The sequence below is a fragment of the Melospiza georgiana genome, chromosome 8 (genome assembly GCF_028018845.1).
Source record: "Melospiza georgiana isolate bMelGeo1 chromosome 8, bMelGeo1.pri, whole genome shotgun sequence".
NCBI lineage: Eukaryota > Metazoa > Chordata > Aves > Passeriformes > Passerellidae > Melospiza > Melospiza georgiana.
This window is the reverse complement of record NC_080437.1, coordinates 159,631-230,787: the sequence shown is the minus strand read 5'-3', so window position 1 is coordinate 230,787 and position 71,157 is coordinate 159,631. Positions and strand designations below refer to the sequence as shown.

The following is a 71,157-nucleotide window of genomic DNA, read 5'->3' as shown; positions in this document are numbered from 1 at the left end:
CCCCAGACAGGGACCCGCTCCTTTTGACACAGCACAGCGCTCAGCAGGACAGAATTCCCCTCCAGCAAGGTGCAGGCAGACACCAAACAAGATCAGTTTGGATTTTCCAGAGCATGGGAAACACTGCTGATTGTTCCAAGCAGAGGGGTCCTGACCCCTCTGATGGCTGAGCCCAGCCTGGAGGGGGTGTCTGAACCCACAGTGAGCTCAGCACCTCATCAGCACAGCCTGGCCTGCATTTTGGGTGCTTGTGGGTTTTATATTCACCTTAAATGCTGTGCCCAGGTCTGGAACCATCACAAGAAGGATATTGAGAAGGGAACGGCGCATACTGCTGTTCTCAAGGTGAAGGAAAAGGGAAGTTTATTTTCTGACTCCAGCATTCATAGTTTTCTAAGGGTGACAGTGACAGTGCCACCTCTCCAATGACACTGGGCAGACCAACAATCTATTAACTTTTTCTTCTTCTACAAAGGAATGCAAAACAATGAGTTATTTACAGAAAGTGTGTGAGATAGTTCACTACAAGGATGTAAACATCAGAAGGCTTAGAAAATCTTGAATAACTAAAGTGACAGGGATCCTCAGCCCTGCATTCTCCTGTCAGCACTCACAGCACTCTGCCTTCATTGCTGGTGAGCAAATCCACTGCTCAGAGAGCCCAAACTCCTCTCTCAAACCCTTCAGCCAAACCCACACTAATGCACTGCTGCCCACTGCACAGGTACTCAGCCCTCCCCCAGGCCCTGAGAGCAGGAAAAGCCAACTCCAATAAATGCAAAGCCATTCCTTTCGATTCCAGCTCTTAAATGCAGCACTTAATTAACTCTGCTGGGGCTGCTCTGGCTCTCTCTGCTCCCGTTTCCATGCCACCAAGGTTAGGAAAACACCTTTTCCCTTTGCACAGCGGGGCCCTCCCTGCTCCCGCCACGCCAAGCACAGAGCCCCACAAATCCACCACCATCTCCTCCTGCACAAAGCTGGGAGCAGATGGTGCTGGATTTTCACTGCTCTGGCTGCCCCTGGCTTGGACTCCGAGCCAACAGCCCTCACCAGGCTCTGGTGCTGGAGTGGGACTGCAGAAGCCAAGCTGCCACCCCTCCAGATCCAACATTCCGAGTCAGCAAGGCTGAGCTCTCCAGAAGAAAAGGAAAAGAAAGAACAGCAGCAACGGGGAGCGGAGGGAACAACCCAAACCAGATGTTTTAAGCAGCTGGGATGGCTGTTTCTCCCAAGATGCTGATGAAGGCAAACTCTGTGGCTTGACAGACCCCCATCAGCCACCCCCTTCCTGCCAACACAGAATTCAAATCAGCCCTGCTGGATTTAATCATCTTCTCCCTTTAAATAATCAACTGGGGGCAGGACAGGAAAAGGATTTATTCATGTCACTTACTGTCAAAAAAAAAAAAAACAGTTTACTGGGCTAAAATAACCTGCAGTAAGAAAAAAAATAAAGGATGAAAAAAGAGAAAGAAAACAGAGGAGAGGGGAGTGTGGGAACATCAGCTCTGCACGAGGGATTTGGATGTGCCCAGGTGGGTGCTGAGATGGAACAGACATGAGTAAAATAAAATAAAAAATAAAATAAAATAAAATAAAATAAAATAAAATAAAATAAAATAAAATAAAATAAAATAAAATAAAATAAAATAAAATAAAATAAAATAAAATAAAATAAAATATTGAGAAAGAGAAAACACCCAGAGGAGAGGGAGGTGTGGGAACATCAGCTCTGCACGAGGACTTGGACATGCCCAGGTGGATGTTGAGACACGAGCCCTTCCAGCAGATATGAACAGGGAAAGCAGAGCAGGAAAGGGGCAGCACACTGGTTGGCTCAGGGTTTGAGCACTGGTTTTTGGGCAGAGCTGAGAACACACGAATTTTTTTGAGCAGTTTGTAGGACTTGCACCAAACCCCAGCACGAATTCAACAGGTTGCCCAGCAGCTGCCCCAGCCCTGGCCTGATGGCCTGCATGGCAGCAGACCACATTGTCAAAAGATCTTCAGAAAAAGGGAAAAAAAAGGTATAAAAGGTATCAGGAGCGGGGCTGCAAGATGCTCCTGCTGCCACAGAAAGGTCGGGCGATGCCAGAGGCCTGAGAAAAAACAGCAAAAATTCAACGTACCAGGAAAAACAAAGACTTTGAAGCATGACTGAAACGGCCTCCAGCTCTGTCACAGCAGCATGAAACCTTTACAGCAGGGCACACCAAGGGCCCAGAACACAAAAGGCTTGAACAACCTGGCAAAAGTCCATCAAGGACTATTAAATCCAAAGTTACAGATTAACTTCCAGTTCGGGAAGCCCTGAGGCTGCAAAATGCCCCAGACTGGGAGGGAGGCAGCAAGATGTGGGTGCAGATTCTTTCTCAGGCCCCTGCTCCTCACTGGAGCCCCTCTGGGGAGCTCAGCACAGGCAGTGGCACTGCAGATAGAGGGGCCGAGGCCACATTTCACATTTAAACTGTGGTGCTCACAGCGGGAACCCTGCACAGATCAATTTGGTGACGTTTTCGGCACATTCCCAACCTTCTGGAGCTCTCCCTGTGCTTTAGGAGCAGTTTCTCATACTGGAAGACACTCTGCTGGTGGGATTGTACAGCACAGTGGAGGGAGGTGCACTGGGAGCCAGACCAGGGCTTCACATTCCCAGCTTGAGGCTTAAAGGAAACAGAAAATAGCCAGCAGGAAAATTAGGCACCAACAGCATGGAATTTCTTGTTCTCACCTCCCCTCTGGGTGCCCAGCATCTGGGAATGCCTAGAGGCCTTTCCAGATAAATCAGTGCAAAGGACAACCTCATCACGGGTAATACCAAACAGCTGAAACCAGGAACAAATTGTTTTCTGCTCCAAGACTGCGCCTCTCATCACGAGTCCTCAGGGGACAAGAAATGGAATGAGATTCCCTCCTGTCGGAATAAAATCAGGATGAGTGTTACAAGGAAATGAGCACAACACGATGTCCTTGGCCATGGCAGCCTCCTGATCCAGAGGCGCCCAAATTCGGGCACGTGGAGGCCAAGGAGAACACCAAGAAGCTCAGGGAGGCAGACCCAACCGTGTCTCAGAAATTCCAGCAGCACGATGGCATTCCAGCTCCACCTGCAGGAATTTCTGGGGCTGAGAAAGCCCCGAAGGTGAGGCGGGAAAGGCGGGAAGCTCTGAAGCGAGGGAGGCTGAGGCCGGTGGGGAGGAACAGGCTGCAGGTGAGAGAAACAGGGAAGGTGGGCAGCCTGGGGGTTGTGTAAAAACACCATTAAATACCTTGGGAAGCCGAGAGGGATGGGTTTCTTGCCATAATCCCAGAGGCAAATGCTGAATGCAGCTTCCCAAGAGTGCATTCCCTCCCAGCAACCCCCAAGAATTCCCTGCTCCAGGCCTGTGTTCACCTCCCCACACAGCTCAAGTTCCAGGAGGAGCATTTCCTGGACTTAGACTTTACAGGATTATTAAAGAACAATGGCAAAATGAAATATCAACTGGCAGAAGGGAACATGCGTGATACAACTTGCATTTAAAAAAATAAAAAGCAAAATAACTGCTCTAGATTGGGGAATCACTATTGGTATGTCCTTGCAAAATTATTCCCTCCTTTAATTAGAGGTTTTGGGGGTTAGGAGGTCAATTAAGTCTCTATGATGCTTCAAGAATCCTGACATGATTTGGGCTTCAAGCTCAGGCTAAAAGAAGTAGAAATCCAGCTGGTTTCTCAAGTGCAAAACAATAACTAAATAAACTATTTAGTGCAATACAACATCAAGTAACCCATTCTGTAGAATCTTTGAGATTGGAAAGAGCTCCTAGACTGAGTCCAACCCCTAAAAAAGGGGAACACCATGAAGAGGTACAAAAAAGGCCCTCAGTACTTTCACACCTACAAAAAAAACCCCTCAAACTTATTCGATTCCAGGGGAAAACACATCCCAATCCTTCAAATCCGCACAGCTTTAAAAATCTGCAAAATTTTAAAATTTTAATTTTTTTTTAATTAAAAAAATTTACTTTTAAAAGGAAGGTATTTCAATGTTATCTACACAGCAGCAATCACAGGCAGGAAATGTATGAGCTTGTTATGGCTCACATGAGAAATCCCTGCAGGAAAAGAAGGGTGAGAGCCAGGAGAATTCCCAGCATGGATCACCAATCCCAGAGAGAGCCTCACTCAGGGAACAAGGAAAACTGTGACCTTGAGATGAGAGCACATGTGTAACACTTCTATAATGATGGCAATCTCCTATTTTTATAAAATAAATATAAAAATATAAAAAATATATAAATATATAAAATATATATAAGTATATAAAATATATAAATATGTAAATATATAAATATATATCTCCTGTGCAGATAGCTAGGAAGTCATGCATAAAATTCCTGCACCAGGCTTCCAAGAAAACCCCTCATTTTTCTTCTCTGCTGCCATCCCTGTATCAATCCATGGCAAAGCTGTGCCAAACGCCTCCTTTCCTCCCCACAAGACCTAAGTGCTGGTCTATATTCCAATAATTCTGCTTCATTTTAGATGAATTATCAGCATTTCCTCTGCTGGGCTTTTCCTATGCAGACAGCAATCATGGGGGGAATAAAAAAAAGTGGAAAAAAAAAATTTAAAAATTCTGTACAACTTATTCAAAGGCTGGAAATGCCTCACAGCACAGGCTGGTTTTCTTGCATCTCTCTTCAAGCAGAAAAGCAGCACAATATGGACTCAGAGATCTAAAGTGGCAGCTGGACTGACAAAGAAAAATGTTTGGTGGGGTAGCACACACTCAGCAAAACCAACAGCATCCTAAACTGGATCATTTTTACCAGCTTTAAAACCCAAATTGAGGCTTGTAGGAGACTCCAGAGAATACTGGTGATTCAGAGTTCAAAATGAGCCTTTTTTCCCAGACTGGCTTTGCAGGGGTTTTGGAGAGGAAGAGATGGTAGCAGTAACAAATATAAGAAATACAAGAAATGTAATAAATATAAGAAATAATATAAGAAATATAAGAAATATAACATAAGAAATATAAGAAATGCAAGAAAATAAGAAATATAATCAATAATATAACAAATATAATGAATAATATAACAAACAATATAACAAATATAGCAAGTATAACAAATATAACATTAACACACACACAGACAGACTGAACACCAACAGATTGATATTATCCCACTGAAACACAAACAGAAGCCAAAATGCCTTTTGCAAGGACAGAAGCTGTTCTGAGAGAGCCACCTGGGGAAAGAAATCCATCCAAACATCCAAAGGGAACTCCCCACTCCCTGCTCTGCTCCAGCACAGCTTCACCACCAAGAGCTTGGTTCTCCTGTGGCTGGGCCGAGATGGGTTCTGGCCAGCCAGAACAGGTTCCTGTCACCCTCCCAGGGCCACCCCTCCCAAATAAGCACACACCACCATGAAGGAGCAATTAAAACCAGCAGGAGCAGAAGAGAAGCTGCAGTTCCATCCGCTGTTCAACTTCTCCATCCCAGTTTTCCTGATTTTAATATTTTTGGGATTGGTACCTTTTGCCTGTGAGCAACAATAAAATTACTGATTAAACTTTAAAGGGGGGCTGTCTTAGAACCAGAGGAGAGGCACAGCAGGGTAGGGATGCATTACTGAAAGGAGGGTTTGTGTTTTCTACCCCAGCAGCCACCAGGAGATTTATCAGGCAGAGCAGGGTGCTGCTGCAGAGCGAGAACCCGAGTGCCTGGAGATGAACATTCCGTGGTAATGCATGCCTGAATAATCCCTTTATTACACCTTCTGATTGTAACTTTAACAAGGAACAAGTTTTACAGCTCATATTTTGGAGAGCTGCAACGGGGCGTTTTTATAAGCATGCCAAGAATTCACAGGAGAACGAGTCTCACCTAAGTTAACATCTTCTATCAGGGGACTAAAGAGATTTTTCACATAAAATTACCTATCACATGCTGCCTATAAAAAGATGTGGCTGTAAACATCCTGCTTTTAACCTCGGGGCTGGAAGTGAGCAAAAAATTCCTCTAGGAAACCTGTCTGGCAAGCTCTTCCTTCCCTGCCCAGGTATCCCATTCCAGCTGCTGGAGCAGGGCTGTGCTGATGATATGCAGCCAGCCCCTGTGTTTGCCTATCATTTAAAGTCCACGTTTCTCCCTTTCTTTTTACCTTCTAAATCAAAGAAGAATTAACCTTTGGTGGGGAAAAGACAAATAAAAAAGCCTGCACAGCCCATCTCCTGCAGTGTCGACAGAATTGTTTTCATTTGCGAGCAAATGGAAGTTGAACTCAAACGTCAAATATTCATTTATCAGCATTAACCCAGCTGCCCCTCCCCTCTTTGTCCTCACTCACTCAGGCCTTTTCCTTGTTTGCCTTTCACTGGGCTCATCAATGCGAGTACAGAGTCGGTTTTGTGCCACAGGTTAGCCCTGAACTCCTCTGGTGGGACTGTCTGTTCTAGGCAGCATTTAAAATAAGTAAGTAAGTAGTAAGTAAGTAAGTAAGTAAATAAATAAATAAATAAATTTTATATATGTATATATATGAAATATTATATTATTATATTATTATATTTTATAGATATTCTTTTAGAGCATTATATAAAATGTTATACATAATATATTATATATAACATATATATGTTATATATAATATATCATAAATTATATATTTTATATACTATATATAATGCATATATAATACGTATGTAATATATTATACATTATAAATAACATGTTATATATAATATATAACATTTATAGTATAATATATAATATAGTCTTATATAATGTATTATATAAATAATCATATTAAATATAATACAGTTTTATATATTTTATATAATTATATACATTAAATTATATATAGTATAATTATATATTATATATTATAATATTATATATACAATATATTATATATAATAATATATCTATTATACATTATATATTATATAATATACAATATGATTTATTATTATTGTAATATTTTAGCTTTTTAATACATCGAATTTTTATATATGTAAAATTATATATATTATAATCGATATATATTCTATAGAAATTATATTCTATACATATAATATATTCTATACATAGAATTCTTTTCTATATATATTCTATTTTATATAATATATAATTTTATATTATATATAATATATAATTTTATAATATATAAATGTATAAATATATTTATATATTTATATATTTATATATTTTATATATAAATATATAATATTCCCTGCCATCCAGGGCAATCCATTCTCATCAATGCTGAGACTCCCAGAATCTGTTCTTCACTCCTTTTTCATTTGGAGATGTCAATGCCTGTTGTCAGAGCGCGATTGTTTCCCTTAATCACCCGCAGCACTGCAGTAGAAAGCGCTCATCTTTTCGGGGTCTGGGAAAAGCCACTGGCTCTATTCCCGCCCCTCTCCATTCCAGGGGGATGCTTTTGGCCCTGGGCAATCACGGCTTGTGCTCTCATCTCCCGTGCCAGCCATGAGGATCCTTCCACCGGGAAATTCGGATTTCTCTCACTACAGTTGCTGCTGCCGGAGAGACGCAGACACAAGGAAACGTCCTAGGATGTGCCAGAGAAACCTTAGGAAAAAGCCATGAAAAACCTGGGCATTCTCTTGCTTTGAATGTGGGAAATGGAAAAATAAGTGGGGCTTTGTTGTCGCCTCGTTTTTGCCGAAGCCACAAAGGCGAAGTGCAGAACGTTCCTTTACCGCTCTCCAGAGCTGCTCCTCGGTGCAACAAGCCACTCACCATCTTTTCACTTCTGTAATTGTTGGGGTTTTTTCACCCAGTAATCACAAAGAAAAGCTGCTGAAAGGTGCAGGCAGCAGACTTCTTAAAGAGCTGTTGACAACTCCCAGGAAACTTTTACATTCCGAATGCATTCTGCCCACATTTGCTGCATTTTCTGTGCTTCTTAAGCTCCTCAATTTAGCACACAAAGCTATTTGCATGAAAATAGCATCTTGAGAGTTTCTTACAGAAGACTTACTATACCTTGCCTTAAAAAGAATAAAAAATACACCACATAATTGTAGAATTATGTGTCGAACATCTCAGGTAGCCGGGGTGAGAGGAGAATGAAGCACAAAACTGATTGCAAACATTCTTCTTTCACTTTAGATCCCATCAAGCTCTCATTCTCCAGCTGCCACTCACAATGGTGCTCCTGGATGCACTAATCTAGTGCCATTATCATTCTCTGAAGGCAAGAAGCACTTTTATTAAAGCAAATACAAATTAATTTAATGGTTTCGCTGTCTGTGTTTCTAAAGGTACATGTAGATTTCCTCTTGACCTGCAGAGAGAAAATTCTGTATTGATACATTCTTGGGTAAACCCACTCATAATGAAAAACAAACATGCCATCTGGTAAGCACCTTTTCCCCAAAGTCCCGGAGAAATGGAACCTGTGATGCAGCACCCAGGCCAGATGAGTGTTAGCTGAGAGATTAAATCTCCTTTTAGAGGAGATAATCCTCAATAAATCCACCAAACTACATATCCCACTAAGATAAAATGTTTTGGGTAGCCAGCAACTCTCACCTAAGGATGCTGCACCTCCAACCAGCATCTTAAATTACACCATGGAGTAAACAGGACAGCTGGCAGTTCAATATCCTCCAGATTAAAAAAAATAAACACAAAAAAATAGCCAGAAGGATGTGTTAACCAAATTTTACACCTGCTGGTGTTTCTGGGTGAAAGTCTCACAAAGAGAGGTTGCTCCTAATGCTGGAGGTTGGGATGAGCAAGGTATTTTCCAAAATTTTACTTGCTTAGGACTTGGAATCCACATTTCTGCTCCACAATTCCTGGCAAAAAAGAGGAATCTGGCCTCAAGCTGTGCCAGGGGAGGTTCAGGCTGGACATCAGGGAGAATTTCTTCACAGAAAAGGTTGTTAAACAATGGAAGGGGCTGCCCAACGAGGTGGGGAGGTGTTCAACAAACAGCTTGTGGCACTCGATGCTCTGGTCTGGGTGACCAAGAAGACCAAACAACCCCAAAAAAACCCAACAAAAACCACCAAAACACCCACAAAGAATATCAAAACGCTGGAAAGAAGCCCAGGAAGCACCTGGACTTTTCTTTGTGGACATCCCAGCTCCAACCCTGCCTTTCTCACAAAAAATGTCAGGACCATCTCCTAAAATGGCACATAGGAAGAACTTCTTGTAGTGTGAACAAATGCTGAATTATATTGACGACTGGCAGTATTCAGCACATCACACAAATTCATTTTTTTTAAAAAATCACAAGGACACCTCCAAACAGCTCTTGAGTAGCTATTCTCACTATTCTCATGCAAGTGTTTGTGTGCACAAGTGCCAGAAAAACACAAATAGCAAGAAATACACCAAAAGTTAAAAAAAGAAAAATTAAAAATCATTGCGAGTAGAGGAGCTCTGTCCCACAAGGCTGCCAGGAGAGGTTTATTTTTTAACACTTCTGCCTGCTATTGCTGCAAAGGCAGGAAGAAAAGACAAATTAGAAAGATGAGAAGGTGGCAAAGCACAAGGTCAGCAATAATGTGACTCTGAGGTATTATTGAATCCAGTCAAGGTTAATCACCAGAGCCGCGTTTTTACCTCGCTGCCTTCACCAGGTGCCTTCACATGATGTAAGGATCCAGCCCAAGAAACATTAGACCCTCTCATTTCTGCCTCACCGAGGAGTCTTTGCGAGACCCTGGGTAATTAAACTAATAAACCACAAGTGAAAGCCTGGGCTGGAGACACTTTTTGACAAACACGTTGTGTCACGTTAAAAACCTTTATCCCACCGTGGGCATGGGAGCAGGGGAGGAGAACGAGACAAACCAGCTGATTTTCAATTAAGAGCTGAAATAAAAATGAAGTGCTTTTAGCACTCGGCCTTCCAAGTGCCAATACTCTTAAATAACACCTTAGGTACCTGGCCATCCTACAGCCCTGGTAAATCACCTTCATTTGTTTAAAGCTCAGCGGCACTTATTTAACAAGCATGACTCAACACAGCAGGAAGCATTTTGGGTGAAGGAAAATGTCCCTGAAGGATGCTGGGAGGAAAAAAATTCTCTTTGGATTAGAAATCACTCCGCACAGCAGCTTCTGGCCAGGCTTGGAGCATTTGGAGACCGTCTGTCTCTGCCCAGGGTGAGGCAGGTCCTGGGAATGCTGATGTCCCCAGAGGTGCAGCAGCTGCTGAGGGGCTGAGGTTGGGACTGCAGGCTCCTGCAGGGAGAAGCAAACACCTCAGAAGGTGGCTGAGCTCAGGACACCCTAAAAACCCTCCTCAGTTACCACTTCCTCCTAGCTGGCTTTGCTCGAGGACATCTGGAATCTTTAAAGCATCACTGGTGGTTCTGGCCTGGAGGTTGAAGGTTGAGTTTGAAAAATGGGTGCTGATGTCCTTACCAACAACCCAATGGATGGGTGAGGGTCTTTAGGAAAAATTGGGTGTTAATGTCTTAAAAATGGGTTTTATGTCAGTACCTGGGTTTGTTACAGAACCCAGTCTGACTTCTGAATTTTTAATTAATGTAATAATTAATTACATTAATGTAATAGGAGAATTGGGCCCACAGGAGCCAACTGCAGAGCCCAGTCAGCCTGAAATTTAATTTTGGGGGAAAATAATATGTTCAAGGGAGGGAATGTGTGATGGGCAGTTCAGGAAAGCTGCACCCTCCTCCTACCTCAGCCAAAGGAAGAGGGCAACATGCAGCCAGGAGTTCAGCACAGGAGGCCGAGTCCTGTGAAACTGAGAGAGACCTCACATGGGTGTGCCCCAGTGGACTCTCCCCTTATCCAAATTAATTGCAGGACTCCTCTGTCTCCTTTGTGGACCCTGGCCCTTCTCAGCATGGGTTTTCTGTGCAAGCTGGAGCCCTGTTTTGGTGGGTCAGCAGCACCCAAGGTGTCAGTGGGATCCACTGATGGTGGATGGCTCCAAAGCCCCATCTCTATCACTGTTTCAGTCCCTGTAACATTTCACAGCCCATTTATGACCTGTCCCTTGTAATTCAGCCATCTCCCACCATCTGTGCACACACTGTGCAGATTCCAGCTTTTCCTCCAGGAGCATCCAGGCATCCTCTGCCAGCTCCCCTGCCCTGGCCTCTCCTTCCTCACCAGCTCCACCTGGGTGGGTGTACCCCAGGCACTGCTGCCACCTCACCATCCTGGCTGCTTAGGGCTGAGGGAAGCTCCTGGACCTTCTCCGCCACATTTTAAAGGCTTTGAGCCTCACATTTCATTAGTGGTGACTCCTCCCTGTCATTATCTTCAGCTCCAGTCTCTGTATCCAGATCTCTTTGATCCATTTACAATAAGATCCACTTACCCCAGTCCCTGACCCCGCATCTTTTGATGCAACACACAACTAAGTCTTTGTGAGAGCCTCTTTCCTTGTGCCAAAGAGCTCTCAGGAGCAGCTTTGTGTTACAGCCAAACCCATTCAAAGGCCCCTTCACACACTCATCCTGAAGCTCTCTTTCAACCAGTTCTCCTGTGGAAGTGCTCTTGTCCACACATGCTCCAGGCTCTCTTTGGATGTGCTCCATACAAAGCCTCTCAGAGCCTCCAGTGGAGTTTATGGACCAATGTGCATTAACCTTTCCTCTAAAAAAGCTGAATATGGAGAACCAGGCTTATCTCAAAGCCTAATAAGCAGTGGAGAGCAGGAGGAACAGTGTTGAACTGCCTTCTTGGGATGCCTAGATGAGGGAAACAAGCATAGAAGTATTTTGAAAGAGTGCTCCTTCATCTCTCTCAAAACTACCAGTAATCAGGATCTAATTTTCTCTGTCCTGTTAGAGCTTGTTAGATTTCTTGAGAAATTAATACCTGTCCTTAAGGTTAGGATGATACAAGCGCCGATGATTTTTCAATGGCTCAGCTTCAGCCTTTTAGAACAGCAAAATTATCATCATGTATCATTAGGTAAAGCAGAAGTTTCATTATTTAAAGGAAAAAAAAAGCATCATTAATATTCTCTGTGATAAATGCAGATGCACATCTGATGGAATCATAAAATATCCAGAGCTGGAAGGGGCCCACAAGGATTATCAAGGATTATTAGCTGGATTACCAAATCCTGCACAGACACCCTAACAACCCCACCCCATGGCTGACAGCATTGCCCAAATGCTCCTTGAGTTGTGCCGGGTTTGGGGCCGTGACCATTCCCTAGACAGCCTGTTCACTCTCTGACCACCTCAATTCTGGACACAAACATTTTTCAGAATTCTAATAATTATGAGGGAGGGGTTTACATTTTCCATTCCAGGAGGCTCCTGCCTTCCTTAGCAGACACCTGTCTTTCCAAACCACCCAGTGAGATGTGGCCCTTTCCTTAGGGATGCACCCATGCTGTGGGGAGTGGAAAAAGGCCTGGAGGCTTTCAGTGCACAGGAGCACTCCACTCCTCCACACACCCCAGCCCAAAGGTCAGGACGATGCCAAGCCATCCACCCCACTCTCCAAACCACACAACCTGAGGCTGGGAGCCCTGGCAGTCCCAGGACAGGAGCACAGAGCCCTGGGAGGGGGATGCACCCCACACTGCCCCAGCCCAGGGCTGAGTGCTGAGTCTCTGCCCCTCCCTTTCAGAAGCAAGAAGTAGAAAAAGGGACAAGGCTGCCATCATCATCATTATTATTATTATTATTATAGGTTTCAGAAGCAGGAGGGATGGGGGAGGCTGGAAAATGTCACAGGCTTCTTGGGGACGTGACACAGGCTGGCTCGTGGGCAAATTAACACGAGCAGAGAACTGGCTCGGGCTCATCAGGGTAATGAAATGTGATATCCACTGGAGGCAGCAGGGGCAGGCACAGCTGCACTCTGCTGCAGCAGCAGCGATGCCCTTTAGACAAAAGACTCCCTGGTGAAATGCAAAACAACTCTTGGGCAGAGTGTGTTCAAACAGGATCCGAGGACAGCAAACCCAAACCCCTCCTAGGCAGATCCCTTCTGTTTGTTTCTGGGCTGCACCAGGATGTGCCTGAGAGTGTTTGGGGAGCAGACGCTCAGCAAACCTGCCATTTTCCCTTTCTCCTCCATAACAGTCCTGTTGTGTAGGGTCCAGAACAAAAGGTCTCACCCCAAAACTCCTTGCTGACTGCACAGGTACAGGCCACGTTCATCAGCCTTTATGAATGACTTACAGCAACTGCTGCACCACTCAGGGAGGCAAATCCACCTGGCAAACAACTCTGCCCATCCAGACACCTCTTCTCTGCTCCAGATCAACCCAAACCTCATTTCCTGTGAGGACAGACGAATTTCAGCTCCTTTCATGCTCTCCTGTTCAAGAGCACTGGTTGTTGGGATGGTCTGTGTCATCTCAGGGCCAGCAAGGGAATATTCCTTGCTAACAACTGGGACTGCCATTCCCACCTCTTCAGAAATGCTTTTTGGTGCTGTCCCTGCCTCTGATCCCATGGCACATCCTTCAAACAGCTCCCAGACTCTCCCCAGACTTGCAGATGAAAACTTGTCTTTTGAGCAATTGCATTTTTCTCTAATTCAACCTTCTCTCACGCCCTCTGCCTTGCCCTTACCTCCACATCTTCTGTCATTACAACCAGGGTAATTTTTCTAGGAGAAGGATTCCTGGAAAGCACTTTCAGAGGAACTTCAGAGAGATCCTAGGAAAGGTTCTCCAAAACAACTCCATTTTTGCTCTAACATGGCTTGAGCACTGTACACACGTACAGAGAAGGAAAATTCCCATTACCCTGTGGGTAACAGCACCTGAGAGCTCCTCTGCCAGTCTGCTGCAGCTCTGACTAAAAGGGAGTCACCAGCCCTGGGGAGAGGAAAAATAAACAGGGATCACAGCTTTATCTTCACTTTTCACACTTTCCTTCACGGAGGAAATGCTGCATTGAGGTGTTGGGTGAAGGATAACACATCCCACACTCCCCCTCTCAGCTCAAAACGTGTATCCCTCGGTTCCAAAATCCCAAATGGCTGTGCTCAGGCAGGTGATCCATTTGTTGAATCATTTCTTTTGTGCTGCCTGGACTTGAATGAATTTTAGTGAATCCATATCCAAAGATGCCAACCCTTGTTCCTGAAAGCCTGAACTGCTGTGGCATTCTGTTTGCCTCAAAACCACATCCTGGGCCTTGACACCAGCAACAGACAGATATTTGTTTCTCCACACCGCTTGTTTTGGGGGTGTTTTTTAGGGCTTTAAATAAGCTGTTGCCAAAACGTTGACTTTGCAAACAAAGTTTCCATACGGAGCAATTTGTCTGCTGCGTGGCACCTTAATTTGGATGTGTGTTTTGAGGAGGGTTCAGCAGCAGCCAGGCTGTGGGAGTTACATAAATCAGTGCAATATTCACGTCTGTGTGTGCTAACAAGGAATGAATGCCTCCCTCCTTCCCTCCCAATTAGCATTTGTGTGTGTCACAGGCAGTGCTCCCTGTGCAGGATCCGAGCACAGAGCTTGTCACATGGAATTGCACTGATAAACCACCTGGTTTGGTGCCCTCTCTCCTGTCACACCCCACACCAGCTGCCGGGGGTTTACCTCTCCTGATGATTGACCATGATGGCACAGCACCACCACCCGGGACAGATTTCCTGTGCATGAGGGGCCCCCTCCTTTCCTTCTGTGTTTTGTCGTGTGGATTTTCATCCTGCATCACTTACCTGGGAATGTACGTTGAGAATACCTGCTGTGGTTTTTGGGGAGGGACACGGCAGCATCAGCCATGAAGATGTTCTGGGGGCTGGAGCATCTCTGCCATGGAGATATCTGGGGTTGTTCAGCCTGGAGAAGAGCCCAGGGAGACCAGAGAGCCCCTTATTGTGCCTAAATGTGGTTGTATAAAAAGGAGTGAGAGTGGCCTTCTACATGGGCTGATAGTGACAGGACGAGGGGCAATGGTTTTAAACTGACAGAGGGAGGTTCAGATGGGATATTAGAAAGGAATTGTTCTCCATGAAGGTGATGAGGCCGTGGCACAGGGTGCCCAGAGCAGCTGTGGCTGCCCCTGGATCCCTGGCAGTGCCCAAGGCCAGGCTGGACAGGGCTTGGAGCCACCTGGGATAGGGGAAGGTGACCCTGCCCATGGCAGGAGAGTAGAACGAGATGGTCTTTAATGTCCCTTTCAACCCAAACCATTCTGTGACTTTGGAGTTTTGCATTTTGGCTCATGAACTGAGTGAACAGCTCTTGATTCCTGCACTGCCCCTCAGCTGCAGGTGACCATCACCTAAACCTCCCAAAAAGAGACACCTGCACCGTGACTTGCCTGTGTCATTCAGTGACCTGAACACCTCAGTTACTGCGCTGTCTCTTCTGCTGATGAAATTTGTCTGGCTCTGCATCCCCCAGACACATCACTGATGGGAATTCTCCATCCCACTGACAAAACCCTTCCTTGATGTCATGGTGCTTACTCATTGCTTGGAAACCTGCACATGCTTTGCCCTCCTCATCAATTTTTAGCAGTGGCTTGGTGCCATTTGCCCTCCCTTGATCCTTCCATAAAAAAAGTGATTCTTTCCAAGCTGGGCAGTGCTGTCCCCCTTGGTCCAGCAAATTATTTATTTATAATTCTTTAGAGGACACAAAAGTTCTCCATCCAGATCTGTAGAAGCGAAGGGAGACGACCCATCCTTTGATCAGCATCAAACTCCAATGTATTGATCCAACATGCACATTTTATAACCGTGTTAATTAAGTTCATACATATTGCAAAACCCGAGCTCATCATTGGTCACAGATTACACAGCAACCCCTCCTTTTGTTTTCAATACCTGTGGTTTGTTATTGAGACCAAGACTTGTTTTCTCATCCTGTTATGAACGGTTCTCAAGGCCTCCATGTTTGTCACTTTTGCTTTCCCATAATATCCAAGGACAAAATATTTACTTGTTATTAAAAAACAACCTGAGAACTTCTGCTGTTTACAGAAACGTGCCTGAGAATTTTGTCGTTTACAGGAACAGGCTTTGAGAATTTGCTGCTTACAGCTGCCCCTTACCTTTTAATCAGCTGTATATGATTATGGCATGTCTGAACAAAACTCTATACGCCATGTCTGAGCAAAATTCTCCAACACAGATCCCCACAACTATACATACTTGGTGTACCTTGCTCCTTGCAAATAAGGAAAACATCTTGCTGGGCTGGATCAAGCATTTCACAGCAGAAGAGAAGCAGAAGAGTCCTTGTGTCACATTCACATTTTCTGGAAAAATCCCTTTGCCCAGGATTTTTCTCCTGGGAAGCTGAGAAGCCTCAGAGAAAAAGGAAAACAACAATTACCTGATTTGATTCTCCTGTGTTTTGCTCACGTGGAATGTGTTTGGAGATTGCTTCAGTGGTTTCATGTGAATTGTTTTCACTCTTTGGCCAATCAGGGCCAAGCTGTGCTGGGACTCTGGAAAGACTCAAGTTTTCATTATTATCTTTTTAGCATTTTGTAAGTATCCTTTCTGTATCCTTTAGTATAGTTCAGTATAGCATTCTTTAATATAATATAGTATAATAAAATAATAAATTAGCCTTCTGAGAACATGGAGTCAGATTCAAAAAAACCCACAGTTTGGATGTTGCAGGGATCCCACAGCAAGGAGGGGAAGGGGATGGGCTGCCTTGCAGAGTTCAGCTTTCTCCCTCAGCCAGGAAATTTGCAGCATGATTAAAATGAAATGTTGGTGTCTGTGTTGCACATTGAAATATTGATGGAGGGAGGCATAAAGCATTTTATGAAGGGAGGCTTCCATTCTGTGATTTACTGCCCCCAAACACAGTTTTCACAGAACCTGCTTGGGAGGAAAAGGGGAGAGATGAAAGAGCAATTGGGGTTTTATCACTGCAGAAAATGGGAAGGGAATTGGGCAAAGTTAAATACGATGGATTGGGATAGTCTTTGGCTCTGAACTTCACATATAGCAGGGGCTCTCTCACACCTGGAAAAGGTCCTCTGAAGTCTGGGAACGTTTTTCCCCCTTTTCTGGTGCCATAGCAATGCTGGGAAGGGGCTACACAGCTTTTAGCTGCAGTGAAGAAGAGGTCAAGCCCTGTTTGTGATGAGATTTGCAGTGAAGCACTCACAGCTGGGTGGGAAGGCACAGCAAGGGCTCCCCATCTCCTTTACCTGCCACTCTCTCATTGTCCCTCAGCCCACCAAGCACAGCCAAAATGCTACTTTCAAGTTCCATTTCCTCTGCTAAGCTGAAGAACTTGGCTCTCTGAGCTGACTTTAAACCTTTACATTTTGACCATACCTTTGACTTCAAGTGTTTACAGGTATTTTGAACCCCTGGCACAAAGCAGCTGTTGTCCCAGAAGCTGAGGTAGAAGGGGAAAAAACACAGAAGCAAAACTAACCAGGTTGAATATTCAAAGCTGGCTGGGTGGAGGAGCCTTTACTAACTACCCATATTGTGAAAATACATTTCATTTTAAGGTTTCAGCCTGTTTTAACATAGAGATGGGATTCATCCAACAGGGCAACTTCCTTGCAAGATGAATTTTTATATTCCATGCTCCCTTTACAAGTAATTCACTCAGAGCCATGCAACAAAACACTTTATGAAGCCCCTGGATTTACTGGCTCCTCAGCAGAAAATATCAGCGAGAGGTCTGTGGAAAATTAAATATATGCACATATTGAGAAAAACAGTAAGTGATAGATACCACTCAATGGAGTTTTATGTGACCAATTGCTGTTGGTGGATAGGTGATTTAAAGGTTGCATTAAATATCTGAAGCCTTAACTAATCACTGTATAAATAACTTACAGTGGTGGCTCCAGGAAAGCCACTGATTTTCATCTTCTCAGCAGACCCACATCAACAGAGGAGGATTCCAACTAAGATCTACAGGAGGATGGAAAAAACAATTAATAATTCCGGGTGAGGAAACATTTCCAAAAAGTGTAACTCCTCCTTCCTGGTGTTGGGGTTGTGCAGACAGCTTTGGACAGTTTAGGGGTACACATCTGTGTGCAGATGTGGCTCCACCACTGGCCAAGTTAATTGCTGGCACACGGATAAATATTCATCTTCACTTTCCCTCCTTCGTGGCCCCACAGACATTCTTGGATTCCTTACAGATAATCATACATTATTTACCACCTTTAAAGAGCATCCTGTCTCCTTTTCCCCCAAGGATGGTCACTTGGAATGAGGAGAGGAGCTCAAGCTCCTGCCCACCTTCTCCTTCAACCACCACACAAGGGGCAGGGAGGGGAAGAAAGAAAAATATAATCAAGGTCAGTTTTCACAGGGATGAGGAAGAAAAGCGCCCTTTCCCTGTCCCTTTTGGCTCCTGCTCCTGATGCTGAAATCCAGGAGCTAATGAAGATAGATGGGTTCGTCCATACTGGTGGGGTCTGGATGCTAATGTATATTATTTAATGGTCAAGGGCTGTCACGGGGCACATTGATTAATTAGCAGAGTTAGGAGGAGAGTGAGTCCAGCAGCACATCAGCTGCTAAGAATAGAACCCAAATCAGCCAGGAAGCAGAGCCAAAAGGATGAGGCAACTGCAGGCTCAGAGCTCACCTTCACCACCAGAAACAAAGGCAAAAACTCTTCCAGATGCATTTTGTGCACCTCCCACTGTGACCGTGCTCACAGGGGTCTGAGGATGAGGGAAGAGACAAGGATCTGACTCCATGTTTCAGAAGGCTGATTTATTATTTTATAATATATATTACATTAAAACTATACTAAAAGAATAGAAGAAAGGATTTCATCAGAAGGCTAGCTGAGAATAGAATAGGAAAGAATGATAACAAAAGCTTGTGTCTCGGACAGAGAGTCCGAGCCAGCTGACTGTGATTGGCCATTAATTAGAAATAACCAACATGGGCCAATCACAGATGCACCTGTTGCATTCCACAGCAGCAGATAACCATTGTTTACATTTTGTTCCTGAGGCCTCTCAGCTTCTCAGGAGAAAAAATCCTAAGGAAAGGATTTTCCAGAAGATATCATGGCTACACTCCCACCTCCTGCTAGGAGGAAATGTGCTGTTGCAGGGTCAGGTGTCCCCAGGGAGGTGGAAGTGACCAATCCTTGACCGTGGCTGTGGGAGGTTGTCCTGGATTGCCAAGCAAATTGTGTTCTATTTACCATCTGTAAAGCAGCTGTCTTCTGTTCAGTGGGCAGATTTCCTTATCTCTTCCACAACTGGGGAGACATCTGCTGATAACAGCTATTGAATGTCACTGCATGGCTGATAAGAGCTATAACATCCTATTGGGAGATGCTCTGCCCAGGGGGAGGAGCCAAGCATTGCTACCCAGATATAATCCAGAGGTTTTGAGACACCAGCATGGCTTTCTCCACGGGATTCCCCAGAGGAACAGCAGCTGCCTCTCCTTCCACTGGATCTTCAGAGGAAGAATACATCCTTCTCTACAGATCCCCCTGCTCCAACAGAACCACCCCTGACACTGCAGGAGGGCTGAGCCACATTTCCAATGGCACTGCCACCAACACCCTGACCCACAGGGTGTCACGTTGGGTTCTGACTCTGTCAGTATTGTTCTAGTGTACTGAATTGTTTATTTTATCCTTTTATTTTCTTCCCTAGTAAAGAACTGTTATTCCTGCTCCCATATTTTTTGCCTGAGAGCCCCTTAATTTAAAATTTATAACAATTTGGAGGAGTGTTTACATTTTCCATTTCAGGGGAGGCTCCTGCCTTCCTTAGCAGGCACCTGGCTTTCCAAACCAAGACAGAGGTCAGGGAAGGGATGCTCCTTTCCCTAAGGATCTGCTGCTCCTTTTCTGCCAGGGGATCTACACCCCTTGCAGACCTGACAGGAGACCTCAGCACAGCCCCTCTCTGTATCCTCACAAGGTAGGCAGTTGTAAAGTTTCACTCAGAACTGAGTCTTAAGCACTGAGGTTTCAATTTCTCCTTGCTTCAGCTCCCTACCTCTACAAAGAAACCTCCCCCACATCAATTTCAAGCATAATCTACTCAAAACATTATATCCTTTTCCCCTGTGTGGCTACACAGCCTAGGAAAAAAACACAAACAACAACCCCACACAACAAGCAGCCTGTTATAGAAGTTTTCTACACTACTGGAAAACAAACCAAGAAACAAACTGACAAAAGTGACCCCTGGGAGGGGAGAGCTGCACTTAGGAGAAGCTTCCCAGGTGTGTGGAGGAGTGCAGGGAATGATGAGGAAACAGCTCTACCACGTGTACACGCATTTGTTAGAGCACACACTGACACAGCTGGGAGACACTGACAGCTCTGCAGAGTAAGACTAATTTCTGAGCACTGAAAATCATCTTGGTGGAAGGCTTGGGAGTAAAAATTATCCAGCCAATCTGACAGACTGGTCATAATTTTGGCACCTAACATCTCAGTCATGCCTGAGCCACAAATTATCTTTCTGCCTCAGCAGAAAGCAGAGATCTTTTCATGGTTTTTGTTGACATGGCAGACTTGGCTGCTTGCTACAGAGGCTTGGAAAGTAAGACAGGTGGGTTTTGCACTGTGCTTACTGCCAGCAAACGCAGAGGCAAAGAGGGGAAGGATCCTGGCCTGTTCCCCACTTTGCTGGTTTCTCACAAGCTCTAAAATACCCTGAAGCTCTGTAAGGAAAAACTACAATTCCATGCTCTAAAGCACAGCTAAATCTCCCAGCAGTGTAAACAGAAGCAAGTGAAATAAAAGCCAATCCCTTAAATAAACCTGGAGTATATCTCAGGTTGTCCCTCAAATTTTATCAGAAGATGGTGCCACAAAGACAGCAAAAAACTTCTCCCCAACTCCTCCCTCTTTCTGGTAATGAACACCCAGAACCACAGCACCTACAGTCACATTTTTCTGCTTTGCAGCCCAGAAAGCAGCAGGTTTGCAATAGGTATTTTACAGCATCAATTAATAAAAGCTACGCACCACTAATCAAAACAGGAGCCTGCTGCTGCCGTCCACACCTGAGCTCCAGACACAGCAATTCAGATCCCAAATTTTGCTGTGCTGATGAGGTGGGCTCGCACTCCTTCCCTCTCTGTGAGCCTCACCTGTGCCCAGGAGAACTCCAGTGGCACCAGGAGTGTGGCAGAAAATGCCAGTGCTTTTCAATATCCCGGTTCTCCCTCCTGCCCTCAGCTGGATTGGCCCACAAAAGCCAGGCTGAATTTGCAAGGAGCTGCTGGGGTGAGACCCTCTCCAGTGTCACAGATCAGTCAGATAAACCCTCGGTTACCTGCTTAAGAAGGCAGAGCAGCTGCAGACACCAGGCTGGAGTGGATCAGAAGAGACAGCTGAGTTATTGCAGAGCTCCCTGTGGCCTCAGGCTCTGCAGCACCTGTATTTATTTCCATGCTGGGCATTTGTTGCATACTGCTGATCAATACCTGGAGAAAAACCCTCCCTTTGCTGAGTGATGCTGCTGCTACTGACACAGAGGTTGCTTTTGGATCCTGCTGCCTTTAGTCCCTGCTGCCATGGTGGTCAATATCACATCTCCCACTTGCCCTGGAGCTGTTCATCCTGTTTGTTATCACAACAGGAGCAGGGGTTTGGGGAGAAAAGTTCCTGTGTTTTGTGCTCCCTCTTCTTCTGCCCTTGGCCACTGGGTCTGTTCCTTCTCTGCTTTGCAGGCAGTTTGTCCCAAGGCACTGATGATGCACTAGGGGTGGATTCTCTGGTGTGCCCTCCCAGTGGAAACCCTCCCATGCCATGGACAAACACTGTGGGACACACTCCCCCTCCTCTCCTTCCCTTTGTGGGGACCTCTCCAAGGACAAGCACCTTCTGAGGGGCTCAGGGCTGAGAGAAACCCTACAGGACACAGAGCCCCTGCATGCTTTGGGTTGGAAAGGACCTTAAAGCCCTTTAAGCCATGAGCAGGGACACGTCCCACTAGCCCAGGGTGCTCCAAGCCCTGTCCAAGCTGGCCTGGGACACTTCCAGGGATGGGACAGCCACAGCTGCTCTGGGAATCAGTGTCCCCACCTGTCACAGACATCTTTATATCCTTTCCTTGGGATTTTTCCTCCTGAGAAGCTGGGAGGCCTCAGGAAAAAAGTGTAAACAATGGTTATCTGCTGCTGTGGAATGCAACAGGTGCATCTGTGATTGGCCCATGTTGGGTGTTTGTAATTAATGGCCAATCACAGCCCAGCCAGCCTGGACAGAGAGCCAAGATACAAACCTTTGTTATCATTCTTTGCTATTCTACTCTCAGCTAGCCTTCTGATGAAACCTTTTCTTCTATTCTTTTAGTATAGTTTTAATGTAATAATAAATAAAGCCTTCTGAAACATGGAGTCAGATCCTCGTCTCTTCCCTCATCCCAGAACTCCTGTGAACACCATCACTCCCACCCTCAGAACAATTTCTTCCTAAAATCCCATTTAAACCTCCCTAACATCTGAATTCCACCCTTGCAGGAAGCAGCCAGCTCTGTCCCAGACTGTGACCACCACCCTCCCTCTCCTGCCACAGGACACGAGCTCTGTTATCTAATTTGCTATCCCCAGCAGGTGAGGCACGGCAGCTTTTTGGCTTCTCAGGACTGCCACTACACAATTTTCCCATTAATTTTGATCCTGCTTTGAACAAAGAGCGCAGACAGCATGGTCCAGTGGTCCTTGCCAATAATAGCAAGAACAAGCAGAGCACAAGGATTCAGTCTGTGAGAAGCAGCACAAAGCTCATTAGGCTGGGGAGGAAGGGAAGAGGTAATGTAAATAAAAGAGTAACCTCATCAAAAGAGTATGTTTAATGCTAACAAGGGAAAAAAAAAACAGTGCTGCACCTGACATGAATACCATGAGCTTCCAGTAGCAGGTTCTGCATTAGGAAAAATGCAAAATGGGACAGTGTGTCTGCAGCAGCTCCACATACACCACACTGTGCCGGGGTACTTCCAGCAGTGTGCCTCCACAGCTCCCCTGCTCACCCACCACCCTCCTGGCGTGGCCACAGATGAGCCCATCCAGAATGGAACCATCCCCAGGTGTAAAATACCTCACGAGTCTCTGAGCACCTGAGCACACTCCCACAGACAATCTGTGAGAGACAGGCACACCCCCAGCCACCATTTATCACCAAAAACCCCACTCTGTCTGCTCTCTCAGCCCTGATCAGGGGGAAAAATACTACTATGAAACCCACCCAGAGGCAGATTTAGGAAATAAAAGCCACAACTCTACCGTACAGCAAAGCTCCTGGAGTTGGGCCCTGTCCCCTCATCATGTGCCATGACCTATAAACTTGTCTTTCTCCAAGGAAATGGCTGCCTTAGCAAATATTTTCTCCTCTCACCTTCTCCTGCGTGCCACAGTCACTCCTTCCTCCCAGACCATCCCCAGGTGTTAAATACCTCAGGAATCTCTGAGCAACTCTCCTCACCTGGCTTTGCAGCCTGACCGGTTCCTGGTTCTGATCAGAGGCCTTGTTTGCCCAAAAGCTTCCCTGCCTTCTCTAATCCTACCCCATAAAACATTTGCACAGACAGACCTCACCTTTACATCCACACCCAGGGCCCCTCTCCTGTCCCCTGATTTCTTTTTCCCTGCAACTGCAAAGTTGGGAATAACACCCCAGGAATTCCAGGACTTGAAAATAGAAATGGCAACCAAATGATCTGGGGTCACTTCATCAGGAACTGGAGTGATAGGACAAAGGGGAATGGTTTTGTGAAAAATGCATATTTTATGATTGGCTTTTCGCAAATATTAAAAATGAATATAATATGTGTTGTGTTAGAAAGTTACGCTGTGTTAATTTTCCTAAGTAGTGCGTTAAATATAGTTTTAGGTTATAACATACTGTTAAAATAGAAACTATGCTATGTAAAATACTTTTTTTAAAGAAAGCAGCAACATAGCAGCCACAGGACACCCAAATCTCTCAGAGAAAGAGAATTTATTGCTCCATTATTGAGTTCTTCCTGCCTCATTCAGCCCTGAAGACTCAGTCAGGATTCAGAGGAAGAAGCTGACACTGCCCAGACAGAATCCTGTGTTTGAATGGAATTTATGCATCATGGATGAGGTGAATGAATATGCAACAGGCTGTTGCTTTTAAGGGTTAATCCTCTGTTAACGTGGGTCCTTTTTTGGGCTTTTTTTGCCCAGAAGAGGTACCCACACTGTCTATAACTCTTTGTTCTTATTGTCACATACTGTCCTAAATCTTAATTGTCCAAATTATTATTACTCTAATTATATTACTATTTATATAACCATTTTATTACTGCTAAACTTTTAAAATTCTAAAAACAAGTGATTGGCATTTTTCACAGTTTTAAACTGAAAGAGGGGAGATTTCAAGGGGATATTGTGACGAAATTCTCCTGTGTGAGGGTGAAGGGGCGCTAGAGCAGGGTGCCCAGGTCCTGGATTTTGGGACCAAGTGGGATGCTGAGAGCCCTCACACACCCTGTACTGTTTCAGAACATCTCGGTTCTCCAGCATTTTCCTGACCCCTAGTGACAGGACGTGGCTGTACAGCAGCTGCTTAACGTGCAGCGCCGAACCCTCCCTGAATAAACAGGGAACAAAACTCCTCAGCGTGGGAAAACGCTTTCCAGATCTGTCTAGATACTCGCTGTGAAAAATGCATGTATTTTATGACTGGCTTCTCGCAAATATATTAAATGAATAGTATATGTGTTTAGTTTGAAAGTTATGCTGTATTCATTCTCTTAAGTAGTGTGTTACATATAGTTTTAGGATACAACATAATGTCAAAATAGCAACTATGTATAGGGGATATTTTTTTCAAGAAAGAAATGAGATTTCAGCCACAGGACACCCAAATCTTTCAGAGAAAGAGAATTTATTGCTCCATTATCAGAAGAAATGAACTTCTTCCTGCCTCACTCAGCCATAGAGACTCAGTCAGGATTCAGAGGAAGAAGCTGACACTGCCCAGACAGAATCCTGTGTTTGAATGGAATTTATGCATCGTGTATGAGGTGTACGGATATACTGTTATTTTTAAGAGTTAATCCTCTGTTAAATGGGTCCCTTTTTGGGCGTATTTTGCCCAGAAAGAGGCACCTGGCCTGTCTGTAACTCTTTGTTTTTATTGTCTCATATCGTCCTAATCCAAATTATCCAAATTTTTATTACTCTATATTGCTATTTTTATAACCATTTTATTACTATTAAACTTTTAAAATTTTAAAAACAAGTGATTGGCGTTTTTCACACTCACTCACCCTCCGCCACCCCTGCAAATTTGCCAGAAAACCCAACCTGTTGAACAAAGAAATTTGGGCTGAAAGTCAGGAAACAAACTGGATGGAATACAAGGAGCTTCTTCCCTTGAGCACAGAGCTCCAGGACTAATCCATCAGCACCCCAGGGCAAACCAGGCAGTTGGGATGGATTGCCTTCCCCTGGCACAATCACATCCTGTTGCAGGACCGGGGTGACCTCGGCAAGGCCACAGCCTCTGTGATCTCAGCCCTGTCTGCTGCAGACCATGGGGCAAACTCCTGGAAGCAGAAAAGATCTGTGACATGGGTACATCACCTGCCAGAGCCCTTGTGTGTGGCTTCAAGAGCAAACACAGAGTGCAAACAGAATTATTCTGTCCCAACTCTGAGTTTCCTATTCTCAACTTTTTGGAGGATGCAGCCTCCTTTTTACCCCAATTTTCCAGCCGCATTTCCCTTCTCTCTTTCCTCCTTGGCTGAGGCACTTGAGAGGTTCAGACTCCCAAAATGCCTGATACCAAAGATTTCCCTCTAATGTACAACCCTCCCTTTTAATTTCAATTTTTATGGAATTTAGGGAGTTTTCTTCCCCATTGTTTCTTTCATCTTTCCATGTCTATTTTCATTGATCTGCAAACCTAAAGTTTATTTGTAAAAGCAAATCTCTTTTTTCATTCATCAATCAGTGGAACCCTTCCCATTGTTTCTTTTATCTCTCAGTGCTGGTTTTATCTACCAGCAGACCCACAGCTTGTTTGTAAAGACAAATCTGCCATTCCTCTCAGGATCCATGGCAAAGCACTCCTGGATACCTTGGACTCAGGTCTGCATCATCATCCTCCTCTGGGAAACCTGAGAAGCAATCATGAATATGGTGAATCATTTATTTGTCACTTGTCTCTCTGAATTCAGTCAGTATTAGGAAAATCAAAACAAAATGAGCTCAGTTCTGAATTATTGTTGTTCTGATCTAAAAGCAGGATCACATTCCATGGTTACATGTGAGTTACATGGATTTAAGAGCTCCCCAGATACCAGATAATTCATGAGACATCCCATTAAAATGAATATCCCAGCTAGCAAAGGGAATGGGGACTGAGGACGGTTAAGCAGTTTATCCAAAGCCACTTGTAAACTGCAGCAAAACTCAGATTTGTCACAGAATCACAGAATCTCTGGGTTGGGTTGGCAGAGACCTCCAAGATCAGCCCCAACAGCTCAGCCAAACCCAGGCACCCAGTGCCTCGTCCAGGCTTTGTTAAACACATCCCTGGGCAGGCCATTCCAGAACTCCATCACCCTTTCTGTAAAAATCTTTTCCTAACACCCAATCAAGACCTCCCTTCAGCCAAACACTGCTCACTCCTGTATGCCCTGATATTCCTGAAAGCAGGAATTTCAGAAAGCACCTCCCCTCCCACTTTGGGATTTGTGTTCAACATATTAGAAGTGGTGATGCCATTTTACTGCTGGTTTTTTCACCTTATTTTCCATGCAGGGTACTCTGCCTGGGACAAAAGACCTTAGCCTGACACACAGTGTGAGCAGAGCAAAGCCCCAGTTTCTGCCAGCTTCCAATTTATTTTGGTCATTGCTCTGAGAGCCCCACTGGTTTTGATAAAACACTGCTACAAGAGGGAATCTCGCACACAATTAATTAATGATTCATTTCTGTTTATTGGGCCCTTTTGTCAACTTAAACCTGTCACACCGGCCATAAATCCCCTCCAGTGCTAAGCAAGCTCTTTAATTAAATCTATTTTGCCATGAGAGCAATGTTTCAGATTGCAGATGATGGAAGAGTTTGGCCCACCCTGGTTTAAAACACCCTTTGGGTCTCAGATTCTCTGGGCACCCTGTGCCAGGGCCTCCCCATGCCCACAGGGAAGAATTTATTCCCAATATCCCATCTAAAAGCAAATTTTGAGATGGGAGACAGAACATTGCTCCCAAGCAAAGCAGCTTTCAGGTCACGCATGTTTTGTTAAAAAGTTATTGACAAAATAAGAATTTCAGTAGTGATATGAGACCTCCCTCCAAATATGCAGAGTCCTGTACACGTGTGGGGTTAGCTGCCACCAAAAGCAGCACAGCTGTAAAAGAGACAAAAAGGAGAGGGGCAAAAGAGCAAAAATCTGTTCCCAGTACACAGGTTTGCCCCTTGCACAGGGTGCAAACTGCTCTGAGCAAACACCTTGCCCAACAGCCCTCAGTTAATCATTAAACACAAACCTAAAGGGTCCCATTTCAGATGGGGCAATTAAAGCTGTGCAGAAGGGGAACGCAAACAAATCTACAGAGGGAAAAATTTTTTAAAATTAAAAAAAAAAATAATAGAAGTATTTGCTTCCCTCTAATGTGCCTGCTGGAAAAAAAAAATCATCTCTGCAAAACCCACAGTTCCTTACAGTAGAAAACAAAATGTGCACAAGAGTATATGCAAGGGATGTATATCATGTTGCACTAAAAAAAAATTAAATAAATAAATGTGGAATTAGTTGCTTCAGAGGTGAAGAAAGCCATGAGGGAATAGCAGGGGGCTGAATTGCTGTCTGCCACGTACAGCAGCACAATAAAAACTGGTCAGCACTGGAAAACTGCCCATCATGTGAGTGGGCTGAACAGACGACGAGCTGCAGGACATGGGCACAAATCCATCTGGCCTGGAGAGGGAAAATGCCAGGGAGCAGCACTCAGCATCCATGAACACACAACTCCCTTGGCAAGGGCAGAAAATGCCTTAAAAGCGCTGGGAAATGTTGTGTGGGGCATTGCTCCTTCTTCTGCTCCATTTGCAGGGCTCTCAGCCAATATAACCTGGCCTAACCTGGACAGGCAGCCACGGAGTAGCAATATAATTAGAGTAATAAAATTTGGACAATTGAGATTAGGACAATACCAGACAATAAAAACAAAGAGTTACAGACAGTCCAGGTGCCTTTTCTGGGCAAAATAAGCCTGAAAAAGGAGCCACGTTAACAGAGGATTAACCCTTAAAAGCAGCAGCCTGTTGCATATTCATACACCTCATCCATGATGCATAAATTCCATTCAAACACAGGATTCTGTCTGGGCAGTGTCAGCTTCTTCATATGAATCCTGACTGAGTCTCCACAGCTGAGCGAGGTGGGAAGAAGTTCATTTCTTCTTATAATGGAGCAATAAATTCTCTTTCTCTGAAAGATTCGGGTGTCCTGCGACTGCTGTCTGGTGCAAGTACCTCATTCCTTTCTTGAAAAAAACATCCCCCATGCATAGCTGCTATTTTAACATCGTGTAATATCCTAAAGCTACATTTAACACACTACTTAAGAGAATGAATACAGCGTAACTTTCAAACAAAACACACATAATATGCGTATACATATACACATATATGCATATACATATATATACACATATATGTATACACATAGATATACATATAATATATGTGTATATATATAATATATGTATATGCATATATATAATATGTGTATATATATGTATTTATATATATGTGCATGTATATATAATATGTATTTTTATATATATGTATTTTATATATATGTGTATATATATATGTGTGTGTATATATATATATGTATATATAGATGTATATATATATGCATATATATATGCATATATATATATATAATATGTATAATTCATTTGAATGTGTGCAAAAAGCCCATCACAAAATACCCATTTTTCACATTAAGGGAGCGGCCCGCAGAGAGGGAGGGCTGCGCGTCTCGGGGCCCAAACCCGTGTCGGCTTAGGCGTGCGGGGCCCCCCGAGCCCCTGTCCGGCCGTGCCCGGTGACCGGGGCCGGGAAGGCTCGGCCGGCGGGGGCGGGTCCGGTGGCCTCGCCACGCCTCCGCCGCCCGCGGGAGCCGCACGGGGTCCGGCACGGCGGGAGCGTCCATCGCCGGGCGGGCACGGAGCAGCATCGCCATCACCATCATCACCATCATCATCATCATCACCATCGCATCACCCAGGACCATGGTGAGTGGCGGCGGGGCCGCTCCGGAGGCAGCCGCAGGGTGCGAGGGGCGGCAGGAGGAAGGGGAAGGAGCGGGCGCTGTGGTTAATCAGTAACGCGCAGCTCCGCCGGCTCCTGCCGCTGCTTTCCCAGAGGCAGCGCTCGCTCTCCAGGCTCCCCGAGGGGGAGGGAAAGGACCCGCCAGGAATGGCCCCCTCCCCGCATTCTGTAGGGCAAGGGCGGCCCCCGCGTGTGCTCCATCTGCGCGGCCCCCTTGGAAATCGGGTTTTCCACCGCAGCCAAAGACCCTCGGGGAATAGAGCATTCCAGGGCTGCCCCCCGTGCCTTTGCCTAGGTGGAAATTCTGCTTTTCATTAGGGAAAAATGGTTCTCTGGGAGGGTGGGCAGGCCCTGGCACAGGGTGCCCAGAGCAGCTATGGCTGCTCCTGGAATCCTGGAAGTGCCCAAGGCCAGGTTGGACAGCGCTTGGAGACACCTGGGATAGGGGAAGGTGTCCCTGCCCGTGGCAGGAGGTAGAACTGGACGGGCTTTGAGGTCCCTTCCCATCCAAATCACTCCATGGTTCTTTAAAAGGGAGGATTTTAGAGAAAAGAGGGTCCAAGGCCAGGTTGGACAGGGCTTTGTGCCACCTGGGATAGGGGAAGGTGTCCCTGCCCATGAACCGGATGATCTTTAAGGTCCCTTCCCACCCAAACCATTCCATGGTCCTTTAAAAGGGAAGATTTTAGAGCAAAGAGGGTTCAGATTCTCCCAATTGCCCTTGCTGGTTCCTTTCCCTCTGTTGCACAATGCATCTACTTGGTTTCCTGCTGGCAAAAAAACCACAAAAATTAAAATCCCAACTTTTTGGCGGTTGAGAGCCAGCAGAAGAAAACAAAGCTATTTCATTCCCCTAATGAGAAGAGTGTGTTTTTAGGGAGTGAGGGCACATGAAAGCATTAACACGCCATCCTGACAAAACCAGCAGGCTGGCCCATGTCCTGGCGTGGAGAAGGATGGATTGGAGCAGGAGGGCACGGGGTGCTCCAGGCAGAGGGTTTGCCCTCGGACACAGCCAGAGGAGTTGGCTCCGTGTGCCAAACCTCAGCCTGGCCATGCCTCCCGCTGGTGCTGGGAGGAGCTGGGCTGGAAAAAGCCCCGGGGCCACCCTCCCACAGAGCCACGACCGAGAAAAAGAACAATTACACCGCGTCCTTTTGCTGCTGTGCCCGGGGAAGGCTGGTTTGGAACCCGGCATCCCTCTGCTCCAAGCTACAACTCCAGCTTTACCTTTCCTCCTTTTAGCACCGATACGGAGCAGGTTTCAGCCCCTGGTCCTAAATGCTGGTGCAGGAATCTCCTGCCCTGCTCCCTTCAGAGCCATCCTCTGTCTGTCCCCACCTCACCCAGTTGCTAAGCTACCTGTGCCCGGCTTATCTCCCCATCAGCAGGGAAGGGCAACGGCTCCGCGTTTATTGAGCTCGGTCCTGTTTGCTCACTGCCTGCCCTGCCAGCACAGCGTTGACATTTGGGGGTGGGGACGGGGGTGACAGAGCCAGGGCCGCCAGGGGCTCATCCAAAATGTGCAGAGGCAAGGAACACCCTCCCCAAAAATCCTGCAGAGCTGCAATGCCAGGGGATGGGAAGCATCCCACCGCCAGTGACACTGGCACTCTCCATTCCATGCAGGCATACACAGACAGGCACCATAGGAATGGGGCGTCGTCATTCCGGTCTTCCCCAAAACATGCAAGAGCCACCCACAAAAACATCAGTTTCACAGCTGGTCCTTTGGGTTTGTGCAGCGTGTGAACAGGGAAAGCACAGAAGAGGATGATTTGCCTCAGTTGCCATTTCTGAGCATTGATGCCCAGGCAAAGCATCTCAAGGGGCTGCTGATCAAATACCCACCAAAAAACTGAGTCAGGTTCGTCAAAATTCATATCCAACTTGCCACACTTGGCTCTACAGCACACAAAGGAAAATAAATTATGAGGATCTCTTTATCATCACCAGCTGGAAAGATCAACTCACCCAAACCAGGGCTCAAGGAGTGTTTGGACAACGCTTTCAGGCACGTGGTGAGATTCTTGGGGCTGTGCTGTGCAGGGCCGGGAGCTGGAGTTTGATGATCCTTGTGGGTCCCTTCCAACTCAGAACAGTCTTTGATTCTGTGAAAGAATTTCAGTTGCCAGAACGTTCAGAGAGCAGTGCCCCTTTGCACTCACTCCTGCCTTCCCCTCTGAGCCAGAGCAGAGCTGGCTCAGGCAGCCCCCATCCCCAAGAGCTTCATTTCAGCTTCATCTCTGCCCATAAACACTCTCAAAGCCAACAACTGCTGCCTCCCCACTACCACCCCTTAAAAAACAAGTACCAGCAGCTCTGCCCGAGGCACAGCTCAACCACAATCCCTCCCTGTGCCCTTTGTTCCTCACAGGCTGAAACAGCCTCTTAAAATCCATTGTAACATAAAGGAGAGGGGGGGAAAGGAGCTGAACTGCAGCTTAGTGTGACTCATCTCTGATCCACAGCACTTCTTTCTCCTCAAAAGCAGGTTCCCAATGAAAGAGAGAGCGAGGGAGAGAGAGAGAAAGGGAGAGAGAAAGGGAGGGAGAGAGAAAGGGAGAGAGAAAGGGAGACCCTCCTACTTCAGGAACCCTAAAGCAACTCTCAGATCTAGAAATGATCACAAGATCTTCTGCTTTTTAAGTTGTTTGTTGTTTTTCTTTTTTCCCTAGGGGATTATATGTATTTTGGGGTTTAACTTCACACAGGTATCATTTTTTAGCACCTCAGGCACCGTGGGAGGTGTTGCAGGTGAGAAGACAGAGGGGACCAGCTGGACTCTGTTGGTACATAGAGGATGTACTCCAGGCAGGGAGCAGAGGACATGGACGTTCCAACCCTCCCACCCACTCCACAACCCATGGGATGCCTCACTGCTCTCAACATGTGCTTCATCCCACTGCTGCCACGCTGACCTGCTCCTCTTCCCTCTCCAGGCAGGCAAAGCCCACAGGCTGAGCACAGAGGAGAGGGAGCAGCTGCTGCCCAACCTGAGAGCCGTGGGGTGGAACGAGGTGGAAGGCAGAGATGCCATCTTCAAAGAGTTCCACTTCAAGGACTTCAACCGGGTACGAGCACCAGGGACACGGAGCTCTGCACACTGAGAGGCCCCTCTGCAAAGCTCAGCCAAAGAAAGCTCTCTAGGTCTCTCCTGAAATTGAATGGCTTGAGCAAAATACCCTTCCCAGGACACCAAAGGGACCAACCCCACACAGAGTTTGTCTGGGAAACACTCCTCAGGAAGAGGAAAACACATAGAAAACCCCCAGAGTAGCCCAGGCCTTGCATTTGGTTGGGTTATGTAGACACAGGCAGTGTAAAATTATTAGTAATGGGGTGAAAACCAATATGTTGCAGGGTAAATGGTTGAGAGTTAACTTTCCTTCTTACCCTGCAGGCCTTTGGCTTCATGACCAGAGTGGCTCTACAGGCAGAAAAACTGGATCACCATCCCGAGTGGTTCAATGTGTACAACAAGGTGAGGAACACGATGGTGGGGACAGAGCAGAGCCCTTCAGGGAGCAGCTCCCTTTTCTGAGGGACAAAACAGGAGCAGCAAGTGCTGTTCTCATCTCTCTTCCCTCGGATTCCCACATCACAGCCAGCCTTCAGCTACCACAGATCCTTTCCTGCTCCTTTTATCCCGTCCAGCTGAGCAGTAGCTGCCAAAGGCTGGCACCAGCACTGCTTATTAAAATCTGTATCAAGTAGCAGCCACAGGAAAAGCTTCTGGGGAAAAGAGTGAGTTGGAAATGGGCACAGGTGGCTGCTGTGACCAAGGCAGGGGTGGCAGTGACAGCTTGTGGCCAGCATGAGCTGTAGGAAGGAGGAAAACCAGGCAAAGTGCCAGAGCGCCTCTGCCAGCCCAGGGACTTTGCTAACAAGTGTGGAGCTCCTGCCTCATCAGATGCAGCACTGGGGAGAGCAGCTCTGCTGTTGCTGCCAACAACTCTGGGCCTGTCTGTCTGTCTGTCTGCCCTAGGTTCACATCACCCTGAGCACCCACGACTGCGGGGGTTTGTCGGAGCGGGACATCAACCTGGCCAGCTTCATCGAGCAGGTGGCAGCTTCCCTCTCCTGACCAGCCAAAACCCCACTGTGCCACTGTGCCCTGCACCCAGAGCCTTTTCCCACTTCCAAGCCAGATCCTGGATCCAGAGAGCCTGACACCCTGCCAGCCCGCCCAGCGCAGCTCGGATGGATGGAGGCACTGCTCAGGGTGCATGTACCCATCTCTGATCTTGCAGGTTCCATCCTCAAACCCTTCCTTAGCCATGTGATCCCACAGCCCCAGCTGCTGAGCCTCTTACCAGCAGTCAGTCACATCAGAGTCACGGGATGGTTTGGGTGGGAAGGGACCTTAAAGATCACCCAGTCCCACTCCCTGGAATAGGCAGGGACACCTTCCACCATGCCAGGCTGCCCCAAGCTCCATCCAGCCTGGCCTTGGACACTGCCAGGGATCCAGGGGCAGCCACAGCTTCTCTGGGCACCTGCCCACTCTCACAGGGAAGAATTTCTTCCAAATATCCCATCTAAACCTATTCTGTGTGAATCCATTTCCCCTTGTCCTGTTACTGCCTGCTCTTGTAGAAAATCCTTCTCTGTGTTTCTTGTCAGTTCCTTCAGGCACTGGAAGGCTGCAGTGAGGTCACCCCAAAGCTTCTCTTGTCTGGGCTGAACAATCCCAGTTCTCTCAGCCTTTCCTCACAGCAGAGGTGCTCCATCCCCTCTGATCATCCTGGACTCGCTCCAACAGGTCCATGTCCTTCCAGAGTCAAGTTACACCAGTAAATCTGTCCAGAGCCTGCCCCCATCCTGCCTGCCCCTGTTGTTGCTCCTTACCTCCTAGAATGTGCTTAAACCCATTTTGTGACCCCTTTGGCTTCTCTGTAGCCGAGCAGCAAGGTGCTGTGCAGTTTGTCATTGCTGTAATGACAATGTAATGTAATGTAATGTACCCCTCTCCAGCAGTATTACACCAGGCACGTGGTCTCACCCCGACTGGAGCCAGCCTTTCCTGGGATACCAACTCAAAGTGTTTACAATAAACATCTCGTTTAACCTGGTGGCTCTTTGCAAAGAGGCCTCACTGACCAAATGACACCAACAGGTTTCCCTGGCTGTTCTCAAGGCGGCGATGCTGCCACAAAAAACCTTCACACAGAAATGGCAGGTGCCTTCACCTCAGAGTGACTGGGCTCTGAAAGACAGAGAGGATCAAAGCCAGGGCAGGTAAAAACTGCTTGTGTAAAATCACAGCCAAGGCACAAACACAGGGAAAGGACAGCCAAAAGGCACAAGAGCAGCATGGCACCAGGGCAAGGGCTGCTTAGGGTGGAATACTACCCAAAAATGGGGTTGTGGTGCAGGATCTTCACTGATACAATGATCTCATGTGAAACCAACAGCATTTGATTTCAGCACCACAGTCTGGGGAAAAGCACTACAAACACCCAGTTCAAGTCTCTTTTTTCTTCTCTTTTTTAAACCCTTTTAAATTCTACAAAGCATTAATAGAAAATCCATAGCTCTTAACTTCCAGCATCCTTGAACATCACACACAAGATGCAGACATGGACAGCACCTTCCTTTTGACAGAAGGACAGAGCAGCCCTCAGGCAGTTAGTGAGATTCATAAACCATCCTCCCTGCCACAGACCAGGCTGTGCATGAGCAAATTCCAGGAACAACAGGTCCACATTCATTCAAACAAGCACTGAAGCAGAAAAATAAGACCTCAGTGAGCCTAGATAGCTAAATGCACCATTTTAATACAAACCAGGCCCATTTTCACCATCTCTCCAGCCATTTCAGCCTCCAGTTCGACCAGGGGCAAATCAGAGCAAAGCAGAAAACGGCCATCAGATCAACTCATCCCATTTGTCCATTAAAAAGTCCTCGTGGATTTATTGGGCAAGGTGTTATTGTGTTGTACGCAACCCTTCCGCTCCCCTCTCCCCCAAGTCATCAGAAAAGTGCAGATGAAATCCATGGCATGAAGACACACATCTCTTCTTGGTCCATCCCATTGGATATTCTTCATTCTAGTACCTAAGAACAGGTGAATCCCTTGGGAGTGCTTTGTACAAGCCACAAATTGAGTGTCCTGCTTGGAAAACCAGGAAATCCCACAGGAATTAACACTGGAAAGGATCCCTCCAGGTCTAAAAGTACCGTCCAGTTTCAGATCATAATCCAGTTCATCAAATTCTTCTCCTTTTTTGTCTTTAAAACAATCACACAGCCTGTAAATCTGTTTTTCCAGGACCATTTGGCATGATAAAGTAGATGCAGATTACATGTTAGGTGACAAGGATGAATAAAAACTACACACCAGGGAATTACAGTGGCCTACTCCCGACCACAGGATTACACTTACAGTACAGGACAAATACACATGGAACAATTAAACCCACAAATATTATTAATAAGCAAAGCCCAGAATAGAGTACATTGACTTACAAATAACATCTTCAAATACATCCAAAAGTGTGAAATGGAGCACTGATCTGTTAGATCCACCTACTTCCTGGGAGGAAAATGCAACCAGGGAAGGAAGAGAAGGGAGTTTTGCTCTCCTTCAGCCCACCCCAATCCACCCCTTCTTTCTTTTAAAGCAGAAACAAAAAGAGTACCTCCCTTTTTTTTTTTTTTGTTTTGTTTCATTAAATCTCGGTTCCAAAGAGAACCATCACAGCAGCCAGACACTGAAGACTGTCTCCAAACTCAGAGATACAGTAATGGTCACATTGGCAAGACCTCGAGAGAATAAATAGGTCCAGTACAAACTACCAGAGCTGATATCACCATCAAGAGACTCTCAGGCAATTCAATGATTTCAAAAGGGCTCAGAGACTTGCATGAAGTCATCAAGCTCAGGGCAGATGGCCAACATGCTTGTGTCTCCTAGCACAGGGAATAAAGCTGTTGGAAAGCCAGGATCCTTCCCACAGTGGCTGGGCTGGTTTGTGCAGGAGCTGGTCAGTGACCTTCTCATTCCTTACAATTCCTGTGCTTCAGGCTAACAGGCTGGAGCAGAGAGATGCCTTCAGGTGCCCTGCACAGGACTGTGCAGACACGGCATGAAGTCTTCACCCACGTGTGGGATTCTGCCTGGGAAACTCTGCTCCATGCAAAAAGCTGAGAGGAAACATGGGAAAGCCCTGCAGGAGTAACTCCAAGGCTACTTGAGAGATTCTGGCTTGTCCTTGAGGCCACAAGGCTGCGCTAGGAAAACTCTCTCACGCTAAAAACAGCGGGGAAAAATAGGAAGGCTGAGCCATGCCCAAGGCTGGAACAGCTCTGACTTGCTGCATCCTTTCCCCTGCTTCTCCCAGCATCTCTGTAATACTGTGAAGGGACTGGCTCATTACAACTACTACCTAACAGGCAAGGGTGCTTCTTCCTCTGAGGCCAGCCTGCCTTTGAGGTTTGTTTTCAGAATTAGTACCATAAAGAAACAACCAGAACGAAGGTCATGGTCAAACAGCTGAACCCTCCAACCCTCTCTGGCCTGCCACAAAAAAAAAGCCAGAGAAGCATCAAGGCACAATGGTGAATGCCCTTTTGAGAATGTGCCTTAAAAGAATCAGTGCAAAGAGCTGAGATTACTGCTATTATAAAAGTCACCTTTTTGATACTAAAAGACCGTGGTTAAAAAACCATCTGCACACGACGTCCCTGGGTGTGACAGGGGCCAGGGCCCTGCCACAGCATCCTGAGGGGACAGTGTAAAACCTTCAGGTTCTGAACAGTGAAATGAGCTTCGCACCTCCCTCCAGATTTGTGCAAGGGAAAACAGCACTCCTGGGTGGTCAATGCATGTCTTCTACGAGAGGCAGGGGAGCAGAACAGCCACGATGTACCCGGGGGTTTCAGTACCTTCCAGTTCCTCTCCCTGCACCACCTGCTTGGTTTCTACTTCTGCTGTTGTTCAAGAGATTCCAGGAAAGGAGTTTGTGTTGTTTTTTTCTCCCCCTCGGCAGATATTGATTGCAGTCTCACTCAGATTTCAAAGGGAGGCCATGACTCTGCCAATTTATCAGCTCTGCATTACACAGGTATAAGGTTCCCAGCATGGTCTGTTAAATGCAGAAGCTTACAGCAATACTCAAGAGAAAACAAAATTTCCAATTTACTGTCTGCCATTAGCTTCCAGGAAGACTGGAGCCGTGGAACACAACGTGAGAACTCAAATTTAACACTTGGCTGGACACTGGCTGAATACTAGGTCTGAGGAGGAGAAATAACACGGAATGAAGTGACACGCAGAATACCTAAGGAATTCGGAGCTGTGGAATGGACATTCAATTCACCATCAACAGCCATGATGAAAACAGGCAGGGGGGAGGCAGGAAAAGCCCTAAAACTGAAATTGGACATGAAAACAATGCAGATTTCAGAAGAGACTAAGACAGGGAAGGAATTCTTCCAGATCAAGCCACCCTCAGACCTGTAATTGTAGGAACAAAGGAACTGCAATCTCTTTCCCTAGGAAACCTTTGGAACTACCCCAGTGCTGGCTGGCAAGGCACAGATTGTTGCACTACAGTCAGTGGTGGCTGGGAGAGCCGTTCATGTGCTTCTCAGTGCTCAGAACATCCGTGCTGTAGAGGCCATCCAGGTAGGCCTGGGAAATCTCTGCCACCAGGCTCCTGTCTGGGACGGACTGCGCCATTCCATAGATGGCTCCCTGAGCAGAGAAGAGAGGCTGTTACACAGGAGAAACACCAAACACCCCCTCCTCACCGTGTGCTGGCTCCTCACCATGCCCGTGGTCTTGGCGTTGAGGTCCTTCATGATGTCCTGGATGCTGTCCCTGACATCCTTCAGGAACTGCTCGGCCACGCCGGGCTTGGTGTGCAGCTGCGTGATGCAGAGATGGATGCTGGCAGGCAGGCAGAGGGCAGACATTAACCACCTCCAGCACACACAGCTCCGTGCTTCCCGAGCCCTTCTGTGGCCACTGAGAGCTGTGCATCTCCTTGAAACAGCACTCCCACTAAGGGCAATCCCTGCAAAATGCTTGCTAGAACCAGCTCCTTCTGCCTTCCTTCCTTCCTGACTTCACAATTAGGTTAAAGTTTCTCACCTCATTCCAGGTATCTCTGCTGAGAAAAACGCAGCTGCCTGCAAGCATGGGGACCCCGCCATCACCTTCCCTCTCCCTCCTCTGCAGCTTCTAAGCCATCACCAGAAGGAAGCACCCACCTCTGAGCTACCACCTCGGGCTCCCTGGACTTCACTTCCCATGGCCACTCACAATTCTTTTCAGTGCAGTGCAGTTGCATCTGGGAGCACTGGCCCCTTCTACCCACAAAAGTCCAATTTCCTACTTAAGGAAAGTCTCTGACAAAGATTAATTTTACATTGAAAATGATCAGCTATTCACTGTTGTTTTGATTTCCTTCATCTTCAGCAGGCAGAAGGAAGACAGTAAAAATCAATAAATCAATCTACAAGCCCTCAGTTAACTAAACATGAGATAGAGTCTTGGTTATTTACATTTTTCTGCTTGTATTAGATAGAGCTAAGAGAAAGTCCTCTGCCAGGCTCATTAAATTTACTATTATTTTATCTTCAATGCTGTATAATGGCAATTATGAAAGTGATTCCTGCTCTGTGGAGGAAAATTCTACATACAATTTATCAGCTATGGACAACAGTATTCAGCAAATCACGAGAGCTACGTGGCCTGAAGTTGAGCATCTTGCTAAATACATCACTCCCTGGTCTCCACACTCACCTTGGTGGGAACTGTAGGACATTCAAGTTCCATCCTTTTGCAGCTAAAAAATTAGATAATCGATAGATGTCGAAAGTGTCCGAGCCAATGGACAGGACAGACACCTCTGGCTTCCCAAAAATGAAGATGCTGTCAATTTTTCTCAACCTTGAAAAGAAGGAGGAGAAATGACTGACCAATGTTACAGGGTTCAGACATTCCAGAGCCTTAAAGGAAAAGCTACAAGAGGGAGCAGATGGCAGCACATTCCCACCCAAAAATCATGCACCCAGCCTGGGCCATTGGGGCTTGCCAGAGCACCTGGGTTATTACATACCCCCTAAGGTCAAGTAAACCTAGGAAGAAATGGAAAAGAGGGAAGACAGAAAAGCAAGGGAAGAGAGAAAATCATCTTCTCTCACATAGCCACCCAAGCACCCCAACAAGGAAGTGGGTTCCTTTTGTCCTTCTTTTGTCCTCCCTCCAGATTCCCCCTCAGCCATGGCTCAGGAAGAAGGGATTCTCAAAGCCAAGCTGAATGAAGGTGCCTGCCCCTCAGCTATCTGGGCACAAACAAATGTTCTAGAACTGCCCAGCAGGTACCAGGGAAAAACAAACCAAAAGCAGTTTGTGAGGAGGGGTCCAGCAGCACCCAAACGCTTACTCTGACTCCAGGAAACGAGCTGTTTTAATGATCCTCTTGGTAGCCTCAACATAGCCCGACTCTCCGATGTGCAGCAGGGTTGCCCAGCATGCAGCTATGATCCCACCAGGCCTGGAGCCTGCCACCGAGGGGGAGGCATAAATTCCTCCCTGCCAGTCAGGGGCTATGAAGAACTGGTACTTCCTGTACTCCTTGTCACTGTAGAGCACCACCGAGGAGCCCTTGGGAGCGTAGCCATACTGCAAGGGGCACAGAAAGGGTTAGAAAGCAGCAAGAGGGCACAGGAGTGCACCCAGGTCCTCACCAAGATCCCTTTTGTTGATGTGCTGCTGAGCAGAAGGCTCTGCAGAGGGCTTGGGACAGGCTGGATCCAAGGGCTGAGGTTCAGCAAGGCAAAGTGCAAGGTCTTGCCCTTGGGTCACAGCAAGCCCCTGCAGCTCCAGGCTGGAAAGCTGGAAAGGGCCTTGGGGTGCTGGTGACAGTGGCTGGACATGAGCCACCACGTGCCCATGTGGCAGTGGCACCTGGCCTGGATCAAGAATAGCCTAACCAGCAGGATCAGGGCAGTGACTGTCCCTCTGCTGGGGACCCTTGAGGGCTGTGTCCCGCTCTGATCCTCCAGCCAGAGAGCCCTGGAGGGGCTGGAGTATGTCCAGGTAAGGGAATGGAGCTGGAGCCCCAGGAGGGGCTGAGGGAGCTGGGAAGGGGCTCAGCCTGCAGAAAAGGAGGCTCAGGGGGGACCTTGGGGCTCTGCACAGCTCCTGACAGGAGGGGACAGCCAGGGGGGTCCGGCTCTGCTGAGAGAAAACAAGGGGCAGGACAAGAGGAAATAGCTTCAAGTTGCGCTAGGGGAGGTTAAGGTTGGAAATCAGGAGAAGTTTCTTTGTGGAAGGGGAAAAATGGGCTGTCAGGGTAGAAGGGGCTGCCCAGGAAGGTGGTGGAGTCTCCATGCCTGGAGGTGTTCATGGAATGGCTGGATGTGGCACTCAGTGCTCTGCTCTGGTTGATGAGGTGGGGACTTTGCCACACTGCACAAAGCACATGAATAGAGCAGCCCCCACCCCTGCACCTCAGTGCTCCTCCACACAGCAGGGAGGAAATGCCTGAAGGCCAGGATGGAAACATGATTCACAGCCCAAACATGAAGCCCCTTCTCCTCACCTTGTGGGTGTCAGCAGAAATGCTGGTCACACCTTCCACACGGAAGTCAAAGGGACGCTTGAGGGGGAACCCTGCCTTGTCCATGAAAGCAATAAGGAATCCACCCAGGCAGGCATCCACATGGAAGGGGATTTTGTACTTCACTGCAAGCTGTGGGTGAACAAGAGATCAAAATGATGTGGCTGGAGCACCCAAACTCCAGTCACCAAAACGTATTTGGCATTTCACAGTCAAATGGTCACTGAACCCTTTGAGAACATCACACCACTCTCAAGCAGTGGAGGACAGGAGATGTGGAAGGGCTGGCTGGCTGTGGGAAGCCTTTTCCTGCCTTCCACACACAGGAAAAACAATGTGGCATTTTGGTAGTTTGCTGCGTTTGCCAAAGGACTGTGACAACATTGTCTGAAAGGAGTATCTACAGTAAAATAAAAGGGTGTGAGCCAAATGAACAGAAGGTCAGAGGCCCCGGCTGGTCACATACAAAATAAATAACTGGAGTACAGAGAGGAAAGAAATAAATCAAGAGGTGTGTTCAGAAAATAAGATCCCAGGCCTTTGACTCTTTCTCCCTCCACACCAATTTTGCTACAACCAGCAAAGCCTTTTCACCAAGTGAGCCATTTAGGTGTTCTTTCCTTTCAGGTAGCAAAGCATGAGCACTTGTGGTTGGTCTCACAGTCACACATTGCCCCTCAGTCCCAAACTGCATCCCACATACCCTGCTGCTGCTCAACAGCTCAATTTGAGGACAGTAATGCAATGCCCTTCCAGGCAGTGGGCTCCCCCCAAATTCACTGCTCAGCATCCTGCAACCCCTCCACTCCTCCTGTGCTGGTTTTACTGCTGCAACACACAGGTTCCTGCAGGCAGGGGTATCCTACCTCTGCCACCTCTTCAATGGGGTCCATAATTCCATGTGGGAACTGGGGAGCAGAGCAGACCAGCATGGCTGTGTTCCTCGAGATGGCTCTCCTCATTGCCTGAAGATTTAAAGAGAGAAGATGCTCACATTCCATTTACCAAGTGCCATCCTGCCAAAAAAGATAAAGAGTGAGAACATGCAGAGTTCAAGGCACACAAGAGTACAGAGAGGAAAGCAACAAGCTACAACCACTCATCCGCTGGGAAACACCATAATATTTTTGTTCACCCTCCTCTGAAATCTGGGGCTATTTAAGAAATACATAAATTATGTGAGTCTAAATGAATCCCACAGGAAAAAGGGTTATCCGGTTATTTCAAATACAACTTCACCTGCAATGACACTTCCTCATGCTGTTTTTCATTGTTTCCACAAACATTCCTCCTTCTTTATCCACTGACTCACTACCTGGACAGGCAGATTTCTTGCCTAGTTGCTGTGCAATGTTAATTTCCTCACAGAGAGAGACTGAAGTGATACCTGAACATCCACTTCCATAGCCTTGGTCAGTGGTATTTGGATCAGCTTCATCCCAAAGTAGTGTGCTGCCTTATCAAAGGCGGCGTGGGCACTCACAGGCACCAGCCTGGAAAAGGAACAGATCAAATGAATGCAACATTTGCTGTCTCCCATCTCCAGTGGCAGTGGCTGAACAGCCTCAGTTAACCCTGTTTTCTGAAGCCTGACATCATTATCAGAGCCTTAAGTGCTAGAGAGGGAAGAAAAGAACCAGCAGTGTTTTATTTTCTTTAGCATTTTCCCCTTAAAGCAATTAACCAGAGAAATATTTCCCATGCACCATCTAGAAAAGCGACAGCACATTAGAGACAGCAAATCCTCTATTAGCAGTGTAATGATTAGCACAGTTCCTCATTTGAGCTCCAACTCCAGCCTCAGAGTTTTCAGGCTAAGCCTTCTTTGATGTGAATAAATCAAACCCCTTGAATACTTCAAAGGGCCTGACAATCTGTGCTCAAGAGCAGAGCTGATCCAAGCAGCTGTCTGGAGCAGCAGACAGGTATTGCCAAAATACAAAATACAGCTGCCCCTGCAACATCTGTGCCCCCCAGGCTGCTTGATTTAGAACTTCCCATGCTTTTGAACTCTTCCTTCCTTCCACACAGAGATGGACAAGGAAGAGGTGGCAATGAGCTATGAAATGAAGGATTACTGAGGTCCAGCAGCATCTCAGCTCAAGGGGACAGTAAATCCCACCAGCTCCCCCAAAGGAAAAAGCTGTGGTGGCACAACTCACATTTCTGGCTGCTTGATGCCTCTCTCATAAGCCAGGTCTCTGTACGCCTTGCAGGCCATCAGGATGCTCTCAGTGCCCCCAGATGTCATCTGTAACCAGAAAAGAAGCAAACAGGAAAAATAACAATGGGTGTTGCATGAGGGAAAAGCAAAACGGGGATGCAGGAACAGCATTTCTTGACTCTGCTTCAAAGTGCACAGGACAACTCAGGGTTTAAAGGGCAGCAGAAGGCACTGAACAGCATGAGGCAGCTTTCTGACACTCAGCTTGAAAATGCACATTTAAATGCTGAATCCTCTATTTAAATGGGATGGGGGAATGGGAAAACAAACAAAAAGTATAGAATTCCAGAGCCCAACAGGAGGGGACACACTGTACAGTCACCTCACCAAACTGCTGGTACTTAAGCTCTTGATTACCTGGGGATGTTTATCTGCATTACAGATTAATTGTGCCACGTACACAGAAACAAGGTTGACTCTGTGTTAAGTCAGCTGCAGTCCAGCAGGGTTTATTAGGTCTGGAGCAGTGCCACGCTGAGGCACAGCCAGCTCAGGGCTGGCACGACTCCTCAGCTACAAAACCTTCCCAGAACCTGGAACGCTGCAGCACTTGGAACTCTCCCACCTCTCCTCTCTGCTGAGACCAGCCCAGGTCTGCTCAACACCAGAGCTCCTAAGGCCTCAGGGACACGAGGAACTTTACACCAGGAGGAATTTGTGCATTCCCCTCCCCAGCCAGCCCAGTCAGTACCCACACCACCCACTGAGGCTGCTGTCCCAGCCCTCTCCACCCTGACCACAGCGTTTGCATCAGGAGGTGGAGGAGAGGAAGGCGCACACAGGTTTACTGTTGCACACTTCAACTCAAGAGCTGCTGCAAATACACAAATTGAAACCTTCACAGGAAGGAATTCCTCAAGTGGAAGGTCTCTTGTAGGTCAGCTTCTGTGAGTTCTGGCATGCAGGGGACACTGGGTAGAACCTTCCCCAGTAAAATTTTAACCTGGGAAAATGTGAGGTTGGCTTTTTAGGCAGCCTGAAGGCTGACTTACTAGGTGAGCCAAAAACTGAGGATATTGAGTACCTGGGACAGTTATACAGAGCTTCACATAAATGAGGAATCAAAACCTACTTATACTGCTTATGGGGGACTAATTTTGCTCCTCAGACCTGCTGAGCCAACTGCAACTTCCCCTTTTAAACCTCTTCCCCCTCAAAAATAAACACAACAAGGAGCCAGTCACATTTGTGTGCCTTATGACATTTGGGTTTTCCCTGCTGACATGGCTGCAAACCCTGAAAACGCCAAGTGACTGTGTGACAATGACTAAACACGAAGTATAGAGATAAGGAACAAAGTTCACAGCCTGCCAAGATTTGTTCCTAACACAGTCCGAGCCAGCAGCAGCTGCTGCCACAGGCAGTGTAGAAGCAACTGTCACACCACAGACAATTCCTGCTTTTCGGGGGAAGTTTAAAAGCAACAGCTGTCAGAGATAAAACCTTACAGAGCTTCTCACTGGGTAAAGACATCTCTGCATTAATTGTGGAGCAAATGGATGGCAGCAGGAACAATGTTTTAAAGGTTTTATGGGCTGTGCCACTCACTTCTCAATGCCCTTTATGAATAAAGATCTGTCAGGTTGTGATTACCTTTGGGGAAAAAAAAAAACCCAGCTGGTGATAGACTGCCTTCCTACTGGGTGGGAGAAGAGGAATGGGATTATTGCATACTTGCACCTATCCTTGCAACACTGCTTAGGATAATGATTGTGAAAACTTTGCTAGGAAGGACGTGGGGATCTTGGGATTCATTTTACTGAACACCAGCTCCTTGTTGGGCAGCATTCCCTGTGCTCACCTAGATAATCTGCTCTTTAAAAAGCAGCCTCTGTACAGTCTTATTCCCATTTCAATTCCAACACCAGAACACCAACGTCTTGCCTTCGTATGTAACAAGCCTTTCCCCAAAGTCTGGCTCTATCGTGGGAATGCTGACCCACACACAGTTTTTGGCAGGTCAGAGCCAGCACTTGTCAGCAGCCAGTCACATGCAGGGTAAGGAAAAGCATGCAGGATGGATCCTCTCCCAGGCACCCAGACTGGCAGATGACCACATAGAAAGCATGTTCAGACAGCTGAAAATCCACCCAAAAAAGCTGAATTTCAGCCAGCTCAGCTTCCTAAATTGGCCCAAGTCAGCACACTGCGAGTCTGCAGCACAGAGAAGTGCCCAAGTCTGGAACAGCACCTTCAGCCCAGCACAGCTCCAACACCAAAATCCACATGGATGATAGCTGTGCATGGAGGCTGCTCCTTTACAGGAGGCTTTGTCAGCTCAGCCACTGACAGCAAACTCGTTGTGCTGCAGCCAGAGCCTGAATCAGTGTCAGAGGATCAGTTCCCCAGTGCCTGCGGTGATTCAGCACCCGCCCAGGGCTCACACACACACACACACATTCCTCTCTCCCCTCAATGGAACACACAGGCTTTTCCCTGCCGTGGGAAAAGGGGCTGGAAACAAGCATTGTTTAGGCAGCTCTGCAGCTCTGCACTATCTTCAAAGGCCAGGCAAAGTGTGGGGGAAAAAGGAAGGTAAACAGACATCTTGTGTTCTTGATTTATTTGTTGTTTTGTGAATGGGAGGGGAGAGGAGAGAGTGCAAGGAATAAATATCCCTCCTGCTTTCCAAACTCAGTGTATCATTTCCATTGCTCCCTCCCTCCAAATCCCAGTGCTCTGGAACCTCAACATTACAACAGCAATAGGAGATATGGCCCCTAGTGCAATATTCCTTTGGCCATGTGACTGTCAAACTGTCAGACATTAAAGAACCATTTTGGTTCACGGTCTCTGAAGTTTTGCTGCCATTTTCACCTAAAAACATGTCCATTCAGACCCTGGAGACAAAGCTAACCAGAAGTTTCACCAAGCTGAACCACCCCATGAATTTAAAAAAAAAAAAAAAAGCAAACAACTATTTATTTTTGGGGTAACAGAGTAAAAAAATCCCACCACAATCCACTGCATGGTCATAATGTTGTGGCAGCCTCCCATAAAACCCCTGGAAACCTGCAGGTTGTAAATTCCACAACTTGTGTCTCTCAAGGTGACCTGCTCATCACTACAGATAAAATCTGACAGATCTGCACAGCTTAAGCCCCCCTCAAGACATGTTACTCACATCTCCCTACTTCAAATGTGCAGCCAAAGTTTGTAAGCCACAGAATTTGGGGAGAAGAGACAAAATGGGTTTCTACAGGAAACTTATGCTTGCATCTGGTGATTTTGCCTTCTCTCTCCTGTCCTCAGCTGTAGAATAAGTGGAAGAAGAATTCCCAGAGAAATCCACATCAAATACTCACGTCTCACACGCACACAGAATTTTTCCCTACACTTCAAAGCTGCCCTTTCTTTTTAAAGTTCAAAAAGCCACTTTAAAACAAAAATACTGCAGCTAGCATAAAAGTGCTAATTTCTCCCCAAATTACAGGGGAAATCCACACAGCTAACACTGCAAAACAAAGCACCTTGTGAACATGAACACATCAGACAAGAACAAACTCCCCTGTTCCTCTTCTGTGTGCTGAGCCTAATTAGTCCTTCCAAATCACTGCAGGAATGTGATTAGAATCTTCCAGGCACCCCAACTCACTGATCCCTGTCTCTTTGCTCTTGCATAACACAATTAAAGTAAGAACAATAGTAGTAATTAGTGAGAAATAGGAAACATCCGTCCACTGCTGAAAATGATTACTTTTAAAACTGCTTACACACTTGAAGCATCCCCCAGAGCAATTTAAGGCAAAGGCATGTCTGAACCTTTAGCATTAAAACCTCTCTGCTTTACAGTCTCACCAGTTCTAGAAGTATAACTGTAGCACTGAGCCACCAGCTACAGCAGGGCCTTTCCAAGACAGAAAGCAAGACATCAGTTTGAAAAAAAATCCTCTTTTTAATTGAGTTTGTAACTGTCCAAGCCTCCAGAAATTTTCTGAAATGTTAATTCAGTTCTGGGGAGAAGAAAAGAAGGTAAGAGAAGTCTTTGAGCCCAACTACTTAAAGAGCATGTGACCCACAGGTGATTGCTTCACTGGTTTCTGCTGTGAGTTGTTTTCACTCTTTGGCCAACCAGGGCCAAGCTGTGCTGGGACCCTGGAGAGAGTCACGAGTTTTCATTATTACCTTTTAGCATTCTGTCTGTATCCTTGCTGTATTCTTTAGTGTAGTTTAGTATAGTACTCTTTAATATAACAGAGTATCTTAAAATAATGAATTAGCCTTCTGAAACATGGAGTCAGATTCATCATTCCTTCCTGCCATGGGGCACCCTGCAAATACAAAACTCTGGATCCTTCACAGTCAGGAAGAGCAGTGGGAGGAAGACAAGAAGTCCACTGGAAACACTCACTCAGACATGGTAATTACAGGAGTGCAATTCATCTTCTGCTTCTGGCTGTTAAGCTTTCCAGCCCTCCCCTTCTCCCTGCCACTGGGACTGTGTTTCAGCAGCCAGGACAGAACCCCACAGCAGGCTGTGCCCTTCCTTTGCTGTGTGGCACCATCCTCAGGAGGGAGAGGAGGACAGAAGGAAAAGCAGGATCACACAGAGTACATTCATGCAGGTCTCGCTAGGGCTATGCAGTTTTTCACCTGTTCTGACCCTCTCTTAGGCAATCCCACTTGTCCATTTCAGCGGGAGAGCACCCAAGGCCAAGGCTGACACCTTCACATTGTGTTTTACATAACAACACCCCAAGGTTCCCCATGCAGGCTTCAGCAAGCTGAGCTCCCCAAGCACCCACCAGGGGCACAGAGCTCTCTGCCTGCTGTGCCAGCTGATGTCCCCACTGCTCACAGAAACCAGCCCCAACAGCTTCATCCCAGCCCCTGCCCCACTCAGGGATAACCTCAGCTCTGCAAGCCAGGAGGCAGCTGAGGTGAGGTGAAATGGTTTTTGTAAGCAAAGAGGCACGCTCCTTCTCTAAAGCTTGTGAAAAATAGTATTTTATGATTGGCTTTTTGCAAATAGTCAAATGAATATTATATGTATTGTGTTAGAAAGTTATGCTGTATTAATTTTCTTAACTAGTGTGTTAAATATAGTTTTAGGTTATAACATACTGTTAAAGTAGAAACTATGTATGTGGGATATTTTTTTAAGAAAGGAATGAGGTAGCAGCCACAGGACACCTGAATCTCTCAGAGAAAGAGAATTTATTGCTCCATCATTGAGTTCTTCCTGCCTCACTCAGCCCAGGACACTCAGTCAGGATTCAGAGGAAGAAGCTGGCACTGCCCAGACAGAATCCTGTGTTTGAATGGAATTTATGCATCACAGATGAGGTGTAGGAATATGCAACAGGGTAAGGGTTTTTTAAAAACCCTTGTTTTTAAGGGTTAATCCTCTGTTAACGCTGAGTCCTTTTTTGGGCTTATTTTGCCCTGGACTGTCTGTAATGCTTTGTTCTTATTTTCTTGTATTGTCCAAAATCCTAATTGTCCAAATTTTGATTACCCTAATAATATTACTATTTTTATAACCATTTTATTACTATTCATCTTCAAAAGTTTTTAAAACAAGTGACTGGCATTTTTCCCAAGCTGAAGGTGGTATGAGGAGCACAGTCCTGAGAGGACAAGTCAGGTCAGAGGGTGTCACCTCCTCCTCCTCCTCCTCTCAAACGCAATCACATCTTGCACTCCCACACAGCTGAGCTCATCTTCAGTCCCCCTGGGAGTCTGATCCCAGCTACACCTTCTACAAAGCCACTCCAGGACTCAGCTGCTCACCACAAGCAGGTCCCCAGCTGCCAGGGAGAGCCCACTCAAGGCCAGCTCAGCTCCTAAGCTCTTGTGTCAACACTGCCCTCCACCAGCTTAAGAACACACATTGGGACTCTTGCTGGGAATTTTATCAAGACTGTACAACTGGTTAGCACAGGAAGGCCACATGGAAATGCAGCTTTCCAGCTGGCCAGCTGACAATCCATGCCATGCCTGCCTGTTGGTGGGCAGCCAGGCAGCCAGCTGGCCTTGCCCTCGAGCTCAGCAATCTGGCAGGCTCACACATCTCCAGCTCGGAGAGTGAAACTGAGGGGAGCTCTCGGAGTGACACCTGTCTGCTCACAGCTCCCCGCTGACACCCAGCCAGGCTTCTCCTTTCCAACTGCCACCAAGCCTGTGGCACTTCAGAGTGGGGGAAAAAATGCTAAAGTAAATGGTCATGTTCAGAAAACTGTTCCTCTGAGTGAAACTGTCTCTCTCAAGAAGAGGAATTAAGCAACCTCCACACAGCTGGCTGGAATACACCAGAATGAGCTCACCCGGAGAGCACAAGGTGCATTTGCACTTAAAGTCAAAAATACCCAAAATGTTCAGGAGGCAAAGACATTTCACTTACAGCACCACACGATTTGGGGCCCCCGTGGAAGAGCGTGCAGGCAATCCTCACTACTTCTGCTTCCATCTTCCTCAGACCAGGGAATATATCTGGATGGAGAGGATTACTCCAGGCAAACTCTTCATACACCTTCAGAAAACAGAGAGAGAAAGTCAGACTTGCAGATGAGGCTTTAAGAACTCCCCATGTGCACTCTAGAAGGAAATGAGCTGCATTTTACCCCAAGAATATTACAAGACTTAACTGCTCGTGCAAGTAAATGCCAAAAGCTGGGAAGCTGAGGAGTAAAATAAAGAAAAAAATAAATGTTTTTCTAAGGCATTCAGACCTCTGCAGTGGATTCTACAGTACAGCAGTATCTATTCTTGTAAGCAATATCTAGATCTTGTAAGATCTAATAATTTTGCTGTTTTTAAATAACACAAGATACATCCTGCAATTGCTTTACACGAATCAGGAAAAAAAAAGGTGACTTAGCAGAACTTGTTCTCAAATTTGCTGTTAAGAGGGGGTTCTGAAGCAGGCAGTAAAGCACAAATGCCCACCCACAGCACAAGGAAAGTGGCTGTGAAACCAGTATTTTTGCTCATTCCACAGCTGTGGACTCAGAGGGTACAAGGCTGGAACAGGCCAGCCCCAACCTCCTGCAGTCCAGATCAAAAAGCAACTGCAGGGATGTTAAATGAAATACAGCAAAACAAACCATGAATAATCAGCACAAACAAAGGGAATGTTTCCACAAAGTGATCCAAGCCGAGACCCCTCCAGAAAGGCTGCTCTGAGCTTTGTTCCTCCAAAAGTGGCACAGAAAATGTCAACATGAGGAAGAAAACAGCAACAGGAGCCACCCAACAGAGCCTGCAACAAAAACTGTTCCCAGGAACAAAACGGCCAGACTTCCCTTTCTAGCAAAACAACTCTGGAAGGAGATGTACTTGAAAACAAACCTTTAGGCTGTTCAGGTTATTTTGCAGCCTTCTCAAAGAGGGGAGTTCCTGAGCAGGCAAACAGACCTCACAGAAACACCACTGAAGCATGCCAGGGCTCCACTGTCCAAGTGCTCCACTGCACTTGGACGCTGTGATTCAGTGCTCTACCGCTCAAAAAGCATTTCCCAAAACTTCTCTTTTGCTCAAACCAAGAGGAGTTCAGTTTTGCTCAAAACAGTGAAAAGTTTAGTTTTGCTCAAAACAGCGAAAGCTCAAAACAGTGAAAGCTGTTCCAGTACCAGTCTCCAGTTCACCTGTAATTGCTAATTATTTTCTCACTCAACACCTCATCTGATTAGATCCCAGTTATCTCTACAAGGTAAGATAACTTGCAGAGTTACCCTTCCCAGGGACAGTTACCTGGCCAGAGTCACACTGCCCAAACTGCCACTAATTCCCCTTCCCAGAATTAAGTTTTAGATCCTCCCTATTTACTGTGAGATGCTGTAACAGCTCTGAGGGGATTCTGGTCACCCTGAAAACACAAAGTTGGCCTGCTTGCACCTTACCTTGACCAGCAGGTGGGTCAGTTTCTCTTCACCACTGTACACAGTCCCAGAGACTTTCCCGTCCTGCCAGCGCACATCTCCTGCAAGGGAGGGAAGGGCACACTGCTCACAAACTCAGCCATGCCCAGCCAGGGTGGAAAAGCACATGGAAAACCCCCTCAGGTCCACAGAGGAGGACTCAGCTTTTGAGGTTTCCCTGAGTTTTGTGGCCCAGGGACGGCTGTGTGTACAGCTGAGCCCCTGGCACTGTGTGAAGTTAGCAAACAGCGAGAAAATGATGACTAAAGAGTCAGCACATAACCAACATGTAGCTGGAGCAAGCAGTTATATTAATAAATAATCCACTTAATCCCCAGCAGCCTCCCCAAACTGCTGTTCAACCAACTGGACACTAAATTAAAGCCACTTTCAAAGAGCATCCACCACCACAGTAAGCTGAGAAGAGATGGAAAAGCCAAGTTTGTACTGCTCAAATCCACAGTGCTGGCACCTCAATTAAATTTCAATTAAGTTTTCAGGCAACTTCCAAAGGGGTGGGGGGGTGAAAATGGGAGGGAGGACTTTAGGGGAAAAAAAATAACCCAGTGAAGGAAGGAAACAAAAATTTAAGAGAAAACACAGACAGAAACAATATTAGCAATACACAGCAGCAGAAAAGAAGGAAGTTGTTCCAGGATACTGGAGCATGAAATTGTGTGTCTCTGAATTTGCAGCAGAAAATTCAAGGCATTTGTCAAATCTGGGACAGGAGCAGGGCAGTTGTATCTTCTGCCCTGGACAGGAAGTCACCCAGATTTGCTCATTGGGAGTAAGAAGCACACAAATCAGGGGGAACATGTTTACATGAGAGAGGCAGCTCAGATGAAGTGCCAGACACCACTTGTGTGGACTCAAGCCAGGAGAACACCATCATCACTCTGCCTTAAAAGGCTTCTGCAAGGCACAAACCATTGTCTCTCTTAACTGAGGTCACAGTCTTGGAAATTCCCTAACAATCCTGCTTGGAAACTGCTTTTTTTGATTTTGAGTATCTTCTGGGCCTTCACATTTCTGTTAAAAGTCAAACATCAAGGCAGCTGCTCAGAAATGCAATCCAAAAAGAAAACCTCCTCCATAATTCTCCTCTCCCCATCAGGCTAGAATTTTTGTGGAAGGAACAGAATTTCAATGTAAAGCATTAGAACTCATAAATCTCAGTCACGACCAGAAGAAAAACAGACAAGAACTTGCAAGGGGACAAAATCTTTAAGCTGAAACCATGAGCAGGAGTCCCGGGGACTCGTTTAGGAGAGGAAGTGTCATGTGTGGTGCCTGCTGCAGTACAGACTCACCTTTTGAGCTGTACTCTTTCATCTTCTGCAGCACTTCAGGCTGGCTCATGCCCTGTTCCGGCAGTGCTTGGATATATTCCCTTTCATCTTTCAGGAAGGATAAACTGGAAGTGACATCATTCAAGGCCTCATCAATCTTCTTCTGAATCTAAAAAGAAAGAAAAAAGCCTATCAAACTATGGCACTGGTCAAATTCTAAATAACTGTTGAGTGTGTGCAGGACAGGAGCTGCTGCCTGTATCTGTGGTGCTGATGGAGCAGACAGGAACTGCCTCATCCCCTTTCCTTAGTGCTTGAGAAAATAAAACTCAAGAAAAAAAACCTGCATTTTTTATCCAGCACAAGTCACAGTGTTTAATTTGTAGAAGTCTTCAGGAGCATTGGTTTGGACTTTGCCTCCTCTCCCCCCACACACACAGCTTAGAAACTCACAAAAATGGAGACATAATAAAGAAATCTCAATAAAGAATCAATAAAGAGAGATTTTCTTTCTTCCCACCCACACCCTGCACTCAGGAAACCCCAGACTTCTTCTCTCAACACATTCCAAAGTAAGGATTCTTCTTCCAGGCAACACAGGTGTTGGGGTATTGACTTTTGGACATTGGAACGCCTCAAAGTCAAGGCCCCTTGTGAGCACCTGATAAGTTATCAGGGAGCAGGAAGAGGACACAGATAGGAGACAGCAGGAGTGCTCTGGCACAGGGGAGCAGGGCCAGCCCTGGGGAGGGAAGCCTGGACACAACAGGGACTGCATAAAGCGTCCTTTCTAACAGGCAGGCAAGAAACAAGCAGAGAATTTGCTTGACCAAGGACTACTCAGGTTAGGAGGTGAAAGCTGGGGCACTTAACAGGCCAGGGAGGGGATTCAGTCCCTTCCAGAGGGATGTGGGAGAAACTGGAGAACTCCTTTTGTCCCACATCAAAAGGAAAAAATCCTCTGTGTCACAGTCATATTTTCTGAAAAATCTCTTAGCCCAGGATTTTTTCCTGGGAAGCAAAGAAGCCTCAGAGAAAAAGGAACACAAATTCTTATTTCATTTGCTTCTCTTGTGTTGTGCTCACATGTGGGATGTGTTTGGAGATTGTTTATCCAACAGGTGATTATTTCACTGGTTTCATGTGAATTCTTTTGTCTCTTTGGCCAATCGATGCCAAGCTGCATGAGACTTTGGAAAGAGTCACAAGTTTTCATTATTATCTTTTCAGCCTTCTGTCTGTATCCTTTCTGTATTCTTTAGTATAGTTTAGTTTAGTATTCTTTACTATAACATAGTATCATAAAATAATAAATCAGCCTTCTGAGAACATGGAGTCAGATTCACCATTCCTCCCTTCACCCACAAATACAATTCCTCTGTGCTCCTCCTTGGATAAAGCTGCCTGGAAGAGATGTGACCCCTGGAATCAGGGTGCAAACACACAGCACAGCAAGCAGCAGGAAGTACAATCAATGTGATGCCGTGGTTTACGAGGTGAAATAAACCCAGCTATGCATTTCTTCAGCCCCAGTCCTCGGCCTGATAAAACATGCTGACAGTTGTGGTTTCAGGTTTTTTATGAGGGGAAAAAAAAGAAAGAAAACAACAAACACAATTTAAAAATCCCCAAACCCTATTAAAAAAAAAAAATGTCAACAAATTTTAAAAAACCCTCCCAAAAAACCCTCAAAAAAAAGCCTCAAAAAAATAAAAGCCTCTCAAAAAAAAGCACCATCAAAAAAACACACACCCTCAAAAACACCCTCAAAAACACCCTCAAAAACACCCTCAAAAACACCCTCAAAAAAAAACCTCAAAAACAACTCTCAAAAACTCAAAAAAAACTCTAAAAAACCCTCAAAAAACCTCATAAAAAAGACCCTCCAAAAAAAACTCTCAAAAAAAACCTCAAAAACAACTCAAAAAAAACTCAAAAAAAACCCTCAATAAAAAATCCTCAGAAAAAAAACTCAAAAAACCCTCAAAAAAAAAAACCCTCAAAAAAACTCAAAAAAAAAAAAAACTCAAAAAAAATCAAAAAATAAAAAAAAAAACTCAAAAAAAAACCCTGGGAAAAAAAAAACCAAACCCACCACAAAAGTACTCCAGAAAACCCCCCCAAAAAACCCGAAAACAAAGCAAAGGCCCAAACAAACAAACAAAAACCAAAGAGCAGCTCCCAAACACTAGAGCTCCTGGGACATTTTAATGATCACACAAAGTGCTGATATCCTTCTGCTAACTTTTGCTAGTAGTTACCTGAGCCTTGAACAAATCCTAGCCAGCTGCTTGAGTAAAATAAAAACACATTGCACAACAGTGTGGAATTGCTGTCAGTGTGACAATTGCTGTCTCACACTCCACACTGCTTCAGAAGAATAACTCCAGTTCAATCCTGAACCTTCTTCCAAAATTAAAATAATTTTCTTAAAATCTAAAATGTTACTGGCGAATTCACTCATTATTGAGTTTATGTTAATATAAATAGCTCAAAAGTTAAAAAGAGGTGGAACCCCCTTATTATGGGAGCGATGCTATGACATAAAAGGTGGGATAGAAATTACATCTGTCATTAAACCAGAGGCAGCAGAAGACATTCCAGATGTGTGTCCTGGCTCATTAGGATCACAGGGACATGACAACAAAGATGCACTGAACTGTATATTCTCCAAAAGAGCTGAAAAAAGACCTGGAATAGTCCTGTAATACTTGTTCAAATACTTACTATAGCCCCAACAAACGGCATTTTCCTCAGCAGTTTAAAGAACTGTTTTTTAGTTCGGGACGTCAAACCTGGAAGACAAAAAGCAGAAAGGAACTTAAGGAACAAAAAAACAAAATAGAAATTTCTGATGCAGCTTACGATCCAGGCTCAGCATTCCTGATCCAAGCTGAAATAACACAGGGTGAGACAGATGAGTGGATCCAAGGGCAAGGTTTTCATGGATGGACCATGCCATGGAAACATCTGGACTGCAGGAATCAGTTACTTGTTTCTTACTTACATGGGAATTCACACCCACATGTGGATTTTACAGGAAAAAGAGGGAATTGCTAAAGGTAAGGAATTATTAACATTTCCTGACTCTAAAAAGCAGAATAGTTACTTAAAAACAAAAGCACCGAGCAGTGTGAAACAGGCTCCCAGACCCAAGAGGGAACAGGGGCATGTGTGAGAATGGATTTGCCCTGTTGGATGCACTGGGAGGTGACTCAGGGAAAGGGGATGGACAGAGGGAAGAGCAGAAATTCCACAGAGATTCAAATGAGAGAAGCCACTGATGACAAGCATGGAAAACTCCTCTGGCAGTTCCAAAGGCAGGAATGAAATCAGGATGACACAGATGCTTTACAGCCACCAAAAATGCCTTCCCAGTCCTGCCTGCACACCAGCAGTTACAGGACAAACCAAAAAATAACCAAATAAAGCTTAAAAATCAACCATTTGAAGACTGAACTTTTATCTACACTTCATATACATTTCACTTCATATATACAATTTGGAAAGCTACCAAGGATACTAACTGGCACATTCTGTAATAAATACTTGTTAGTGCCCTGATAATTAAATTTCTGTTGCACATCTCAGTGTGCACACTGTTCCATCAATAATTCTCATAGCAAGAAAAGACTGCAAACTCCTGAAAAATTCTGACAATCTAATCAGATCTCCTAAGAGCCAGTCCATACTTAAAAAAAATACATTGGGCAACAGTACAAATACTAGCTAGGAAGATAACTGTCCTGAACAGAAGTTTCACAGCAATTTGTTCTTTACAGACATTCAGAAAGGGCTGCTTCAGAAACAGACACAGAAGGACAGGTTAAAAGCTTGACTGTTTTTAACAAGCTGCCACCAGAGTGCAACCCCAAGGCCTGTGGGAACTGAAATGCACCTCTGAAGGCATCACACCACCAGAGGAAACTGCAGTTCTGCAGAACTCAGCTCCACCGAAGAGCTGCCACCACCATAAACCGCTCAAAACAGGAAGATACTCCGGAAACACATCTTTAAAAAAAATTACTAATTTCTTCACACTGTCACACGCAGCTACATCTGGAACATTTTGGGGATGAAATGTGCCCCCAGCATGGAATCAAGGCCACAGCTCCTCGCCCAGCAGGAAGGGAAACAAGCAGGAGTTATCCAGGCACTCTGCAGCAGTGACTGAGCTCGAAGGAACCCAGCTCTCCATAAATCCCCCCAGGGCTTGGGCAAGAAGAGTGTGCTGTGACAAGCACGTGGTTTAGGCAAAGGAAAAAGGGAGGGAAGGGAAAGGGAAGGACGCAGAAGCACATTCCATGCACCCTCTGACAGAACAGGGGAGCTTCATTTACCAGGCAGGCCTTGACCTTAATTCAGAAGAATTTGGTAAATATTAGGTGACAGCAGAAAGTCTTGTAAAAAATGCCAATCACTTGGGTTTTTAAATTTTAAAAGTTTAATAGTAATAAAATGGTTATAAAAATAGTAATATAATTAGGGTAATAATAATTTGGACAATTTGGATTAGGACAGTATGAGACAATAGAAACAAAGAGTTACGGATGTCTGGGTACCTTTTCTGGGCAAAAATAAGTCCATAAAAGGCCCCACGTTAACAGAGGATTAACCCTTAAAAGCAACAGCCTATTGCATACTCCTACACCTCATCCATGGTGCATAAATTCCATTCAAACACAGGATTCTGTCTGGGCAGTGTCAGCTTCTTCCTCTGAATCCTGACTGAGTCTTCAGGGCTGAGCGAGGTGGGAAGAAGTTCATTTCTCCTGATAATGGAGCAATAAATTCTCTTTCTCTGAAAGATCCAGGTGTCCTGTGGCTGCTGTCTGGTGCGAGTCCTCTCTTTAAAAAAAAGTATCTCGCATAGCATAGTTTCTATTTTAACAGTATGTTATAACCTAAAACTATATTTAACACACTACTTAAGAAAATTAACACACCATAACTTTCTAACACAACACATATAATATTCATTTGAATATTTGTGAAAAGCCAATCATAAAATACAGGTTTTTCACAGTCTGTTTTACCAGGTTTGGCCTTGTTCCACCCTCCTTCCTTCCACTGCCCAGGAACAGCCCAGGGCCACCTCCCCTCCCTCAGAGGTAAGGAAATGTCCCATACTTACTCTCAGGCTGGCAGAGGAAGCCATGCAGCCACACACTTGCAAGCGTGGAAGAAAAAGTCAGCCCAATGAGCTGCCAGGGCTCCAGCCCCTCACAGCGAGCGTTCACAAAGCCTGTCACCTTCTCCCAATACATCTGCAGGATTTCCTTGTAGGGAGTAATGGCATCCTGTGCACAGTTAAGGAAAACACAAATGTAAACAAGTAGGGCATCAAAAATCCAACTGCTGATTAAAAAGAGGCTTTCTGGTATGCAGATCCCATGCTTTCCTCAATTCCTACAAAAATTCGTTTGAGTTCTAAAGATACATTTCAACTAAACTGGGCATCTTCTCCTTTTTCTTCAAGTAAGGAAATATTTCTGTTTGCCTTTCAAAGAAATCAAATTATTCCAGCCATTTTTTGGAGCGGTAGATGATCTGGCCTTTCTAAATCAGTGCTATAGATCCTAGATACACTGCTTAGTTCCTTCTAGAAATAATTTTAAGCAAGTGTGCTTCTGGCTGTTTATTTCTGAAAACTGAAACTTTGTCAGTGAGGGTTTCAATTTTTTGGAAGTTGTATTTTGGATCACTGTTTGCAGTACAAATTTAGAGAACAGATGTATAGTGTCAAGCAGTCTGCCCATGTGAGATTTGAGGTGACGATGAAGAAGAGGCGAGTGTCCCACTCTGTGAGGAATCAGAGGATTTTGGTATATGAGCTGCCCAAGGCCATTTGTGAGCTGTGGACCTCACTGAAGGACCTGTGACATAAAAAGCAGAGGTAGGAGATAGTTTGTATTCCCTTCCACTCAAGAGTCACAGATAAAAGCACACACACCTTCAGAGACATCAGACACTGAGAGAGAAGCACCAGGAGCAGATGAGTAATGCAAGGCTCCCTGCACAGTCCCGAGAACCACCACCAGATCCCACCGCTGCCCAAGAGAAGGAACTGTGATAATTGTTTTCCAAGGAATTCTCAGGCGGTGAGTGAAGGCACCACCAAAACAGGTCCATTAAGTACCTCGGGCTGGATTTTCAATGAAGATGGAAGCACTCAGCAAGTCCTTAATTTAAAGATGTAATTAGCATGTTACACACCGAGGGGGAAGGGAGAGGAAAACACTGCTGCTGCCAAAATAACCCCCAGAAAACGGTGATGCAAGCACAATTACAGCGTCACAGCAGGAATTACTGTCGGGACACAGCCCAGGCTCCTAATCAATAGCTCCAAACCAGATGCTCTTCAACAGGGTCACAAAAACTGGATGTGCACGGGAGAGAAAGGACATTTCCCCCTGAACAGGGTCCTCCATCCAACCCTCTGGGAAAGGGTTTCTAGAGATAAAAAGAACGAGCAAGGACTGAGCCCTGTTCCAAATCCCTCTTCCCTTTTGACCAGCCCAGTTTAACTGGGGAGATTTCCAGCATTTGAGAGCTTCACCCTCTAAACAACAAGGAAAGTATGTTCAAAAGATTTGTAACTAAACCTGGGAAGGAATTAATCCTTGGCTCCCGTGCTGTTGGATTTCGGGGGGAATAGAGCAGTTTTTCCAACAAGCACTAAATTAAAAAGTTCCCTTCTCAGGTCTCACTTCTGGGTCAAGCCAACAACTGAAGCATCATTTCATTAACTTTTATTTAGGGGGTAATGTGTCATTCCAATACAACTGGAGAGGCTACTAACAGTATTTTTAAAAAGCCAAGGTTTTTTCCAATAACCAAAGGAGGAAGGCAGGTTTCCTTACGAAAAAGCAACACTAATTAACACTCACTACATTGGAAAAGCAGTAAAATGCATATAACATGGCAGAGTTTGAAAGTATTTAAGCAACCTAAACCTATTTTTAATTAATAAATAAATTTAAATAAAATTAGTAATTAATTATTAATAAGTAAAAATAAACAGACAAATAAATTTTAAAACAGAATTAACAGCGTTTACCCTTAACAGAGGAGGGTTTCATCCATGTCCCAGCACAGGCTGAAGGGACAGGGACAGAATTGGGCAAAAGCAGGCAGCACTGAGCTCTGAGAAGGCAAATTAGCACCTATTCACTCAGCAAAGGGCAATTTAAAAATACATCAGAGCCGCTTCAGCCTCCAAAACAAGGCAGCCACACAAACCGCTGCAATTAGGCAGTGTCCCAGCTAATGAATGCCCCGTCCTCCAAACCACTCACCACAAAGCCGATTTAACCCCAGAATTCCACAGAAGCCACCTTTTCCAGCTAACCGGAGGTGCCACTTAAGTTCCAGTTTGCACAATCTTCGCTGGCAGGGCCCTGGAAATGAGCGTTTAACCAGCAGCAATGACTTTGGTTCTTTGCCTGCCTGGGATGAAATTCCAGGGTATCGTTCTGGTCTGGAGCTGCACTTAAAGAATGGAAATGGAGCCACTAATGGGATGTGCCTCAATAGCTGTTCTCAGCTCATGGCAGGAAAATGCTGCAGCATCAAATATAAAGCGGGCCGTGCCCTCTTTATTTTATTTTTTCCCCTGAAGATGGAGGACACTGTAAGCCCCGAGTCAAAGTGGAACACGACCTTCTTGACAGAAGTCACTCCAGCCAATGGCCAAGCCAAAATAAATAAATCTGGCAAGAGATTGACCTCACCCTCGGGGAAAGCTCGGGACACAAGATCCCAGCTGTCTGTCCACACATTTTGTTGTCACTGAAACCCCTGAGAAATTACATACAGGAACTCAATGGTAAATCCAAATTTTGAACAAATGAGAGATTTTCACTATGTTCATAAGAAGACATTGAAGAATTCTTCCCTTTTCTTGCTTTAAAAAAAATCCCAATCTGAAATCAATCCACAAGCGTTACAGTTTGACCAGATAAAGTTCTCTGTGTTTCCCACTTTCCACTCGCTTCATACTTAAATGAGTTTGAAGGATGAGGTTGATCCATTTAGGAGGATAACAAAAACTGGGATTTAAAATCCAGTGAAAATTGGCACGGAAGATGAGTTAGCAGTGAATTACAATTTCTCAGCTCCCTGGCTCAGTTTTTCTCAAATGCTCCTTTCCCTGAAAGTATCCAGCACAACATGAGAGACCTTTACGTCCTGAATAATTCACTTAATCCCACAGAGGGCATTGAGAAGGTTGCACTCGAATGTCTTTATTACACCCAGGAACGCGCTGGGTTAGAAGGGAGCTTATAGAAAAGTGACTTTTTGGAGGAGCAGAACGGCAGCACAGGAGTGTGTGGCTCCTCACTGACAGAGGGGTGGATGCCAGGAATCCTTCCTTCCCTGTGGCTGCCCCTGGATCCCTGGAGGTGCTGCTCAGAGCAAATAAACTCTTCCTGCTTCCCCAGCTGGGCTACAGACAACAGGCCGACCCCATTTCAAACCTGTCTACAGGACAGGATTTCATGGAAGACAATAAACTGCTTATTTGTGAAGGCATCAAAAAAGAAAGGTTTCCCTTCCCATTAGAAGAGAGTGGATAAGCTGCTTTTATTTCTGAAAGAGAACCTTCCCCACATAAAAGCTTCCCAAGCCACAGGATTATTTCAAAGCAGTTTAAAAACCTGACTTATGAGCACACTAAAGTGCAGGGAGAAAAAAAAAAAAATCCTCCACTGGAGGATTTGATTTTATTCTTAGAGCAGCAAGACAGACCCAGGTATCAGATAAAATACTAATTGCTATCATTAGGACTTGCAGTGCTCATTTGTACTGATATTAATGCACTCAGCTACCTAAGCAGTTTACATATTGAATTTTTAGCTGCACAGATTAGGAATACATCCTTAGTACTTTATTTCTAAAAGTCATTAGCTAGCTGAGCTGGTTCCAGGGACAGCACTTATGCCACTACAAAAGAGCACAAATTAACTGCAGTAATGCTCTTCTGTCTCAGATGATGGAAAAGGGAGGGGGGAGGAATGCCAGAGCTAATGAGAGCACATTTTGCAATTCTGCCAGAACAGCATTTCCTCAGCTGCGAGTTGTAGGACACAAAAAAAGCTTAAAAGAAAACAAAACAAAAATGAGAAACAGAATGGCAATAAACTGGAAAACCTCAGCCTTTCATTACAAGGGCCTTCTGTGGAAATTGAAATACTGTCTGAGCTTACCTGTGGGAAAAACAGGAAGAAAGATTTTACCAGCTGAACCTTCCTCCCTCCAAAAGAACCTTTAAAGTGGGTTTAAAATGGGGCCACAGAATAAAAGCAGCTTTTAAAGGCAAGCTTACATTATGCAATACCATGAGGCTGACTGTCCAGGGAGGAAGTGCCAAGATCAAAGAATCACAGAAAGGACTGGGCCAGAAAAAAACCTGAAAGCTCATCTTGTGCCAAACCCCTGCCATGAGCAGGGACTCCTTCCAGTATCCCAGGTGGCTCCAAGACCCACCCAAACTGGCCTGGGACAGTTCCAGAGATCCAGGGGCAGCCACAGCTTCTCTGGGCACCCTGTGTCTCCACCCTCTCAGGGAAGAATTTCCTCCTAATATCCAATCTAAACCTGCTCTCTGTCAGTTTATACCACACCCTCAGCTTTCACCTGAATCCACACATATTCCCAAATTGGGGACCCTGTGACCACTTCCCCACACAGCCTAACCCGAGCATCTGTGTCTGCCACCAGCTTCCCTCATGTCCCCAGAGCTGCGAGGCAGGAGGTGGCTGTCGCACAGTGACCCAGGCCAAGGGAGAACGCTCCAAGGGCCCGAGCGGGTCAGCTCCGATGGCGGGAGCAGGCGGAACACCGGAACATGGGTGCTGCCACTGTAATCGAGGCCTCTGCCCCAACACAAGCTTCCTGACTGAAAACAAACCACACCACGCCAGCAAGCACACAGCAGCCTCATTTATTCAGCTCCTAAGTGGAAGGAAGACTCCAATTAGCCCTGCCTTCGCTGACACCTCATTGCCTGCACGTGTGCTGGCCACAAATCTGACTGGAGTAACCAGCCTGGACTGGGAGCCACCAAATCCTGCTGGAGAGGCAGCCATGGGATTGAGCAATGGCACAGAGCCACCATGCTGCCCCATTCCTGCTGGAGAGGCAGCCATGGGATTGAGCAATGGCACAGAGCCACCGTGCTGTCCCACTCCTGCTGGAGAGTCTGTAATGGGATTGAGCAATGGCACAGAGCCACCATGCTGTCCCACTCCTGCTGGAGAGTCTGTAATGGGATTGAGCAATGGCACAGAGCCACCGTGCTGCCCCATTCCTGCTGGAGAGGCAGCCATGGGATTGAGCAATGGCAGCCCAGCCTCAGAGCCACCGTGCTGCCCCATTCCTGCTGGAGAGTCTGCAATGGGACTGAGCAATGGCAGCGCAGCCTCAGAGCCACCGTGCTGCCCCATTCCTGCTGGAGAGGCAGCCGTGGCATTGAGCAATGGCACAGAGCCACCATGCTGCCCCATTCCTGCTGGAGAGGCAGCCATGGGATTGAGCAATGGCAGCACAGCCTCAGAGCCACCAAGCTGCCCCATTCCTGCTGGAGAGTCTGTAATGGGATTGAGCAATGGCAGCGCAGCCTCAGAGCCACCGTGCTGCCCCATTCCTGCTGGAGAGTCTGTAATGGGATTGAGCAATGGCACAGAGCCACTGTGCTGCCCCATTCCTGCTGGAGAGTCTGCAATGGGATTGAGCAATGGCACAGAGCCACCATGCTGTCCCACTCCTGCTGGAGAGGCAGCCATGGGATTGAGCAATGGCACAGAGCCACCGTGCTGCCCCATTCCTGCTGGAGAGGCAGCCATGGGATTGAGCAATGGCAGCGCAGCCTCCTCAGAGCGCTGGGTGCTGCCTGTGCCTGCGGTGTTTTGGTTCGCACCCCGGCAATGACTCTGCTCCTGCTCCCTCCCTGCCAGCCCCAGCCTGACAAATTCCTTTGCATAAGCAGCAGGCAGGGAATGTTTGTTAGTCAGCTCCTAATTGCAGCTCGAGGTTTGGGCCGAGTGCTGCCCAGCAGGACCAGAGGATGCGGGCAGACAGAGCGACACGGGATGCGTGATCACTCAGAAATCAAAAATCGTGAACTTTTGGGTGTATGGGTTGAAGTGAAATTAAAAACACATTCAGGCCACACTCCTCTTACCACAGCTCCTCAGTTCCACCAGTTTCATCTGCATTGCATTTGTTTCCACCACTGCCATACTGAAACTTTTTCTTTTTCTAGAATGAGAGCAGCTGGGGGGAGGTTTGCCACGTATGGCATCTGCAAAATGAATGTATACATACTGTACCACCAGCCCTGAGAGCCCAAGGGGAGTGGCCACACAATGGCTAATTATAGCTTCAGCACAAAAACAAACAAGGCAGCAAGTCACAGTAAGTACAGCAGCATTCTAGCTTCCATTGCAGACATGGAATGTAAAACTACCAAAACAAAACGGGGAAAAACTGATTGGTGGCTCAGGAAAAAAAGTACAATTTTACAGGAGCCCAAAAGACTCCAAAAATCAAATTCAAATTTCATTTAACCCAAAAGACACACAAGGTGTCACATTCCCATTGCTCCCTTAGGCAAACGAATGTATAGAAGGTTCTACAAACACTCCGGGCAGCACAGACCCCACAGGAGACAGGATCCACCCAATGGTGAGCTCACCATGGATCTCTGTGGGTCACCAGCTCCAGGAACGTGCAAGAAAAGATCCTCTGCTGCCACCCACAATAATTAGGGCAAAAGAAGTGCCCAGCTCCCTGCATGTGGGGCTCATCTGGACACATTTCATTCCTGCACACCTCAGATCCCAGAGAATAAAATGGGCATTTCTTGGCAATATCAGCGAGCACCTGAGTGCCACCGAGAGGTACCCCCAGCACTGAGCCCTGGCAGGAGCAGTGTGGAAGCAGAGCCCAGCGTGGCAATTGTTCTGGGAGCAGGCATCCATGGACAAAGGCAGCAGCAGGGAGCCCTGGCACGGCTCCCCAGCAGGGTTATGCAAGCCTGGGACACACAAAGCCCCCAGTATCAGCACAATCTGAATGCTGCCACTCTGCAGGAAGGGCCCTGCTCCTGGGCAGGTCCAACCATGGGGCAGAATCCTCAAAAATTATCTTATCAACAGCCGCACACAGAGCCCTTTGACCCCTGCAATATCCATCACATGTCCTTCCTGATACGGCAGGGATAAATCCTGATGAGCAAGGAGAGGCAAAGGAGACAGAACACAATGATCCTGAGGGACTTCCACACGCAGATTCCTGGGAAATACATATTTTCCTAACACAGAAAGCTGTATCACAATCACCACAGCAAATAGACCAGGACACCTGCAGCTGGTAGAGAAGATGGAGACAACTTTTTATCGCCAAAGTCGCGTATTTGGAAAAAAGAGACGAGCAGAACCCCAAGATCCTTACTCGGAAGTGGGGTGCTCCACTCTGAGCCACAGCCAGGCTGCGATTGCTGCCACGCCACACACAATAAACGCTGGGATTGGGGTTATCTCCACAGCACCCAGCACTGCTGCAGGAAGTGAATGAGGCAGCACCCCAGCAAACCCTCCCCTGCTCATTCAGATACAACTTCTCGGGGTAGGAAGAGTGTGGGAAACTCTGAGCAGGCTGGACATAAGCTGAACACAGAAAAACAAAGATTTTACCCTGTCTAGGTAAGACAGAAAGAGGCTGGACACGAGCAGAACACGGAAAAAGAAAGATTTTACCCGTGTAGGTAATAAAATTTCCAGTGCTTCACCCAGCCTCTTGCTAAGGTCACAGGAAGGATGCCAGGGTGAAGCCACAGTGCAGGGAAAATGTTGTGTGTCAGTGTTTCTCCTCCTTCCCCGAGCACAAAGCCAACTTGCTAAGCTTTCCAGCAGCCGGGAATCCCGTGCAATAGCTACTGCCCAATCCAGCGAATACAAGAGCCGACCCGAGCAGGTCTTTCAGGTGCAATAAGCAGCAATTTCCTCCGCAAAGCTTTGGCACAGCAGGGCCCCAGCAGCCCCAGGCCAGTCTGGACAAGCAGCCCAGGATTTACCCGGTGCCAAATTTTGGCAGCTGAAAGCAGCCCCAGCACAAGCTGTGCTGGGCTCTGGGTGCTGTCCCACGGCACTTGGGAATGCCGTAACCATGCGGGACAAAGATAATGCTGCTTCATTTATCACTCAGCAGCTGTGATTTCAATTCCCCTTGCTGACGGGGGAGGGGGGGGGAAGCCCCAACCAAACAACCAAGAAATCCATTGCCCCTTCCAGGTCTGAGGAATTGCAAGATTCACGCCAATGTGGGCTATAGTCCAAGCAATCCCGAAGTTTGCTTCCAGCTAAAAAAATAACAGCCAATTAGCAACCAGCGTCTCTAAAAAAACAACAATCAATCAGCAGACACGATTTCTCTCGGCCAGATCGGCACCTTCAGCAAAATCACGAGGAAAACATCACTGTGCCCCACCCAAGGGAAATTAACCAAGACAGGCGAAAACACCGCTCCTAACCCTCTCTGCCCCGAAACCAGGCAATTGTGGAAAAGCAGTGTGCGGATAAAAGGACATATTTAGGCTCAGGGAAAGGGTACGGGCCTCAGATGGCGGACAAAGTGAGGACCTGACCACAAACGCTGGGCCAGGCATCCCCTGAAGCGCGCCCGGGACCCCTCAGCGCGCACCCAGCCCCGCCGGACGAGGCCCGGGCCTCGCTGCCTCACACAGGCCACGCCAGGACGCCGGGACGCCACTCCCCGGCCCGCACCAGCCCCGCAGCCCCCGCTCACCATCGCTGCTGCGGCCGCCAGCTCTGTCGTGCCGTCCGCCCTCCTTTTCTTCTTCCCCGCTCCTCCTCCTCCTCCTCCTCCCGCTCCCCGCGGGGTCCCGGCCCGCCCGGCCCGGCCCCGCCCCGCTGGCCACGCCCCGCTGGCCACGCCACGCCCGCAGGCCCCGCCCACAGCGCGGGGAGGCCACGCCCGCATCGCATGACGGTCACGCCCCCGTAATTACAAGCCACGCCCCCTCAGAGCGAGGCGGCGGCGGGAGAGCAGCGCCCTTACGTGGAGACAGGCGGTAAAACCTTAAATTTTTTGTTAAAATACCAAAGAATTTTTTGTTAAAATACAAAAAAAACCTCAAATTTCTTTGTTAAAAAAAAAAAAAAACAACAAAAGCAACACCCCACAAACAAACGACAACAAACAGTTTGTTAACCTGTCCTGGTTATTAATTATGTGGATATGGAGCTCCTCTGCTTTGGATGCAGCCTGTGAGAGCTCAGGATGTCCACCTGGAGAGGAGAAGTCTCCCGGGAGATGAGACCTTAGAGATGCTGCAAATGCCTGAACAGGCTCCAGGCGAGCTGGAGAGAGATTTGGTACCAGGGGAAATGGTTAGGTGGGATGTTAGGAAGAAATCCTTCCCTGAGAGGGTGGAGATGCCCTGGCACAGTGTGAAATATGTTATTTTATTATTGGCTTTTAGCAAATATTCAAATGAATATTCTATGTGTTGTGTTAGAAAGTTATGGTGTGTTAATTTTCTTAAGTAGTGTGTTAAATATAGTTTTAGGTTATAACATAATGTTAAAATAGAAACTATGCTATGTGAGATACTGTGTGTGATACCCACATCGCACTGAGAGAGCAGCCCAGGACACCCAAATCTTTCAGAGAAAGAGAATTTATTGCTCTGTTATCGAGTTCTTCCCACCTCGCTCAGCCCTGAAGACTCAGTCAGGATTCAGAGGAAGAAGCTGACACTGCCCAGACAGAATCCTGTGCTTGAATGGAATTTATGCATCATGGATGAGGTGTATGAATATGCCACAGGCTGCTGCTTTTAAGGGTTTTATCCTCTGTTAATGTGGCTCCTTTTTCAGGCTTATTTTGCCCAGAAAGAGGTACCCAGACTGTAACTCTTTGTCTTTATTGTCTCATATTGTCCTAATCCAAATTGTCCAAATTTTTATTATTAATTTTTATTATATTGCTGTTTTTATAACCATTTCATTACTGCTCAACTTTTAAAATCTTTACACTCCTAAAATTTTCTTATTAACCATTTTATTACTATTCAACTTTTAAAATTTTAACACTTTAACGTTTCCTGCACTCTTTTGAAGCAGACACAGCAGCACCATCTCCTGGCACTTGGAGTTGGCTGTGTTACAGGTGGTGGCTGTTTGTCTGCTGCCACCTCTCACAAGGTGACACCTGCAGACACTGCTTTTATCTCAAGCACACATATTATATTAAAACTATACTAAAAGAATAGAAGAAAGGATTTCATCAGAAGGCTGGCTAAGAATAGAAAAGGAAGGAATGATAACAAAGGTTTGTGTGATGGAGAGTCCGAGCCAGCTGACTGTGATTGGCCATTAATTAGAAACAACCACATGAGACCAATCACAGATGCACCTGTTGCATTCCTCAGCAGCAGATAACCATTGTTTACATTTTGTTCCTGAGGCCTCTGAGCTTCTCAGGAGAAAAAACCCTAAGGAAAGGATTTTTCAGAAAATATCATCTGCCCAAGAGAACCCCAAAGGAGCTGGGCTTTCCCTCTGCAAAAACCTCTGCAAACTCCAGTGATCCCAGCCTTCAAGAAAAACAGCTTAAAAACCCATATTTATGCATTCTAAGTGATATCCTGCCCTCAGGGAGGAAATATGAGAGGAAGTTTTGTTTGTTCCTCCAGCCCTGAAAAGAGTCTCTGCCGGTGCATCACTGCTAATCTGCGCAGATCAACACCAAGGAAACGGAGATTTTGGTGTGTTTATCATGGCTAAAAGGCACAGGTATAAGGGAATATCTTGTTGTGAATACCTTGCTAGAGAGGACAAGCCACACCAGGGAGGGACTGGAGCCATTTGGGTGAGGGGACAGCAGTGGCACGAGAGCAAAGGGGGGCAGGCTGGCCCTGAACACACTTCCATTTTATTTTGGTCAGTCACACAGCCCAGGTAGAAACCGGCTTTCCCACTATTGAGATGATTATTTGAAATATCAGAGTGGCTTGGCCTCTCCTCCCAGGTGTCGGGATTGGTGCTGAGGCTGTGCCAAGGTGGCTGCTGTCCCACAGAAGGGAGCTGCCCTTCCCAGCAGATATTATTATTATTATTATTATTATTATTATTATTATTATTATTATTATTATTATTATTATTATTATTATTATTATTTGTTGTTGTTGTTGTTGTTGTTGTTGTTGTTGTTGTTATTGTTATTATTGTCATCATAATCATCATTATTATAATTATCATTATTATTGTTTATATTTGTATTTATATTTATATTTAATTTGTCGAATATTGTATTAATAGTAATATTAATTATATCCATATTCATATTTTAATATCGTATTAAGATATTAGTACTATATTAATATATTGTACTATATCAATATATTAATGTTATATTAATAATTATATTAAGATTAAATATTGACTAGTAACTAATATTAATGTCTATATTATTGAATATAATAATATTAATTATATTATATATCATAAGTAGTAATAATATACTATAATATTAATATAATAATTTTTATAGTATAATAATATATTATATTATATTATATATATATAAATATATATAAATATATATTTTAATATTTTATTTATATATCATATTATTTTATGATCTATATTATATTAAAACTATACTAAAAAAATAGAAGAAAGGATTTCATCAGAATAATTATTATTACATAATAATAAGTCGCTGGTTTTATTATTATTAATTGTTTGTTTGTTTATTTAATAATAATTCTTATTATATAAGAATTATTATTATATAAGAATTATAAGAATAAGAATTATTATTATATAAGAATTATATGATAATTATTTAATAATATTTATTTAATAATAATTCTAATGATGATGATGATGATGATAATTATAGTAACAACCCCCCCTCTCCCAGCATCCTGCCCTCAGGGTCCCCAGCCATGTCCCCAAACCCTTCTGTGACCCCCAGAGGTGGGGAGAAACGCCCAGAAGCGGGGAGACCCTCTGGAAAAAAGCGGGAATCCCCCAAAAGCCTCCTCAAACTGGGGATCCCCACCCCGAAAGCAAAGCAGCAGCGTTGTCCCACGTAACATCCCTCGGGAATGGGCTCCAGGGAGGGCAGCAGGTGGGAAAATCCTCGGGTTTGGCCCCGCCAGAGAGGTCTGGAAAAGAATTTTGATTAATTTTTGGACAGGTTCTGGAATTTTGGAAGGATTTTGGGGAGGGTTGGTATCTTCAAGTGAGAGCTGGGGGGCGCCAAGGTGAGATGGAGTCAGAGCTTGGGGCAATGGTGATAGTACGGGGTTAAATTCATTAAAATTTGGGGGATTTTAAGGGATCCACGGGAGACGGATCGATTGATACATTTCCAGATTTATCTGAAAAGGGATATTTCGTTTCGCAGAGCGCAGGGCCCGGCTTTCCCAGCCCTGTGCGTGGAGCGGCACCGCCTCCGAGAGGAGAGCAGCCCTGGGGCCTCACCTCTCCCACCCGCTAATTAGGCGCCGTTCATTAAGCTAATTAATCGCTGTTTGGTTGTCCTTGGTTCTCTGCACAGGCCAGCACGGGCTCGGAGGCCGCGGGTGCCCAAGGGGGGATAACGCCTCCTAAAATCGGGAATATCCGAGGATTGCTCCCAGACAAAAGCTGCCAGGACCGGCGGCTGTGGCTCTCCTTGGATCCCCTTTTCTAAAGTGCCCCCGACACGGGCGACACGACAGGGACACGGCGGGGAGCACAGGGGACATGAGCAGGGACACTGCGGACCATCAGTCTCACGTTCCGCCCCTCCAGCTGAATCTCGGATCATCCCTGTGCTAAAACACCCCTTAAAACACCACGTTTCTCCCTTTCTCCCTCCCTCTTCCCAATGTTCGCCCCAAAAGTGCAATTCTCCAAGTTATTATAAGGTTTTATTCGGTTTTTTAGTCGATTTCTTTCCTACATCGCCCGCCTCGGGGGCACTTCCACGGGCTGCGGCTCTGCCCATCCCCGGGGGCTGCTGGCACCGCGGGAATCGGGATTTTTCCCGCATTAACGCCGGTTTTGGGGCGCAACGGAGGCTCAGATCTCGACGGATTCTTTCTGGCAGATCCACTGCAGGGTCGTGTCGCAGCTCTGAGGGCTGATCCCATTTCCCTTGAGCGTTCCGCAGGATCCAGGCGCCTGCCCGAGCTCCAGCTGGAACCTGCGGGTGAGGCAGGAAGGAGCCCGTGTCACCCTCGGGGGTCCCTCGGGAACAATGGGGTGGCCCTGGGGACAATGGGGTGCCCTGCCGACCCCCAGCGCTCACCGCTCCTGGTCGAGGTCGGAGCCGTTCTCCCACGTCCAGCCCGTGCCGGCCACGGGCGCCGAGAGGCCGATCCAGAAGTGCCGGGTGGGATTCTGAAGGCTTTCGTTTAGGAACTCCTGACCCGGGAAAGGAGAAGTGATGATGGCGCTGTTGAGGTCACCCCAAAATGGGGACCAAAATCGGAGGATCGGAGCCCCACCCGTGTCCCTCTCACTCTGCCACAGGCACTGGGGTGGGGGCTTGGACACAGAGAGGGGGCTGAGCTCAGGATTTTGGGAAGCCACTCACCCTTGCATGGGTGGGCCGAGTTCAGGATTTTGGGAAGCCCCTCACCCTTGCATGGGTGGCCTAGTTCAGGATTTTGGGAAGCCCCTCACCCTTGCATGGGTGGCCGAGTTCAGGATTTTGGGAAGCCCCTCACCCTCCAGCCCCTCCGGCAGCACCAGCCCCCTGGGTACAGTCACATCCAGCACCCCCATCATTCCCTTCCTTCACCAGCTCATCCTGATCCCAGGGCATCAGCAGCTCGGAGCCCCGATCCCTGCAGTCCGCCCGGCTCCTGTTCCAGGGGTTCATGCCGTCGGAAATCCAGTAGCACTTGGCCCCGAGCAGCCTCCAGCCCACGGCGCACAGCCGGCACCCCTCGCTCTCTGCAGGCACACGGGCGGGTCCCGGCGG

At 46.3% G+C, this 71,157-nt stretch overlaps 3 protein-coding genes across 3 annotated transcripts in view; 1 reads left to right on the top strand and 2 right to left on the bottom strand.

Annotated features, from left to right (window-relative positions):
* Positions 1–29,130: 29,130 nt before the first annotated feature.
* Positions 29,131–34,273, top strand: PCBD1 (pterin-4 alpha-carbinolamine dehydratase 1). Its single transcript, XM_058029210.1, has 4 exons — positions 29,131–29,161; positions 32,141–32,272; positions 32,602–32,682; positions 33,187–34,273. Exons 1-4 carry the CDS (start codon positions 29,159–29,161, stop codon positions 33,283–33,285), a joined length of 315 nt encoding a protein of 104 aa, XP_057885193.1. The 5' UTR covers positions 29,131–29,158; the 3' UTR covers positions 33,286–34,273.
* A 687-nt stretch (positions 34,274–34,960) lies between these two features.
* Positions 34,961–66,025, bottom strand: SGPL1 (sphingosine-1-phosphate lyase 1). Its single transcript, XM_058029209.1, has 14 exons — positions 65,959–66,025; positions 57,284–57,449; positions 54,877–54,944; positions 52,171–52,318; positions 50,840–50,919; positions 49,342–49,470; positions 42,937–43,025; positions 42,162–42,267; positions 41,641–41,739; positions 40,757–40,906; positions 39,596–39,834; positions 38,953–39,099; positions 37,974–38,094; positions 34,961–37,899 (listed from the first exon to the last, which is right to left on the bottom strand). The coding sequence occupies exons 1-14, from the start codon at positions 65,959–65,961 to the stop codon at positions 37,759–37,761; spliced, it is 1,686 nt and encodes a 561-aa protein (XP_057885192.1). The 5' UTR covers positions 65,962–66,025; the 3' UTR covers positions 34,961–37,758.
* Positions 66,026–70,104: 4,079 nt separating this feature from the next.
* Positions 70,105–71,157, bottom strand: part of LOC131086293 (killer cell lectin-like receptor subfamily B member 1B allele C) — a 1,891-nt gene continuing 838 nt past the window's right edge. Inside the window, exons 4-6 of the mRNA XM_058029240.1 lie at positions 70,975–71,129; positions 70,480–70,595; positions 70,105–70,374 (exon numbers count right to left, since the gene is read on the bottom strand). Coding sequence (XP_057885223.1) covers positions 70,251–70,374; positions 70,480–70,595; positions 70,975–71,129 — 395 coding nt within the window. The 3' untranslated portion in view covers positions 70,105–70,250. The remainder of the gene's footprint in view (positions 70,375–70,479; positions 70,596–70,974; positions 71,130–71,157) is intronic.

What these genes read in the sequence shown, in the direction of transcription:
- SGPL1 (XM_058029209.1), bottom strand. An exon ending in CTTCCTCTGCCAGCCTGAGA is followed by an intron (nt 54,945 to 57,283) that starts GTAAGTATGGGA and finishes TTTGTCTTCCAG; the next exon opens with GTTTGACGTCCCGAACTAAA. An exon ending in TTTCTGCTGACACCCACAAG is followed by an intron (nt 39,835 to 40,756) that starts GTGAGGAGAAGG and finishes TGCCCCTTGCAG; the next exon opens with TATGGCTACGCTCCCAAGGG.
- PCBD1 (XM_058029210.1), top strand. An exon ending in ACTTCAAGGACTTCAACCGG is followed by an intron (nt 32,273 to 32,601) that starts GTACGAGCACCA and finishes CTTACCCTGCAG; the next exon opens with GCCTTTGGCTTCATGACCAG. An exon ending in GGTTCAATGTGTACAACAAG is followed by an intron (nt 32,683 to 33,186) that starts GTGAGGAACACG and finishes TGTCTGCCCTAG; the next exon opens with GTTCACATCACCCTGAGCAC.